At 42.9% G+C, this 72,089-nt stretch overlaps 1 protein-coding gene across 4 annotated transcripts; it reads left to right on the top strand.

The window, feature by feature from the left end:
* The first annotated feature begins 29,112 nt into the window (after positions 1-29,112).
* On the top strand, positions 29,113-41,211 carry LOC110624918 (hippocampus abundant transcript-like protein 1). Of its 4 annotated transcripts, XR_006352324.1 has the most exons (16): positions 29,114-29,664; positions 31,645-31,756; positions 32,095-32,207; positions 32,279-32,401; positions 32,559-32,731; positions 32,910-32,985; positions 34,445-34,531; positions 34,754-34,834; positions 34,949-34,981; positions 35,780-35,833; positions 35,959-36,000; positions 36,409-36,487; positions 36,583-36,653; positions 36,771-36,933; positions 37,784-37,842; positions 41,180-41,211. XR_006352324.1 is itself a non-coding variant. In XM_021770377.2 (14 exons), exons 1-14 carry the CDS (start codon positions 29,473-29,475, stop codon positions 36,879-36,881), a joined length of 1,347 nt encoding a protein of 448 aa, XP_021626069.1. In that variant the 5' UTR covers positions 29,114-29,472; the 3' UTR covers positions 36,882-37,052. The 4 variants fall into 4 exon arrangements, 3 of the variants coding, with proteins under 3 accessions (XP_021626070.1, XP_021626069.1, XP_043816985.1); XM_021770377.2 differs by lacking the exons at positions 37,784-37,842; positions 41,180-41,211 and having other exon boundaries at positions 36,771-37,052; XM_043961050.1 differs by lacking the exons at positions 29,114-29,664; positions 37,784-37,842; positions 41,180-41,211 and adding an exon at positions 30,696-31,550 and having other exon boundaries at positions 36,771-37,052.
* Positions 41,212-72,089: the final 30,878 nt, after the last annotated feature.

The raw sequence follows: 72,089 nt of genomic DNA, 5'->3' as shown, positions 1-72,089 counted from the left end.
TCCGGTTTTCCATGTTTCCATGTTAAGAAAATTCGTGTCAGATCCGGGCAAGGTTCTTAGTGAGCCTGATGTGGAGATCCAAGAGGATCTCACCTATGTAGAGCAGCCAGTACGGATTTGATAGAGCATATTTTAGTCCATATTTTCATGATCTTATTGATGTTTATTTGCACCTATTCTACCTAATTTTGTGGTTTTAATCATGTTTTGCAAATAATAGGTGTGAAGAAACAAGTTGAAGAAAATGCTCTTAAAAGTGCCAAAGAATGCCCAAAAACAGCCACTTTCGGAAGCACTTTCGGAAGCCAAAACTCAACCACTTTCGGAAGCACCTTCGGAAGCACTTTCGGAAGCCGAAAGTCACCCACTTTAGGGGGCACTTTCGGCGGCCTAAAGTCCAGTCCAGAGGCGAAAGTCACCCACTTTAGGGGGCACCTTCGGCCGCCGAACCTTGGCTCCAGAGACGAAAGTCCTGCCCCTGAAACTTAATTTAGGCGGCCAAACTTACCCCCGAACATGCTCTTCCCTATTTAATGAGCCAAATCTTGAAGATCACATGTTTCCTACATAGTGCCATGCTCATTCAAAATTCAAATCAAGGCTCCACCTTCCTCTTTAGTGCATAAATCTTCTTGGACACACCTTGGATGTCAATTAAAAGACCAAAAAGGGCTTGCAACTCCACATATGCACAAAGAAAACTCAAGGCCACTATGGGGCAATCACTCAAAGATGCATGGACACTAAAAAGGAAAAAGGCAGCCTCTCAAGATCTATTTAAAGGCCTCAAGAAGACCAAGAATGAACATCTTCCAAAAAGGGATTGATCAAGGCTCTCCAAAGGCTCCTCCACCTTAGTTCTTCATCTTTTCTTCTTCTTTTCTTTTATTTTCTGTTTTGGTTCAGCCATGAGTGGCTGAAACCCTATTTCTAGTTGAAGTTTGGTTGAAACTAAGGTTGTTTAAAGGGTTGTGAGATCTGAACATAAAGTGTTTGCTTTTGATTTATTCAATATTCATGCAATTGTGCTTAATTCTTAAGATTGCTTTGTTGTTTTGATCAAATTGGCCACTTGATTCTTGATTACAAAGTTAATTGATTGTTGGATTAGGATATTTGTTAGTCCGTAATTGCTGGAAATATTCTGTCCATAGAACACTTGGTGTAAAATGCCAAGGAATTGCATGATCTAACATCATCTCATGCGTTTGAGTAGTTAGGGTTTGGATCTTTCTTGTTCTTTATGCAATTGGCAATTGTTTTGATGCCTATGGCCCAAGGACGTTCCTTGGCAATTTGTTGATTAGTAATTGATTAGAGGACGTTCCCTAATCAATTTGTTCATAAGGAAAGACATGGTGGTGAGAAGCGTCTTCCACCCCCATAACCAACCTATTGAGTTAATCAAGATTACCATATTTCAATGATCAACCCAAACAACCAAAGTGGATCCATATCTTCAACTAGACCTTTCTCTTATTGATTTCCTCTTTTATTTTAATTGCTTGCTGTTTTAATTGCTTTCATTAGTTGTTAATCCAATCATCTCAAAACCCCCCTTTTACTTTCCTTGCACTTTACTTTTTGCAATCACTTGCTTTCACTTGTGCCTTAACTTAGTTCTCTTGGTCTTGATTGAGTAAAACGAATAAGTAATCAATTCTCTGTGGATACGATCCTTCACCACTGTCTACAGTTGTATTTGTAGGTAACCAAGAAGGTTATTTTTGACCGGCTTCGACAACCGCTCCTGTCAAAAATTGGCGCCGTTGCCGGGGAATTGATTTTACTTGTTTGTTTATTTTTCTTTCATGACCAGATCTGAGCATAAGGACACTCTGCCCTTTGATCTAGAAATTGAACGCACTCTCAGCAGCTTGGAAAGCAAGTTTCTGCTTCTGAAGAACATTCTGCCTAACCTTCGGCTGCCGAACCTCCTCAACATTCGGCCGCCGAAAGTCTTGAACTCCAGCTTCCGAACTTTGCACCAATGACCAAACATCTCTAAATCATGGGTGAGGTAAGTACATCTACCATTGACTCTCGAATTTCAAAGCTAACATCTCTTGTGGAAAATCTTGTCATAGGCCGAGCTCAACAGGCTCCACGATTTCGGCCACCTCGGCCATGTGGGATGTGTGCACAAATAGGACACCTAACTGATCAATGTCCTAAGCTGTATGAGAATTATCAACCAGTTCATACATTTGGAGGATACTATGAACAGCCAAGGCATGATCCATACTATAACACATACAGTTCATATTAGGGAGACCAACCGAACTATGGCTATGTTGAGGCTAACAACTACCAAGATTATCGAGAATATCAAGCCCAACCAGCACCTCCAGTGGACAATAACACTATGAATGAGGTAGTGAAGACCTTGCAAATTATGCAACAACAAATGGGTCAAATGGCCATCTCAGTGAATGCACTCATGTTAAGAAGAGAGCAAGAACTTCAAGATATGGAGGATGATGAGGAAAGTTGGCAAGTACAAGAGCAAGCTGCTGAAGAGGCACAACCAGAAAACTGTTTGTCCAAACAAACTGATCAAACAGAACCTGTTGATAATTTAGATATCATTGATTGTTTGAGTGAAAATGCTTTTTATCAAGATGATATGCTAAATGATGATCTTTGCAGGGAAGAGACTCAGAAAGAGCCAGAATTGAAAGAAACTGACTGTTGCATCCAACAGGTGAACTGCAGCCAAGCACAGACTGAAGAGAGCTCAGTTGCACCACTTCAGGAACACATTGCGCAAGACGTCCTTCGGCCGCCGAACATCTTTTGGCTGCCGAACCCAAGCAATCTTCAGACGCGGAATCCATCGCTGCAGTTCACTCCGCCAACTGAAGACCTTCGGCTGCCGAACTCAGACACTTTTCGGCTGCCGAACCTTGTTCTACAGATTCCAACACAAATCAGTCTTCCACCTAAGTTAGGTCCTATGCAAAAGGAGAATACTGAACCCAATTATACCATCCATTCAATACAAACAGCCCATGCTCACAAGGAACAAATGGTAGTCCAAGAGCCAAAACCAAAGGAGCATGCAGATCAATGCCTTCCCAAACCTCCGGATAAGGTAGAGTTTGTTTTGCCAGATTTTAGTACTAAATTGCAGCTACACATGGAGAAACATTAATTGGAATTCAAGGTGCTTCCCAATCATCTCAAAAATGAAAACATAAAAGCTAGAGGCACACCTCATCTAAAAGAGGAGAAGCTCATCATGTTACTTCATGAGTACATTGAGAAAGTAGGATGGTTCATGACCAAATCAAAAGGAGTGCTACACTTTTTGCTCAATGCAGTTGGGACGCTTTTCCCTTCCCCAATCACTTGAGCCTTGATCAAGAGGATCGCACCATGCACACCACACCCAGGGGAGTACTCAGTTTCCTTTGTTCTTTTATGTTTCTTATACATTGAGGACAATGCATGATTTAAGTGTGGGGGTGCATATATCTGAATTTTTACTTTTAAGTTTATTTTTGCTTTAATCTTTAGTTTGATTGCATTAGGCAAAATTTTTTCATTTTTGTTATTTATGCTTTCAATAAAACACACACAACCACAACCTTCTTCATCTTTTTGTTTTGCTCTACTCAACTTATGAACTATGTTAGATGAGTTTTTCTTTCCATGACCCCATTGATGTGAAAACTCTTTAAACTTATGTTGAATCACTTGCAGTGAGTTGTATTCATGCTTGAGAATAGCCCTTTGAATTGAATCTTTGAGTTTGCCATGGTGAAAAATATATTGATGACCCTCAATCGATTGAGAAAAATTAAAGTTGTGTGAATGAACTTAACATGACTTGCTTTAGCAATTGGTGTTGATTTGCCCAAATCATTGAGAGAAAGAAAATTCAGCAAAGGCAAAGACCTCTAAAGCACAAATTGAAAATTGTTTCAATGGTCAAAAGACTATGAACAAGGCAAGTAGCCACTTGGATAGGTGACCAACTGAAAAATCTAAAAGTGTTACATCAAAAATAGGTTGGTGACCTTTCCAAGCAAACTCAAAAGTGCAAAAGCCTGAATAAAGTACTTCAAGGTAAGGGCAAGTCAATCCAAAAGCTAGAAAAAGTCTTAACAAATTAATGTGCATGTCTCTCTTGAGGAAAACAAATCCTAGCCATGGTAAGCAAAGGGAAACAAGGAAAAGAGGTAAGTAATCTTCATGCATATATTCTTCACTGCAATGCTTCAAAATAGGTGTCTTGAGTATGAGCTTAAGTGGAAATAAGGATCTAGAGGAAGAAAGCTTATTTGACTATGTTTATTTGCTTGAGGACAAGCAAAAGCTTAAGTGTGGGGGTATTTGATAGAGCATATTTTAGTCCATATTTTCATGATCTTATTGATGTTTATTTGCACCTATTCTACCTAATTTTGTGGTTTTAATCATGTTTTGCAAATAATAGGTGTGAAGAAACAAGTTGAAGAAAATGCTCTTAAAAGTGCCAAAGAATGCCCAAAAACAGCCACTTTCGGAAGCACTTTCGGAAGCCAAAACTCAACCACTTTCGGAAGCACCTTCGGAAGCACTTTCGGAAGCCGAAAGTCACCCACTTTAGAGGGCACTTTCGGCGGCCTAAAGTCCAGTCCAGAGGCGAAAGTCACCCACTTTAGGGGGCACCTTCGGCCGCCGAACCTTGGCTCCAGAGACAAAAGTCCTGCCCCCGAAACTTAATTTAGGCGGCCGAACTTGCCCCCGAACATGCTCTTCGCTATTTAATGAGCCAAATCTTGAAGATCACATGTTTCCTACATAGTGCCATGCTCATTCAAAATTCAAATCAAGGCTCCACCTTCCTCTTTAGTGCATAAATCTTCTTGGACACACCTTGGATGTCAATTAAAAGACCAAAAAGGGCTTGCAACTCCACATATGCACAAAGAAAACTCAAGGCCACTATGGGGCAATCACTCAAAGATGCATGGACACTAAAAAGGAAAAAGGCAGCCTCTCAAGATCTATTTAAAGGCCTCAAGAAGACCAAGAATGAACATCTTCCAAAAAGGGATTGATCAAGGCTCTCCAAAGGCTCCTCCACCTTAGTTCTTCATCTTTTCTTCTTCTTTTCTTTTATTTTCTGTTTTGGTTCAGCCATGAGTGGCTGAAACCCTATTTCTAGTTGAAGTTTGGTTGAAACTAAGGTTGTTTAAAGGGTTGTGAGATCTGAACATAAAGTGTTTGCTTTTGATTTATTCAATATTCATGCAATTGTGCTTAATTCTTAAGATTGCTTTGTTGTTTTGATCAAATTGGCCACTTGATTCTTGATTGCAAAGTTAATTGATTGTTGGATTAGGATATTTGTTAGTCCGTAATTGCTGAAAATATTCTGTCCATAGAACACTTGGTGTAAAATGCCAAGGAATTGCATGATCTAACATCATCTCATGCGTTTGAGTAGTTAGGGTTTGGATCTTTCTTGTTCTTTATGCAATTGGCAATTGTTTTGATGCCTATGGCCCAAGGACGTTCTTTGGCAATTTGTTGATTAGTAATTGATTAGAGGACGTTCCCTAATCAATTTGTTCATAAGGAAAGACATGGTGGTGAGAAGCGTCTTCCACCCCCATAACCAACCTATTGAGTTAATCAAGATTACCATGTTTCAATGATCAACCCAAACAACCAAAGTGGATCCATATCTTCAACTAGACCTTTCTCTTATTGATTTCCTCTTTTATTTTAATTGCTTGCTGTTTTAATTGCTTTCATTAGTTGTTAATCCAATCATCTCAAAACCCCCCTTTTACTTTCCTTGCACTTTACTTTTTGCAATCACTTGCTTTCACTTGTGCCTTAACTTAGTTCTCTTGGTCTTGATTGAGTAAAACGAATAAGTAATCAATTCTCTGTGGATACGATCCTTCACCACTGTCTACAGTTGTATTTGTAGGTAACCAAGAAGGTTATTTTTGACCGGTTTCGACAACCGCTCCTGTCAGGATTCTTGACACTCAAATCAGAAAGTTGAGGAACAAGGAAATCCCGATGGTGAAAGTCCTTTGGAATCACCACAATATAGAGGAGTGTACCTGGGAGACACGGGAGTCCATGCTCCAGCAATATCCCCATCTCTTTTAGAGGTTAGTGTTTATGTGTTTATGTGATATATATGTATGTTATGATAGTTTTGATATGCATGTGCTAGTTGAGGAACATTCGGGGACGAATGTTCTTAAGGGGGGGAGAATGTAATACCCGGCTAGACTCCGGTATCGGAATTCCCACCGTCCGGTGGAATCTCGGATGTCGGAAACCTCTAGAAGGGAAAAAGTATGTTTTTATGAAATATTTTCACGTATTCTAATGTTTTAAGTATGAAATTAAATGAGTTTTTGCATGAAAAGTCTTTGGAGAGAAACCCAGGTTCGGCCGCCGAAAATCAAAGTTCGGCCGCCGAACATGCATGCGTTTTGGAGGCACGTTAGGCCCCCGAAAGCATGGGTGAGGGAAGTCCAGGTTCGGCCGCCGAAACTCAGGTTCGGCCGCCGAACATGGCATGCATGCGGAGGCACTTTCGGCCCCCGAACGTGGCCTGGCCAGCCACCTATAAAAGGGGCACTTAGCCGAAATGGGCGAGCTTTCTCCCATTTTTGGCCACAGCTAGCTTCCGACCTCTCTCTCCCCAAATCTTGTATTCTTTGTTCAAATCTCCTCCATTTTTCTTGAGTTTTAACCTCACATTGCAAGTTTTGAGCATTTAAGACAAGTTTTGGAGCTTTGGAAACTCAGGAGCTCATTTGCTTGGATCTCCGAGTTTAGGTCGTCTCACTCTCGATCTTCAAGAGGTAAGAGCCGATCTTAAGCTCCATGTATGTTTTAAACAAGTTTTATGAAGTTTTATGGGGTAGAAATGAAGGTTTAAGTTAGTTGAGCTATGTTAGGTTTTATGTGATTTTTGAACAATGTGGCATGTTTGAGTATGTTTGAAGTGTTGTAGTTGGGGTATATGTTTGTTTGAGGCCCCTAGGAGCTTGTATGCATGTTTTGGTTGAGTGGTATGCATGATTTGAGCTTGGGAGGCGAAATGTACATAGGAGAGCTGAGTTTCTGCCATTCGGGAGAAGCTCAGGTTCGGCCGCCGAAGGGACTTTCGGCCGCCGAACCCTCTTGTGGAGGCAGCTTTCGGCTGTCGAAGCCTGCCCCCGAAAGAAGACTTTCGTCTCTGTCTGGGACTTTCGGCCGCCGAAAGTGCCTGACTTTCGGCTCTGGAGGGACTTTCGGCTCTGGAGGGACTTTCGGCCGCCGAACCTGCCGCCGAAAGTGCCATGTTCAGCCATTTCATGCATGTACTTCTATGGTTACTTCATGATGTTTTAAGGGGTTTTTGGGGAGTAGATTAGAGTTATGTTTATGTATGTTTGGTCTCTCATTGGAGTCCACCTGTGTAGGTTCGGACCCGAGGAACCGAGGACCCCAGCAGTGAGCCAGCTGCTATAGAGTTTGTCAGAGCTAGCCAGAGGTGAGTGGTATAAACCTTAAGTTTTAAATTAATGAAATATGAATTTTGAGCATGACCCATGCATCATGAATGCCATGTGATATTTTAGGTTGTTTGCATTAGATTCCACGAATATGTTGCATTGCATACTTTGATGATGTTGTGGATGGGCATTGAATGATCCTTTAGTCCTTGATATGTTATGATGAGGCATGTTATGGTGTGGTTGCCGGTTGTACCCATTCTACGTCCTGGCCAGAGTAAGAGAAAGACCAGGTTGTACCCATTCTACGTCCCTGGCATATTGGAATGTTATGTTATGTTATAGTAAGAGAAAGTCCGGTTGTACCCATTCTACGTCCCGGCTGTAACGATCCCAAAATGGACCGTCACCGGCGCTAGGATTCAGGTCGGCTTAAGGCCGCCAGAACCCGTAGCAAGCCTGCTATACTCTCTGTGTACCTGTAAAACTCATACATGATCATACATTTTCTGTGAAAATAAAACTCTGTGCTAAACCAAGGCTTAACCTGTGCATGCACTATCTCTGTACTCTGTACTCTGTACTCTGTACTCTGTACTCTGTACCCCTGACTAGAGCTTGCTCTAGACGGGTTAACTCATACCTGTTACGCCTGGTTATAAAACATAGATACATATACAGATCATGTATGTAACAAAAGCTTTACAACACAATACAACTAAGTCAAGCACAATTCTAACATTACACAACTATAACATCTCTTTACAATTTACATGTCCACTCTATTCTATTACAAGCTCTTTTACTCTTTCTGTACTCTGCTGAACTGTCGCTGTAACTGAACCTGCAAAACTGGGGTTAAGGGAGCGGGATGAGCTCTAAAGCCCAGTGAGTAGAACAGTAAAATATCTCAACATGATCTCATGGAATGCGTCATAACACAAATAAACCACATCAAGAGTAAACCTGTCACCACATAGTCCCAGTAACTCTGTGCCAGGGCGTAGAATCGAGCACCTGGTCTTCCTGTCATATATGTATATGTGTATATAACACCTCTGTACTTACCATTGCCAGGGCGTAGTCAAAGGCTCCTGGACTTAGCTATACCTGCCAGGGCGTAGTCAAAGGCTCCTGGACTTCCTGTCTGTGACTATTGGATCATTCAGCATTTACTCACATCAACAGATAACTATGCAATGCAACATATTCGTGGATACTAATGCACGCAACCTATGGCATAATCATGATGCATGACTGATGCTAAAAGCAGTTCATGTTCCAATTAAAAGATTTAAGTTTAGTTCCACTCACCTCTGGCTAACTGAACTGACTGACTGAGCAGGCTCTGACAACTCTGGAGCAGTACTCACTGCTGCTCTCTCTGGTTCCTCTGGTCTGTACAGATACAGATAAATTCAAATGAGGGACCAAACTAGCTTATGACCAACTCTATTCAACTTCCCAAGACGCCCCTTAAACTCACTCTAAACCTCATGCAAAGCATGCAAAAGAAGGCTGGACAGAACACTTTCGGCGGCAGGTTCGGCGGCCGAATGTCCTCTCCAGAGACGAAACTCAAGCACCTTCGGCGGCACCTTCGGCGGCCGAAGTCCCCAAACAGAGCCGAACATGCAAAACTCACGGGGGAAAGCTGTGGCAGCCTAAGCCACCATGCAAGAGGTTCGGCGGCCGAATGAACTTTCGGCTGCCGAACCTGAGTTCATCCAGAACTCAGCCCCGACGGCAAACCAAGCTCCTCCTTCCCTTCACCATCTCCAAACATGCATACTTCAACTAGGCAACACACATATACTCAAGTATATGATCACAGGGGTCCAAACCTATCTAATAACCCCAAACAACAAATCAAACATACCACAGAATCATGTATACATGCATAAATCATCAAAACCACTACTTCTCACTTAACCATGCATCTCTCTCCCTTAACTTCCATAAAACCTTCAGAAAACACATAAACAGGTTCAAGAGCATTACTTACCTCCTGTAACAAGAAGATGAACACTCTGAACGAAGGAAAACGAACCAACTCTCCTCAAACTCTCACACTCTCACAAACTTAACTTTTTGCTTCAAAACATTCAAAACCTTGTGCACTATCTGCATGAGCTGCCCAAACGCAGCACATAAAGCATGGGAGACGTGACCAACTTCTGGACATGATCTGGTGATAACACCTGTCCAAAATGCTGACTAAGGGATACAAAACTGCTGGCTCAGCAACTCAGCTTCGGCTGCCGAATCGCATGCAAAACCAGGCAACATTCGGGGGCCGAATCCTGAATTCGGAAGCCGAACATTGGGTACTTTCGGCGGCCGAACTTACATTCGGCGGCCGAACTTGGCTCATCTGCCTTAGGTCATTTCAGCTCAAAACTGAAGTAAAACAGTAAAACACATCATAACCCATAAATCCTATCCTCCTCTAGAAGTCCGACACCACGGATTCCACCGGACGACAGGAATTCTGATGCCGACTTCTAGCCGGGTATTACATTCTCCCCCCCTTAAAAACATTCGTCCTCGAATGAGTCAAAAACAAATAATACATAAATTGGAGGAAACTAACCTTAAAACAAATATGGATACTGCTGGAGCATAGACTCCCGCGTCTCCCAGGTGCACTCTTCTAGATTATGGTGGTTCCATAGAACTTTCACCATCGGAATCCCCTTGTTCCTTAGCTGTCTGATCTGTGTGTCCAGAATCCGTACTGGCTGCTCTATATAGGTGAGATCTGTATGAATCTCTTCAGGCTCACTCAGAACCTGATTCGGATCTGACACAAACTGCCGTAGCATAGAAACATGAAATACCGGGTGAATCCTCTCCATAGAAGTCGGTAAATCTAGCTTATACGATACATTTCCGATCCTCTGCAAAATCTCAAAGGGTCCAATGTATCGTGGAGCTAACTTACCCTTCTTCCCAAAACGAACCACTCCTTTCATTGGAGACACTTTCAGCAATACCATACTACCCTCTTGGAATTCTAACTGTTTCCTGCGAACGTCTGCATAACTTTTCTGTCTACTCTGCGCTGTCCTGATTCTATCTCTGATTACGGGTACTACGCGACTAGTAATCTCTACTAACTCTGGCCCTGCAAGAGCCTTCTCTCCTATCTCGTCCCAACACACAGGGGATCTGCACTTCCTACCATATAAAGCTTCATAAGGAGCCATCCCAATGCTAGCATGATGGCTGTTATTGTAGGCAAACTCCACCAAAGGTAGATGCTGCCTCCAAGAACCGCCAAAGTCTAACACACACAGTCGAAGCATATCCTCTATGGTCTGGATGGTCCTCTCTGACTGTCCATCAGTCTGTGGGTGGAAAGCAGTACTAAACTCTAATCTCGTGCCCATCGCACTCTGCAGACTTCGCCAAAATCTGGAAGTAAACTGAGGTCCTCTATCTGAAACTATCGACACTGGAACCCCATGCAATCTCACTATCTCATCCAGATAGACTTGTGCCAACTTATCCACAGAATAGTTACTCCGAACTGGAAGAAAATGGGCAGATTTTGTAAGTCTGTCCACAATCACCCAGATAGAGTCTATCCTGTTGGACGCTGCTGGTAAACCCACTACAAAATCCATGGCTATGTTCTCCCATTTCCACTCTGGAATCGGTAATGGGTTAAGCATTCCTGCTGGTTTCTGATGCTCTAGTTTCACCCTCTGGCAAACCTCACAGGCTGACACAAATTGCGCCACCTCTTTCTTCATGGCTGGCCACCAATAGATCCTTTTGAGATCCTGGTACATCTTGGTGGCTCCTGGGTGAACACTATACCTCGCATTATGAGCTTCCCTCATAATGTCTTCCTTTACACTGCCCCTATCTGGTACACAAAGTCGACTCCCATAACGAAGGATCCCTTTGCTGTCAAATCTGAACTCTGCACTGTTGCCTGACTGAACAGTCCTGGCAATTTTCATCAACTCAGGGTCCTCATGCTGTCTCTGAGCTATCTGCTCGAGAAACACAGGTGTCACTCTCATCTGTGCTATCAATGCACCTGTACCAGACAACTCTAGCTGTACTCCGTCGGCTAAGAGCTTGTAAAGCTCCATCACTATTGGTCTCCGCTCTGCTGCTATATGGGATAAACTGCCTAGTGACTTCCGGCTGAGGGCGTCTGCCACAACATTCGCCTTACCCGGATGATACTGGATCTTATAATCATAATCACTGAGCAATTCTACCCATCTCCTCTGTCTTAAATTCAACTCTCTCTGACTCAAGATGTACTGTAAACTCTTATGATCAGTGAAGATCTCGCATTTAACCCCGTAGAGGTAATGCCGCCACATCTTAAGTGCAAAGATAACTGCTGCCATCTCGAGGTCATGGGTAGGGTAATTCAACTCATGCTTCTTCAACTGTCTCGAAGCATAAGCTATCACCCTCTCACTCTGCATCAATACACAACCCAATCCCACTCGAGATGCATCACAGAACACTGTGAAATCCTCATGACTCACAGGCAGAGCTAACACTGGTGCTGTTGTCAATCGCCGCTTGAGCTCCTCAAAGCTCTCTTCACACTGGTCTGACCAGACAAACTTCTGGTTTTTCTGAGTTAGTTTGGTCATAGGAGCTGCTATCTTTGAGAAGTTCTGAACGAACCTCCTGTAGTAACCTGCCAGTCCCAGAAAGCTTTTAATCTCAGTCACTGTCGTGGGTCTGGGCCAGTTCGCTACAGCCTCTATCTTCTTGGGGTCTACCTCAATACCCTCTGCTGATACCACGTGTCCCAAGAAGGAAATGCTCCTCAACCAAAACTCACACTTCGAGAACTTGGCATACAAACCATGCTCTCTCAGTGTCTGCAGAACTATCCGCAGATGCTGGGCATGCTCCTCTGCATCTCTGGAATACACTAAAATATCATCGATGAAAACAATGACAAAGTGATCCAGAAACTTACTGAAAACTCTGTTCATGAGATCCATGAATGCTGTAGGGGCGTTAGTCAACCCGAACGGCATCACTAAGAACTCATAATGCCCATATCTAGTCCTGAAAGCTGTCGTAGACACATCTGCCTCTCTGACTCTCAACTGATGATACCCGGATCTCAGATCTATTTTTGAAAAACAACCTGCTCCAGCTAGCTGGTCAAAGAGATCATCAATCCGAGGTAGCGGATATCTATTCTTGATAGTGACCTTGTTCAACTGTCTATAGTCGATACAAAGTCTAAGGGATCCATCCTTCTTTCTGACAAAAAGCACTGGAGCACCCCAAGGGGAGGTACTAGGGCGGATGAAACCCTTATCTACCATGTCCTGCAACTGTTCTTTCAACTCTTTTAACTCTGCTGGTGCCATCCTGTAGGGAGGAATAGAGATAGGTCTAGTACCTGGCAGCAATTCAATTTCAAACCCTATCTCCCTATCAGGTGGGAGTCCTGGTAAATCGTCTGGGAACACATCAAGAAACTCTCGGACTACTGGGACTGTGGCTGGTTCCCTCACCTGACTGTCTAGCTCTCTCACATGAGCTAGAAACCCCTGACAACCCCTCCTAAGCAAACGACGAGCCTGAAGGGCTGAAATCATACCTCTGGGTGTACCTCTCCTGTCTCCTCTGAAGACACACTCTGACCCATCCTGGTCTCTGAGACTCACTATCTTCTCTCTACAGTCCAAAGTAGCACTATATGTAGATAACCAATCCATCTCTAGAATGACATCAAAATCTGTCAAATCTAGAACCACAAGGTCAGCTGGAAGGTATCTACCCTCTATAAACACTGGACTGAAACGACAGACTGACACTGCCACTGATGGGTCACATTTAGGTCCACTGACCCAGAGAGGATACTCTAACTCAGAACTGATCAAACCCAATCTCTCTATGGCTCTCGAAGCAATAAGGGAATGAGAAGCACCGGGGTCCATCAAAGCATACACATCTGAACACCCAATGATGAGATTACCTGACACCACTGTGTTCGACGTGTTAGCCTCCTCCTGTGTCACTGTGAAAATCTGTGCTGGGGCTACCGGATTTCCACCTCGGGAACCTACTGCTGAAGTAGAGGCTGCCCCTCTCCCTCTACCTCTGCCACTACTCTGAGGCATGACTGGAGCTGCTGGCTGAGCAACTGGCTGTACCACACTGCCTGAACTCATCTGCTGGGATGGTGCAAAAGTCACCTGCGGACAATCCCGAGCAATATGCCCTTCCTGTCCACATCGAAAACAAGCTGTAGATCCCAATCGACAAACTCCGCCATGTGGTTCTCCGCATCGTCTGCAGACTGGAGCTGTGCCAGAGCTAGAGCCACTACCTATTCCCAGACCTGACTTGACTTTATTCCAGAACTTACTCTTTGTTCCTTTTGCTCTATCCCATCTCTTGCTGCCTGACGTGCCTGCACTGGGGGCCTTAGAACCCGAAGCCTGTGCCTTTGATTGTTTCTGAATATTGGCACTAGCTTCCATTTTCCTGGCTGCATCCACTATAGTGTGGAAACTCTCCTTTTCTGCTGGAAGAATCAAGGAAGCATACCTGGGATGCAATCTCATAGTATATCTCCTTGCCTTCTTCTGATCAGTATCATAGGCTTGACCTACATACTGAACCAAATCCAGGAACTTATCTGTAAATTCATCAACACTCATCTCATCTGTTTGGCGCAACTGTTCGAACTCTATTATTTTCATCTCCCGAGAACTGTCAGGAAAAGCCCACCCTGCAAACTCATTGGCGAACTCTCCCCATGACATGTTGTCCATTCTAGGTTCCACATAGTTCTTGAACCATTCTCTGGCTTTCTTGCATTTTAATGTGAAACCTGCCATCTCAATGGCTCTACTATCATCAGCTCCCAACTCACTGGTTATCATCCTAACTGCTCTGAGGTAATCAAATGGATCATCTCCCGTGTTGTATTTAGGAGCATCCAATTTCAAGTACTCCGTCATTTGCACTTTACCTCCAGATGAGCTAGGTTGATGTCTGTCAGCAACAGGGGCTACTGGTTCTAGTGATGGTACTGGTTCATTTGGCTCTAGGTGTGCTGCACTTGGATGGGTAGGGGAAGTTAGATACATAGGATATGGTGGATAGTAAGACGGATAAGGCATATATGGCATGTAAGGAGGATATGGGACAAAACTAGAGTATTCCGACATACCTCCCATCGGATACTCTGGATAGCAAAAACCTGAGGTCTGAGCACCTCCCTGTGACTCTCCCATACCTTCCTCAAAACTGCCTATACCCATGCTGTCATCTCTAGACTGATCAAACTCCATAGCTTCCATCCTTTCCTCTGATCTTTCTCCTCTAACGGTTCCTCTTCTGCTCTCGTCCACAGACCTTCTAGGGTCTATTGATGTACCTTCCCTGCTAGATCTCTGAGACCTTGCCCTTGGCAATGCAGGAGGACGAGCAGCTGGTCTCTCAATTTCTGGTGGGACTCCAGTCAATCGAGCTGATCGACGAGTTCCTCTCATCTTTACTCTCTGGAAAAAAACACATAACATAGCACTTGAGCACATAAACAACACATAACAATAAGGCACATGCATAACTCATAGCATATCACAGATAGGACGCAACACCCTATCCTAGTGGACATGATTTCCTATTGTGCTTGACCACTCTCTATGAGCCCGACACTGTCTCTATAGGTCCGATCATGTGAACCTAGGGCTCTGATACCAATCTGTAACGACCCCAAAATGGACCGTCACCGGCGCTAGGATTCAGGTCGGCTTAAGGCCGCCAGAACCCGTAGCAAGCCTGCTATACTCTCTGTGTACCTGTAAAACTCATACATGATCATACATTTTCTGTGAAAATAAAACTCTGTGCTAAACCAAGGCTTAACCTGTGCATGCACTATCTCTGTACTCTGTACTCTGTACTCTGTACTCTGTACCCCTGACTAGAGCTTGCTCTAGACGGGTTAACTCATACCTGTTACGCCTGGTTATAAAACATAGATACATATACAGATCATGTATGTAACAAAAGCTTTACAACACAATACAACTAAGTCAAGCACAATTCTAACATTACACAACTATAACATCTCTTTACAATTTACATGTCCACTCTATTCTATTACAAGCTCTTTTACTCTTTCTGTACTCTGCTGAACTGTCACTGTAACTGAACCTGCAAAACTGGGGTTAAGGGAGCGGGATGAGCTCTAAAGCCCAGTGAGTAGAACAGTAAAATATCTCAACATGATCTCATGGAATGCGTCATAACACAAATAAACCACATCAAGAGTAAACCTGTCACCACATAGTCCCAGTAACTCTGTGCCAGGGCGTAGAATCGAGCACCTGGTCTTCCTGTCATATATGTATATGTGTATATAACACCTCTGTACTTACCATTGCCAGGGCGTAGTCAAAGGCTCCTGGACTTAGCTATACCTGCCAGGGCGTAGTCAAAGGCTCCTGGACTTCCTGTCTGTGACTATTGGATCATTCAGCATTTACTCACATCAACAGATAACTATGCAATGCAACATATTCGTGGATACTAATGCACGCAACCTATGGCATAATCATGATGCATGACTGATGCTAAAAGCAGTTCATGTTCCAATTAAAAGATTTAAGTTTAGTTCCACTCACCTCTGGCTAACTGAACTGACTGACTGAGCAGGCTCTGACAACTCTGGAGCAGTACTCACTGCTGCTCTCTCTGGTTCCTCTGGTCTGTACAGATACAGATAAATTCAAATGAGGGACCAAACTAGCTTATGACCAACTCTATTCAACTTCCCAAGACGCCCCTTAAACTCACTCTAAACCTCATGCAAAGCATGCAAAAGAAGGCTGGACAGAACACTTTCGGCGGCAGGTTCGGCGGCCGAATGTCCTCTCCAGAGACGAAACTCAAGCACCTTCGGCGGCACCTTAGGCGGCCGAAGTCCCCAAACAGAGCCGAACATGCAAAACTCACGGGGGAAAGCTGTGGCAGCCTAAGCCACCATGCAAGAGGTTCAGCGGCCGAATGAACTTTCGGCTGCCGAACCTGAGTTCATCCAGAACTCAGCCCCGACGGCAAACCAAGCTCCTCCTTCCCTTCACCATCTCCAAACATGCATACTTCAACTAGGCAACACACATATACTCAAGTATATGATCACAGGGGTCCAAACCTATCTAATAACCCCAAACAACAAATCAAACATACCACAGAATCATGTATACATGCATAAATCATCAAAACCACTACTTCTCACTTAACCATGCATCTCTCTCCCTTAACTTCTATAAAACCTTCAGAAAACACATAAACAGGTTCAAGAGCATTACTTACCTCCTGTAACAAGAAGATGAACACTCTGAACGAAGGAAAACGAACCAACTCTCCTCAAACTCTCACACTCTCACAAACTTAACTTTTTGCTTCAAAACATTCAAAACCTTGTGCACTATCTGCATGAGCTGCCCAAACGCAGCACATAAAGCATGGGAGACGTGACCAACTTCTGGACATGATCTGGTGATAACACCTGTCCAAAATGCTGACTAAGGGATACAAAACTGCTGGCTCAGCAACTCAGCTTCGGCTGCCGAATCGCATGCAAAACCAGGCAACATTCGGGGGCCGAATCCTGAATTCGGAAGCCGAACATTGGGTACTTTCGGCGGCCGAACTTACATTCGGCGGCCGAACTTGGCTCATCTGCCTTAGGTCATTTCAGCTCAAAACTGAAGTAAAACAGTAAAACACATCATAACCCATAAATCCTATCCTCCTCTAGAAGTCCGACACCACGGATTCCACCGGACGACAGGAATTCTGATGCCGACTTCTAGCCGGGTATTACACCGGCACTTTGGAATGTAGAGGACTAGAGGTGACAATACCGTCCTTATGTGATATGTTTGTGATGTGTTGCATCTCATGAAAGCATGAAATTTTAATATATGTTTTCTCTATTCTGCTCACTGGGCTTTGTAGCTCACCCCTCTCCCCTAACCCCAGATGTGCAGGTACAGGGTAGATCAGGAGGTTAGCCAGAGACTTGAAGTATGTTTATGAAATAGTTAGATTGTGGACATGACAATTGTACTATGATGTAATGTAAGAGATTACAGTATGTTATGTAATTTGGATATTGAGGATAGAGTTGTGCTTGACCAATATATGTTGTTATCCCTTTTGATGCATGATCCAAAGTTATGTTTATGATGTTTATGATAGTCCAAGCTCAATGTATGATGAGATACCCCATTGGAGCATTTGATGAGGGCTCCAGTGGTGGTTTATGTTTATGATTATGATATATACAGGTTGAGCTTGGTTGAGATATGAGTATGTTTACAGATTCTTTTGAGTTTGTTTGATCATGTATGGGATTTACAGGTTTACAGGTTATATGTCAGGCTTGCTACGGGTCCCGGCGGCCTTACGCCGACCTGGATCCTAGCGCCGGTAGCGGTCCGGATTTCCGGGCTGTTACATCCTCCACCACCAGCAGGACCTACTGTCCCAGAAACCCAAGTACCAAAACCTAGCTCATCTGGAGGGAGCAAGGTCAAGATGACCGACTATATGAAGCTGGGTGCTCCCCAGTTTGAAACAGGTGATGACCCGTTTGTGTATCTTGAGAGGGTCAAGACGATTACAGATGAGTTAGGGGCTGATGACAGTAGAGCCATTCAGATGGCTGGGTTCACACTGAAGTGCAAAAAGACCCGAGAGTGGTTTAAGAACTATGTGAGCCCGAGGGTGGATAATCTTTCATAGGAGGAGTTTGCTAATGATTTTGCTGGATGGGCCTTCCCTGACAGTTCAAGGGAGTTGAAAATGATTGAATTTGAGCAGTTGAGGCAGACGGAGGAAATAGGTGTAGAGGAGTTCACAGACAGATTCTTAGAGCTGTTGCCGTTTGCAGGGCAAACCCTTGATACAGATCAGAAGAAGGCTAGGAGGTATATCATGAAGCTTCATTCCAGATATTCCTCCTTGATCCAGTCAGCAGATAGGGAGAGCTTCAATGCCATAGTGGATATGGCCCGGAAAATGGAGGCTAGTGCCATCATTCAGGGAACAGTCAAGCAGTTAGTGGCACAACCATCTGGTTCCAAGACCCCAGGCGGGGGAAGGTTAGACCCTTCTTCTCTGAGTGCAGCAGCTTCAGGAAGTAAAAGCTGGGGTAAAGCCAAGTCCAAGAAGAACAAGTTCTTGAACAAGATCAAGTCAGGTCTGGGATTAGGAGGTGGCTCGAGCTCAGGTGCAGATAATGCAGTATGTATGAAGTGTGGGAAGCCGCACAAGGGAGTATGTCAGTTTGGGATGACAGCCTGCTTTAGATGTGGGCAGGAGGGACACATGGCGTGGGAGTGTCCCAGAGCAGCTTATGTAACTCAGTCTCAGCAGACAGCTTTTGGTAGTGTGGCTCAGCCAGCAGCTCCAGCCGCGACTCAGACTAGTGGCAGAGGCAGAAGGAGAGGGGCAGCCTCTTCTTCAGCAGGTTTCAGGGGTGAGGGTCCGTAAGCTCCAGCACGGATCTTCACGATGACTCAGCAGGAGGCAAATGCATCAAACACCATGGTGTCAGGTAATCTCATCATTGGCTGTTCAGATGTTTATGCCTTAATGGACCCTGGTGCATCTCATTCTTTCATTGCTCTGAGGGCCGTCGAGAGGTTGGGTTTGATGGTCTCTGGGTTAGAGTGTCCCCTATGGGTCAGTGGACCCAAGTGTGACCCGTCAGTGGCAGAGTCAGTCTGCCAGTGTAGTCCAGTTTTTGTTGAGGGAAGATGCCTTTCAGCCGACCTTGTGGTTCTAGATTTGATAGATTTTGACGTCATTCTAGGGATGGATTGGCTATCTACCCATGGTGCTACATTGGACTGCAGAGACAAGGTAGTCAGGTTCAGATGTCAGGGTGGGTCAGAGGTTGTCTTCAGAGGAGATAGGAGGGGTATACCTAGAGGTTTGATATCAGCCCTGCAGGCTCGTAGGCTACTCAGGAGGGGTTGTCAGGGTTTTCTAGCTCATGTAAGAGAGCTGGATAGTCATGTCAGAGAGTCCGCCTCAATGCCCGTGGTCAGTGAGTTTTTAGATGTCTTCCCAGACGAGCTGCCAGGTTTACCACCTGCTAGGGAAATAGAGTTCGAAATTGAATTGATGCCTGGAACCAGACCGATCTCTAGCCCTCCCTACAGGATGGCACCAGCAGAATTGAAAGAGCTTAAGGAGCAGTTGCAAAAGTTGGTAGATAAGGGCTTCATCCGACCGAGTACCTCACCTTGGGGTGCTCCAGTGCTGTTTGTGAAAAAGAAAGATGGATCCCTTAGACTTTGTATCGACTACAGGTAGTTGAACAAGGTCACTACCAAGAATAAGTACCCGTTGCCGAGGATCGACGATCTATTCGACCAACTAGCCGGAGCAGGTTGTTTCTCCAAGATAGATCTGAGATCCGGGTACCATCACCTGAGGATAAGGGAAGAGGATGTGCCGAAGACGGCATTCAGAACCAGATATGGGCACTATGAGTTCCTTGTAATGCCGTCCGGATTGACTAATGCCCCTGTAGCATTCATGGATCTCATGAACAGAGTATTTAGCCAATATCTGGATCACTTTGTTATTGTCTTCATAGATGATATCTTAGTGTATTCCAGGAATGCAGAGGAGTATGCCCATCATGTGAGGTTAGTTCTGCAGACCTTGAGGGAACATGGCTTGTATGCGAAGTTCTCCAAGTGTGAATTCTAGCTGAGGAGCATTTCATTCTTGGGGCATGTGGTGTCAGAAAATGGAATAGAGGTAGACCCCAAGAAGGTGGAAGTCGTAGCTAACTGGCCTAGACCCACTACAGTGACAGAGATCAAGAGCTTTTTGGGTTTGGTAGGTTACTACAGGAGGTTCGTTCAGGACTTCTCTAAGATTGCAGCTCCCATGACCAGACTGACTAAGAAGAACCAGAGGTTCGTGTGGACCGACCAGTGTGAAGAGAGCTTTGAAGAGTTAAAGAGGAGGTTGACTTCAGCACCAGTGTTAGCTCTGCCAACTAGTAATGAGGACTTCACAGTCTACTGCGATGCGTCCCATGTGGGACTGGGTTGTGTTTTAATGCAGAATGAAAGGGTGATTGCTTATGCTTCTAGGCAGCTAAAGAAGCATGAGTTTAATTACCCTACGCATGACCTAGAGATGGCAGCGGTAATCTTTGCACTCAAGATGTGGAGGCACTACCTTTATAGGGTAAAATGTGAGATCTTCACAGATCACAAGAGCCTGCAGTACATCCTGAGTCAGAGAGAGCTGAATCTGAGGCAGAGAAGATGGGTAGAACTGCTTAGTGACTACGTTTGCAAGATTAAGTACCATCCGGGTAAGGCGAATGTTGTGGCAGACGCCTTAAGCCGAAAATCACTTGGCAGTTTGTCCCACATTTCAGCAGAAAGGAGACCAGTAGTGAGGGAGTTCTTCGAGCTCATCAATGAAGGTTTGCAGTTGGAGTTATCTAGTACAGGTGCTTTGATAGCCCATATGAGAGTAACACCTGTGTTTCTAGAGCAGGTGGCACATAAACAGCATGAGGACCCAGAGTTAGTGAAGATTGCCAGGACTGTTCAGTCAGGCAAGAATGAAGAGTTCAGATTTGACAGTAAGGGGATCCTCCGCTATGGGAATAGATTGTGTGTACCAGATGACGTAGGTCTGAAGGGAGACATTATGAGAGAGGCTCATAATGCTAGATACAGCGTTCACCCCGGAGCCACCAAGATGTATCAAGATCTCAAGAGAGGGTATTGGTGGCCAGCTATGAAAAGAGAAGTGGCACAGTTTGTGTCAGCCTGCGAAGTGTGTTAGAGGGTGAAGCTGGAACACCAGAAGCCGGCTGGAATGCTTAACCCACTACCTATTCCAGAGTGGAAATGGGAGAATATTGCTATGGACTTCGTGGTGGGGTTACCGGCAGCGTCCAAAAAATTGGACTCCATATGGGTGATTGTGGACAGACTGACCAAATCTGCTCACTTCATCCCTGTCAGGAGTGGCTACTCTGTGGACAAGTTGGCGCAGGTGTATGTTGGTGAGGTTGTCAGGCTGCATGGGGTTCCTGTTTCAATAGTGTCTGATAGAGGACCCCAGTTCACCTCCAGGTTTTGGCGGAGTCTGCAGAACGCTATGGGTACCAGGTTGGATTTTAGCACTGCTTTCCATCCTCAGACGGACGAACAATCAGAGAGGACCATCCAGACAATAGAGGATATGCTCAGAATGTGTGTGCTAGATTTTGGCGGTTCTTGGAGGCAGCATCTACCTTTGGTGGAGTTTTCCTACAATAACAGCCATCATGCTAGCATCGGGATGGCTCCATATGAAGCTTTGTATGGAAGGAAGTGTAGGTCGCCTATCTGTTGGGAAGAAGTTGGAGAAAAGGCCTTGGCAGGGCCTGAGCTAGTAGAGATCACCAGCAGGGTGGTGCCCATAATCAGAGAAAGGATTAAGACTGTTGCAAGCAAACAGAAGAGTTATGCGGACATTCGCAGAAGACAAGTAGAGTTTCAGGAGGGGGATTTGGTATTGCTCAAAGTGTCTCCAATGAAAGGGGTGATTCGATTCGAGAATAAAGGTAAGCTAGCTCCACGGTACATCGGACCCTTTGAAATCTTGCAAAAGATTGGGAATGTATCGTATAAGCTGGACTTACCTGCTTCTATGGAAAGAATCCATCCGGTTTTCCATGTTTCTATGTTGAGGAAGTTTGTGTCAGATCCGGGAAAGGTTCTTAGTGAGCCTGATGTGGAGATCCAAGAGGATCTCACTTATGTTGAGCAGCCAGTGCGGATCATAGACACCCAGATCAGAAAGCTAAGGAACAAGGAAATCCCGATGGTGAAGGTCCTTTGGAATCACCACAACATCGAGGAGTGTACCTAGGAGACACGGGAGTCCATGCTCCAGCAATATCCTCACCTCTTCTAAGGTGAGTGTTATGTGTTTTTGTTGTATGTTCATGTTTTATGTTATGCCATGTGCTGTTTGGTGAACATTTGGGGACGAATGTTCTTAAGGGGGGAAAAATGTAATACCCGGCTAGACTCCGGTATCGGAATTCCTACCGTCCGGTGGAATCTCGGATGTCGGAAACCTCTAGAAGGGTAAAATCATGTTTTCATAAAATGTTTTAATGTGTTTTGTGATTTTAAGCAAGAAAGGAATTGAGTTTTGAATGAAAAGGACTATGGAGGCATTTCCAGGTTCGGCCGCCGAACCTCAAGTTCGGTCGCCGAACATTGGATAGTTTAGGGAGACAAGTTAGGCTTTCGAAAGTGGCAAAGGTTCGGCCGCCGAACCTCATGTTCGACCGCCGAACTTGCATGAGCTTTGGAGGCACTTTAGGCTACCGAAAGGTGGTCTGACAGCCCCTATATAAGGGCTCCATGGTCGAAACGGGCGAGTTTTCTCCCCATTTTCGGCCACGGTGAGTTCATGCTCTCCCTTGGTCATTTTTGATGTTTTTTCCTCCAATCTTTCAAGTTTTAACAAGTTTTAACTTGATTTGAAGATATTTGAGCAAAAGAGCAAGTTTTAGAGCTTGGAGACCAAAGAGTTGAAACCTCCCCCATCTCCAAGTTAGGACCGTTTTCCTCTCGATCTTCAAGAGGTAAGCTTAGATCCTACCTCCCTTGAATGTTTTAAATGAGTTTTATAAAGTTTCTTGGGGTAGAAATGCATGTATAGGTTTATGTTGAGTTTTCGGTATATGTTGAGCTTTCGAACAATGTGGGTTGTTTATGCATGTTTGATGTATTGTAGTTGGGGTTTAGGATAGTTTGAATCCCCTAGGAGCTTATATGCTTGAGTTTGCATGTTGTAGAATAGGTAAATGCATGTTGTATGAGTTAGGAGGCTTTTGTGCATGTTAGAGGCTGAGTTTCTGCCCTTTGGAAGAACTCAGGTTCGGCAGCCGAAGGGTCTTTCGGCCGCCGAACCTGCCTATGGTAGCATGAATCGACTGCCGAACCCTGCCCCCGAAAGTGGACTTTCGGCTCTGGAAGGGACTTTCGGCCGCCGAAGGTGCCGTCGAACATGCATGAGTTTCATCTCTGGAGAGGACCTTCGGCCTCCGAAGGTGCATGACTTTTGGCTCTGGAGGGACTTTCGGCCGCCGAACCTGCTGCCGAAAGTGCCCTGTTCAGCCTTCATTTGCATGATTTATGTGATTGTTTTAAGGTGTTTCAGGGGGTTTTTAGGGAGTATTTTAGAGTTATGTTCTAGTATGTTAGGTCCCTCACTTGAGTCCACCTGTGTAGGTTCGGACCCGAGGAATCGAGGACCCCAACAGCGAGAAAGCTGCTTTCGAGTCTTGTCCGAGCTAGCCTAAGGTGAGTAGAATAACTCTTTATGTTTCAAAGTAAATATATCAGTTTTTGAGCATGTTCATGCATCACGAATGCCATGAGATGTATTAGGTTGCTTGCATTAGAATTCACGAATATCTTGCATTGCATAATATGATGATGTTGTGGATGGGTGTTGGATGATCCTCTAGTCCTCGTATGATATGATGTAATATGATATGATATGGTATGGTATGGAAGTCCAGGTCGAGACCCATTCTACGCCCCTGGCACTATGTTAAGAGAAAGACCAGGTCGAAGCCCATTCTACGCCCCTGGCATTATAGGAATGTTATGTTATGTATGTTATGTTAAGAGAAAGACCAGGTCGAGGCCCATTCTACGCCCCTGGCACTATTGGATACGTAGAGGACTATTGGTGACAAAACCATCCTTGATGTGATTTGTCTGTGATGTGATGTATTCCATTATAGCATATGTTTTAAATGTTTTATTATTCTGCTCACTGGGCTCTAGTAGCTCACCCCACTCCCTTAATCCCCCAGGTATGCAGGTACGAGATAGGCCAGGAGGTCAAGAGGAGTAAAGTATATCTTATGTAATAGTTAGAAGTGGACATGAGAATGATGTAATGTAAAGTATAGTATTAAACAGTTATGTAATGTAATAGTATCATTGAGGATAGAATTGTGCTTGACCCTAGTATGTTATTAATCCCCTTTGTGTACATGATTTTTAATGATGTTATTTAAACCAAACTTAATGTATGTATGTTACCCAATTGGAGCATTGTTGAGAACTCCAATGTGGGGTTGATGATTATGACTAAGAGTGGTGCATGCACAGGTTGAGTTTGGTCGATGAATGAAAAGAAAAGTTCAAAATTTTTATGTATATGTTAATCATGTATGGGATTAAACAGGTTTACAGGATGAATGTTTGGCTTGCTATGGGTCCCGGCGGCCTTAAGTCGATCTGGATCTTAGCGCCGGTAGCGGTCCGGTTTCTGGGTTGTTACAACCACAAGGTTAAACCTTGATAAGTTGCTAAATAATGAAGAAGAACTAAATATTGTTCATAAAATCATCTTTATTCACTGGCTTATTGTGGCTGCCACCTTAAGGATATTTTTATAGCATTCAAATCCTAATTCTATTGTAGGAAGGTATAATTACAATATAAAAAGTGTATCTAGTCAAATAATCAAACCTAGATTACATTAAAGTTCATTTTTCTAAATTGTCTTGGAGAAATCTCTTTTCTAAACGAGCTGCATGAATTTGGCTTCTAATATAGGCCAAATTAATTTAAAATAAATCCCACAAAATACTAAAATACCAAAATAACAAAATTGATCTAAATTCAATTTGATCGTACATGCATTACGCGATCTGAAATTGTATTTCGCGTCTACATATATTGAAGAGTGTGTTGCTTATTTCCTTATTTTCCCATGATTCTCAAATATAGTTCTCATCTCGTATGCCTTGAATTAAACGATGGTAGCTTGATTTGTCATAATTTGGGGTTTTCCATTTTAAACCTTTGAAATATCGTGTCATTTTCTTGCTCGTATCATTCTCTCATTCTTCAAAAAGATTCGTTCTCGAATCTTCAACAATAGTAATAAGAAAAGAATCGAGTTTTTATAGCCTTCAAACCCTAATTTTATTGTAGGAAGGTATAATTACAATATAGAAAGTGTATCTAGTTAAATAATCAAACCTAGATTACATTAAAGTTTATTTTTCTAAATTGTCTTGGAGAAATCTCATTCCTAAATGGGCTATACGAATTTGGCTTATAATATAGACCAAATTAATTTAAAATAAATCCCACAAAATACTAAAATACCAAAATAATAAAATTAGCTTAAATGCAATTTGACCATACATGTATTACGAGATATGAAATTATATTACGTATTTACATGTATTGAAGAGTGTGTTGCTTATTTCCTTATTACCTTATTTTTCCTTATTTCCTTATTTTTTCATACTTTCTAAATATAGTTCTTATCTCGTAAGTCTTGAATTAAGTGATGGTAGCTTGATTTGTTATGATTTGGAGTTTTCCATTTTAAACCTTTAAAATATTCTGTCATTTTCTTGCTCGTATCATTTCCCCGAATAATACAGTGCTAAACTGCATCTTTTGCTCCTTCCCTATTTGGACCTACTATACCAAATCTGCGGGTTCTAGCTTTATGTGAGATTCTAGCTTATCCAGTAAGTAGATGGGCATGATTGTTTTTTCAAGAATTTTTGCAGGGTATCTGTAATCTTTTTTGGCTGATCTCGGATTGCCTCATACCACTACTATTTCTCCGGGAGCTTGAAGCTTAAGACACATAGTACCCATATTAATAACGATACCGTGGCAGTTCAAGACCGAACGGCCGAGTATCACGTTGTATGCAAATGAGATGTCTACTATGTGCTTACATCATACTACCTTAAACTCTACATACAACTCTCGTCTATACTTTTCGTCCTTGAGTACCAAGGAAAGGTTGATGGTGCCCAGCACTGCCACGGTCTTATCTCCAAACCCTATTGAAGGGTAGAAGACTCTGACAAAGTTGTTTTTATCTAAGCCTAATTTGTTAAAAACATTTATGATAAGAAAGTTAACAAAACTACTTGTATCTACCATTATCCTCCTTACCTCATACTAGTTTAGGAGGATCTTAACGACCAACGGGTTGTTTTGGAAGAATCTAGTTGCCTTGTTTGTGGGGTGAAACCTTACCTCTTGCATGGTCTATGGTTCTTGATGGATAGATAAGACATCCTCTGCTACCTGCTTATTTTTCCCTTTACTCTTGTCGGGTACTCCGGTGATGACATGTACAATTTCAGCCATTTTCAAAAATAGGGAAGAAAAGTTCATTCTTTAAAGAGAAAAAGGGAATAAGAGCTTGGCATAAATCCAAATGATCAAAGAGAATCCAATGGGCTTTTCGACAGTGGAACCAAATGATGTTGATGAGATTAGGCTGATGACATGGCCAGAATGGTACTGTGTTGTGGTTGGCAAAAACCTGCAAAAAACGAGACGTGAGGCGATGGCAGGTGCCCATGGCAGCCACTCCGATACTCAATTCGTACCTTGAAGAAAAGAGAGAATATAATAGATGACTTAAAACTTTAGTAGTATTAAAGATAATGTACCTTTGACTCTGTGATTATTTCCTCTTTTATATTATAAGAAGATGGAGATAAATATAGTGTTTCTTGAAAATCCGATAATGACATAGCCGACTGCTCGATAAGGGTATCGCCAGCTAATAGGTTAGTGATCCAGCTACCACAGGCGAAATGGGAATGTGCCTGATAATGGTAACTCCGTGCCAAGACTCAGCTTTTTAGGGAAGGGCGAGTCTTGACGGTAAACCGGATGTTAAAATGTCCGAGCCTTTTTTTTTTTCTCGAGCGAGACCGCATTTTCCACTTGTCAGATCCTTGCCACATGAGCCCTGTTTTGTGGTAACAAAACATAGCTTACTTTGAACAGATGTTTTATAATATCAATAGGCACTATAAATAATATTATACTAAAATTCTAGAGTTTTAGTATAAAAGGGCATCTAATGAGAGCCGGTGTTTTATCTATATAGAGATTTTTGAGAGCGTCTAGAATTTGTAGGAAAGGCAGAGAGTTAATACTAAAAAGTTATTCCTTATCAAACCCTTATAACGATTCTAATATTTTTTTTATTATCATTCTTTGTGGATATCATTAGAGACTAAATATTTAGACGGTTTGTGGTTTGGAATAACCCAATTGAGACAAACGATATCGTATTTTTACTAACTTTTGGCTCAGCACATACTCCCTCCTTTTCTTCATTTTAAAAATTCCACTTTTATTACTGAAATTGAATGGTAACATATAGTGTCTACAATATTTATTGGAAAAAAACTCTATTTTAATTGTGATGCTCTGAGATCTAGAAAATAAAGTTTACAATGGTTGTGTGAACTTAGATGGAGAAAAAGACCTTCCTCTCCTTTTATCTCTTTTCCTTTTGTCCTCTAGTGATGTCTAACTGTCTCTCTACTACAGTGCCACCTGTCTCTGTCACTCAAGTTCGGACGTACGGATGTATCAGAGTTCCCTCTCCATGCCAGACGGCCATTTAATCCCCCAGCGCGCACGCGACAGGGCTGCGAAGTGACTGGGTCAGCTATTTTCACTCACGTCACATCACTGGACTGCGTTTCTTCTCATTGGATCTAGGTTTACAGTGGATCCGGCCTGCCCCGTGTGTCCGAATCAGGATTTGAAATGTTAGGTCGGTCTACTTAAGGGGGATTTGATTGGTTTTGGGACAGCGTTCTTCTTTTAGACTCGATCTCGCCCCAGACAAAGAAAGACCGACGGCCATCAAATTGAATTTGTGAAAAGAAATTGAAATATTTATTGGGTTTGTATAAAAAATAATTTATGTTTGCGTTTATTTTATCTATATTATTGAATGCTCGTATACCATATCATGGTGCTGAGATAGTGTACTAAGCCGATAATATTGAGACATATAACTAAATAAATAAAAATTACCTATTAAATTTATATTATTAAAAAGTTATATTTACATGGAAGTGTAAATTTAGTTTTTATTTTTTTAATTATTTATCTTAATATTATTAATTTGATGTACACCTTTATTTAGTCTTTTGAATTCATTCTTATTTTTAAAATCTTTTTAACATTGTCGAAAATATGTGTTAAGTTTTGAATAGCGTACACGAAATCATAATCTCACTATATATTTTCTTGAGTGATAATATAGGAAATGTGTTATTTAATTTATGTGATTTAGTAAAAAATAATTATTTAGTTTATCTATTAAGAAAATATTAATTAATTCCTATTTTTTAAATAATTAATTATTTAGTATTCTAAAATATTATAATAATTAAATAGTTTAATTTTAAAAATATAAAAATTAAATAATTGTATAAAAACTATGGAGACTAATTAAATATATTTTTTTTATCATTTTACTATTATTAACCATTTAAATAAATATAAAAAAATAATTACGATTTTAAAATATTAAATTAATTGAACTCACAAATTTAGTTTATAATAAATTCATCCTAATAAATTTAAGAGTCTCAATTCTCAATTTTTAATTTAAAGAAAAATAAAACATTAGAGTAATTAATATTTTTAAAATGAATAAGTTAAACAATTAATTTTATTAAATCACAAACTCTAGGTAATAATTTATTTACTGTGCAACTTATCCAAGTATATTTAGGGGAAAACTTGTCTAAATACCATACTTGACCCATATTGCATATCCGTCAGGATTGCCTGGCGATCCTTGCAAGCATTAAAAAGCCGGCAGGCTAAGCCATGTCACCAGCTGCACCCTACTAACCACCATCCACACAAGCGAACAATTCCTATTGCACACGATGACCTTAAGCAGGCACGCCATCTCTGGACGTCAACACCTTGTCTGCCACATGAACCTCTCTCCTTGTCTCCTTCCATCACCTATATAACTCCATCGACCGATTAATCCAGTTTCACCTAAGCGGGTCAAAAGGCGCATCACTTTCTTCTCATCTCCTTAACTGAATTCTAAACTCCTGATTCTTTGATTTTGCGACAACTTTTTGCTCTGAGCTTTCTTGAAAGATTAGTGTTTAATGGAGTGGAAGAACTGTGGAAGTGGGTTTAGAGAGTTGAGGCCTTTGGTGCACTTGCTTTTACCTTTGTCTGTGCATTGGGTTGCTGAGCAAATGACTGTTTCTGTTCTTGTTGATGTTGTTACTTCTGCTTTATGTCCTGGAGAGTCTACGTGTTCTCAGGCTATTTATCTCAGTGGTCTCCAACAAACGGTAATTAATAAACGCCCCCTTTCGTACAATTTTTTTTTTCTCGCTCTCTCTCTTTTCTTTTTCTTTGTTTGGTTGGTAAGAAAAATGAAGAGAGGAAAAGAAAGAAAGAAAGAAACGAAAAAAAAAAAAAAAAAAAAAACACATGGAAATTTGGTTGTTGACTTTTTTTGTTATTATTATTATTATTATTAGGCATCTTTCTCTTTTGAGTTCGTTTGCTTTGGTTGTTCAGTTGGTCCAAGTAACCGGTAGAAAGGGAAAAATGAATTGCTAAACCTGTGTTTGAAGTTTTGCATCTGGGTTTAAATTGAAAACCTTCACTATTCTAAGGCATTATCTTCTCAAACTTCTCTTTTCTGGGCAATCACAGACGTATCAGGAACAAAAGAATTCATTTATGGGCTTTTTCAGTTCTTCTATGATTAGGAGTTTCCTTTTCTGATTATTTATTTATTTATTTTATTTATGCACAGCATTTTCTTATGTTTCTCTTTTTGTTTTTTTCCTTCCTTCCTGGGGATTTTGTGGGTGCTGAATTTGTGAGGATTTTGGATGTTAATTCCCGATTCTCTCAGCATTACTTTTCTTTCCGTTCCTTTATTTTCGTAGTAGAAGGTGCATCACTATCCAGTGTCAAAACCAAGTTCTAGTACGACAGAAACTAATATATTTTGGAAGCAATCTTGAGAGGGACTGGATCAGTCCACTTAGGAAACATCTTCAGGAGAACGAGAGAGAGAGAGAGAGAGAGAGAGAGAGAAAGGGGGCTGAATTTTGCTTCTACTTTTATTTGATTTGCATTACAAACAAATATATGTTTTATTAGCTACATCCTTTTCAAAAGTTTAACTAGATTTCTGCGTGGGGAATCACAGATACTATCACAGTTCTTGACTTACATGTTTGGAGGAAAACTGTATTTTGTTTATGTTAAAGGATACGCCATGCGTGTCATTTTCTACTGAATAATTGTGTTACACAGTGGGGGTAAACTTTTCTCCTTTCTCAGCAGTCTAATTGTGAGTATGAGCAGAATTTGATCCCTGTTTTTTTGAAATAAAGATTTTTTAGTATTCTTCAGTTGGTTGTTAATTGAGCATGTTCCTTAATTTATTTCTTGGGAAAATCATGAAAATACTTCCACAAACTGTTTGGAGAGAAAGAACCTTTTATCAGAAATAGGAGCTGTTTTTACTAGAATTTTTTTTATTGCCAGTAATGAATTAAGGGGTTTTAAGCATGTGAGCATGTGTTCCATAGATGATCAAGTTGTTCTTGATTAGTATTTAGTATAAAGTTATAAGCTTGTTTAGATCTATGATAACACTGAATGCTTTAGAATAGAGGCACATGATTATCTCTTTCATCTGAAAGTAGTGGGCCTCATTTAATATAGCAATAAATATGGATGTGGTCCATGGTCCCACAAGAAGATAAAGATAAAATACTTAGTTGAAACCTCCTTTTCACCTCCCTTTTCTTTTATATTAAATTTGGATCCCATCTTTGTCAATCTTTTATGTTTGATGCATGACTCACACAAGTTGCATTCAATCACCTCTTAAGGTCGCTTTTATTATTTTTGGACTTTAATAAAGCAATAGGCTTTAGGTTATATTGACTTTTTAGCTTTTCTTTGTTTGGCTCTTTTGTTATTTAACCTTCTTTCACTTTGAATCTATGGCCACAGTGAATGATATTGATAATGACCATAGTGTAGTTGAGTGAATAAGACGAAAACTGGATTACTTAGTTGGAGACCATATATTTATATGCATAGGCTAATACTCTTATATAAGGATGTATATATACATGCAGGTGCTTAGGTGAGTACTTGAGAATATGGCAGTGTAAAGTATAATATCTATGACCACCAACCATAAAGTGTAAAGTTTGTAAAATTGAATTAAATGTTCAGCTTTAATTTATGTTGTCTTTTCTTCAAGGAAATGTTTAGGCTCATACTTTTTGTTTGTTTAGGTGGTCGGAATTTTCAAGATGGTGGTATTACCACTCCTAGGCCAGCTTGCAGATGAGTATGGGCGTAAACCACTCCTACTTATCACTGTATCTACTTCCATATTTCCTTTTGGTATGTTTCAGATAAGCATTTTCAGTAGGAATTAAGATTAATTAAGGTTCAGTGAAGTAATGTACATAAGTTTAAAATGTCAGCTTACACTTGATTTCCCTAAAATTTAGACATGACGCATAAGTGAAACATCCCTTTTTTTTTTCTGCTCTAAAGTTAAGAACCTTGAGTTTATGAAAGAAAATTCTAAAGTCTAATTTCTGGTATAATATATAATATCCTAAGCCTTTTACTGACGAAAATATATACCCTTGCTTTTATGTGATATCCTAGTTGAGAGGAATTAATTTTGGAATTGATTCAATGTCTGAGATTGGCTCTCCTTTTTTCCTTTTCAGCTTTGCTTGCCTATAACCAATCAAGAGAATTTGTATATGCCTACTATGCGCTCCGTACAATTTCATTTATTATAAGTCAAGGAAGCATTTTCTGCATTGCTGTTGCTTATGCGGTAAGAACTGATCCCTATTGATAAGAAGTAATAGAGATTGTCAATTCTCAGATTTTTCCTTCCTTTGATAGGCAGATTTTGTCAAAGAAGGCAGGAGGGCTGCAGTATTTAGTTGGATAACTGGTCTTTTTTCTGCTTCTCATGTCATAGGAAATGTTTTAGCACGTTTTCTGCCTGGGAAATACATTTTTCTGGTATGTTAATCCTGCAAACACCTGCCATTTTCTGATTCTCTTTCTTTCATTTTTTTTTTCAATTTACCTGTTTTGTTATCTATTGTTGTTTTGAATTGTATTATAGCAGCTGTGCGCAAATTCATAGTCTTTGTACTTATTGAACATGTTGTTTCAGGTTTCAATTGCTCTCTTGATCTGTTGTCCACTTTATATGCAATTCTTTCTACTTGAGACGGTTGAACGGAATCAAAGGAGGGAGCAAAAATCAACTTTCTTAGCTATGACCATGAAGGTTTTCCATACGCGATATAAATCAATGGTAGATGCTGCAACAGTAGTCTTTAGCAGGTACCTATGCGAGAGTTAAAATAAAAATAAATGCCTTCAAGACCATTTCTCAATTGTTCTCTATTCTACTACTTTTAGATTTGAGTTTTTGCAACATGCACTAACCTTCTCATATAATTTTTGTTTTTGCAAACCATTCTATTTATGCGATTAGACTGAGTTTTATCTTACTTTTCAGCCCCACACTTAGAGGAATTTCTTTTGTTTCCTTCTTCTATGAGTTGGGAATGTCCGGCATCAGCAGTGTCTTATTTGTAAGTTCATTCTCAACTGCATTCTTTTTTCTGCCAAATATGGTATGCTTATTCATAATGAGCAAACCGGTAATGCGGAAAGTTCTTTGAAAACCAGTATACAAGTGCTCCTGCATAGAGAACATAGTCATAGGAGAATGTATGTGTTCATTTCATGATTACAGCTTATGATGTCAATTTATTTTTGTTTCCTTTTTGTTTATTTCAATTGTCCATCTGCTAAAATAATATTCCTATAAGAAAACTGATGTTCAGGTATATGGAGTTAGAAATGTACCAGTGTTAGAATTCCCATATTTGAATGAAAGGAGACAAGTGAAAGACTTTGACACAAAAAAAAAAAAAAAATTAAGAAGAGATTAGTGAAAGAAATGTAAGTAGAAAGGACTCATGAAACCATTGCCTTGCGGTTTTTGGTTGGATGTGTTGTCAAGCCAATGACTATTCCTTTACAAGACCAATAAAGAAGGATTCTGCCTTGGATTATTGCATGCTCCCTGGATCTTTAACAATAGTATCAGAACACATGATTCGGCAGAATCAGTATGAAGATGGTTTTCCATAATTCCTATGTACGTTGATGGAAGAGCAAGGAGACTCAGTAGCTTGTGGTTTATTGAGACCTTGTAAATAAGAGGGAAAAAGTGGACACGTGGCTGATAATATGTCCTTTGGAGGAGCGCACTCAAGGTAAAAGTAAGCTTGGTGTCAGGCAGGCTCATAGTAGATTTGTTAGAGTGATTGAGCGTGTCAGGCAGGCTCATAGTAGATTTGTTAGAGTGATTGAGCGCTTGGTGATGTCATATTACTCGAGTTAAGAGAAAGACTTGAGTTCAAGTGGAGCAGGCTTGGTAAGTGCTGTATGAATGACACTCACACTTGAGGACGAGATTGCTAGGAATGTACATGTTAGAATTCCCTACATTGAAAGGATCCATAAACCCATTCCCCTTAGGTTTTTAGTTGGATATGATGTTCAGCCCCATGATTATGTTCTTTCACAAAGTCATAAAAAAAGATTCTCTCGCAGCATATTATGAGCTCCCCAGATCTCTAATATGGTTGATGTTATATGTGTAAGAAAAAAAGATCTATCATATAAAGTATTTTTATGAAAAATATGGGTTCAAAGTTTAGAGTTATAGGATCATATTGTCTACCTACTTGGCATTTGAAGTCTGTTTGCCTATTCCCAGTCCCACAACCACAATGGAGAAGGTCTTTTGCACATTGCCTTGTCATCTAAACTTTTTTTGTGTTTGTACAGTTCACGCATGGAGTAACAATGCATACAATTTTCATTTTTAATGAAACTAAGGGTGTTCATGAATATCAATTGTCACAGTGCTAATTGTAAATATCTATGGTTTCTGATGCAGCTTTTACTTTTTTTTTTTTTTTTTTTTTGAATTTTTTATTTATTTGGTTAGAATTTCCTAATTTACAATTGTCTATGCAGTACTATCTCAAGTCAGTGTTTGGTTATAACAAAAATCAATATTCAGAAATTCTCTTAATGGTGGGAATTGGCGAAATCTTTTCTCAGGTATGTTTTTCCTAGTGTTAATTTCTTCTATTATATTTCCTTTAAGAAATTAAAAGAAATTATGTGTGTCCATGATGAATGAATCATGGTTCTTTTTCACCATAACTCTTCTCTTTTTTTTTTTTTCTTTTCTTTTTATATTACTCAGAGAGAAAGTAAAGCAATCTCAAAATTCTATAGCTAATTAGCTTTCAAATGTTTCATCATGTGGTTTGCTTCCAGATTTTGGTCCTTCCTCTTACCAATCCATTGGTTGGTGAGAAAGTGATACTGTGTCTATCCTTACTTGCATCAATAGCTTATGTAAGTTGGCCTTACCTATCACTATCTGTCTCAAACGCTTATGCATATCCACCAAAAAATGAAAATATGAGATAAAAAGTGAAAGAATTTAATGGTATTTCTTTTCCTGAACAGGCTCTTCTATATGGATTGGCATGGTCGTCGTGGGTACGTACTTAAACAGCCTTATTTCCAGATAGTAAAGTTCTTATGGTGTTTAAAGGAGAGAAAAAAAAAAAGAAGTTTTAAGTAAAATCTCGCTAAGATAATTAATATTATGTGTTAACAATGGAACAATCACACAATCTAAAAATAAGCACGTAAAGAAATGAACACAGTGATTTAACGTGGTTTACCAATTTGGTACGTCCATGATAGTTAGGATTTTCTTATTTCTCTGTGAGATTTCGTGCAAAATATACTAGGAGAATACTACATATTTATATGTTCAGGGAAAATACAAAAACGACAAAATAGTTCTCAAAAAAATTTGCTAGAGCCCCCGAATCCCACCTCCTGCCAACTCAGTGCAGAGTTGGATTCGCGACCGTGGATATGGTATATATTCTCTAATATGTTATTAGACTTCATATCTTAACATTATGAAGCCTTTTTTTTATTTTTTTGGATTTCATGAATCTGTGCCTTGCATTGCTATTGTACCTTTTTATGCTAACTAGCAGTTTTGGAATATTGACCCTAAATTTGGAAGAAAATGTAAGTTAATTTCTCCTGTAAATATTAAATAAAAAGCAGGAAGAAATTTTCTGCTGGTTTTCTTTCTGAATCTCTCTCTCCCCCCCCCCCCCAATGCAATTATGTTTTGTATTACAATACATTTTACATGGAAGTTTGAGTTTCTAGAGCTTGAGCAATCCTTGACTAATTAATTTTAAATATTGTCTGAGATGAGGGCTCTAGTTTCTTTATTGGAATATGTTTTACATTTCATATTACTAACTGCAGGTGCCATACTTGAGTGCTTCATTTGGAGCAATTTACGTCCTTGTAACCCCTTCTGTAAGTATCATACATTCTCTAATTTTCTCCCCTTTCATCTCCATATAGTCTAAAACGGTTGTTGATCTCAGCTTCTTAAAACTTGAATGGTCACTGCTTGATATTTTGAATTTCTTCATGTGCAGACTTATGCTATTATTTCCAAAGCCTCAAGCTCAACTAATCAGGTTTATCCCTCCGTCTTTAATGTGAATTTTAGCCATTCTTCCTTTTGCATAATAGAATTTTTATAAACTCCTGTGCAATTTTTCATTCATGCAAGAAATCCTGTTTAAATCTTGTAGTGGGAACTTCAGATTTTTGTTCAGTTTAATCATTCAACACAATTTGCTATCAGAATAGCCTCCAGAATCCAGATTTAACTCGTACTTGGTGAAACCAATTACTGCAAGTTCACTATACATTTCATCCAAGGCTAACCATTTAATTATTTTATAGAAACTCTTTAGGTGAATAGAAAAAGAGGTTTTGGTTTCATGTTCTCTTAATCCTAGACTCAAGGTAGGTTTAGCAGTATCCCTGTTCTGCATCTTCTTATGAACCTTTACGGTCGTACTCGATTTATCTCTGTTCAGGGAAAAGCACAAGGATTCATTGCAGGTGTGAAGTCAGTAGCTAGTTTGTTATCCCCTCTGGCAATGAGTCCATTAACTTGTGAGTTGTAAATGTTATTTCCCTTTCTTTCTTTCTTTAGTATCAGTTCTTCATTTCACATTCTCCTTTGCTTATTGGCTGAGTGGTTGTTTCAGCACTGTTCCTTTCTGGCAATGCCCCTTTCAACTGCAAAGGTTTCAGCATCATAGTTGCATCTGTATGCATGGTAAGTCCTTACAATGTCTCTCTGCAGAGCGATGCGTGCATTCCCATATGGTTGAACCATCTTTCTCATTGAATCAGTTAATGATAAAGTAATACTGAATTGTTCAATTTTTCTCAGATAGTCGCTTTAGGCTTTGCTTGCCTGCTTAAATCAGAGCAACAGTTAACTAGGACCTCGGAGGAAGATATTGAAACCCCACTCTTATCTGACAATCAACTGGCTGCCTAACTTGTTAGTTGTCCAAGGAAAATGATGTAAATATCTAGAATCATTTCTTCAGGTAAAATTGTTTTTCTTACGCAATGTCCCCAAAGTTCTGCAAGTGAACAATGTAAATTTTAAAGGAGGGAAATTGTAACAAATACACTTGTTTAATGTATTCTTATGATATTAATTTTATTTAATAAAGGTAAAGTCAAATGTCTGGCAAAAAAAGTCTAAATTAACCCCTTACGTCCACCAAGATCAAATTTTCAAAGAAAGCAAATTAAATATTTTTATTTAAGCTGATTATACCATAAAAAATGAAGGGGTATTTTATGAGGTGTCAGGGTTTTCATGGATTTTTAAACGCTAGTAAGTTAATTGGAAGTTTAAAAGTTAAATTTACTAGCTAATTGAAAGTTTAAAAGTTAAATTGAAATGTAGTAAAATCCAATTCTAACCTTTCATTTTCTTCTATCACTTTATTCTTGCTATCCAAACATCACTTGAGGACTTAAAAGGATGATGAAAAAGCAAAATAAAAAGGTTGCATTCCTCCTTTTCTCTTTATAGACAAATTTCTTCTATAGTTGTCCAAAGGTGAGCTTTAACTTTCTTTATTTCCATCAAATGCAAGCCAATTTGTTTATCAAATCAACTCTTTTTTTAAAACAACAGTTTATCCTTAGACCAAGTTCAAGAAAATCAGCTATAAATTGAAAGATTTACAAAAGAAAAAAGTTAGGGTTTCAAATTGTCGGAAAATCAAAGGTAATGAAAGAAAATGTTAGTAACCATCATCCTTCCATCTGGGAACCATCATCCTTCCATTCATTCATGCATAAATTTAAATTATAAAGTTTTAAATTTCAAGTTATGCAATCTTTTTCTAAAACACATACTGACATGGGTGGAGTATTTCAAAGGGAAAAGAGATAATTAAAGAGTAGGAGTGCAAGTAAGGAGAATTTTGCAACAAGATTTGGTAATTACTTGATTTTCTATTTCTTACTTAAGATTTTGCTTAATTAGAGTTTGGATTTGATTGCTATAAATGCTATGTTGAACGTATATTAGTGTGTGCTCTAGAATGGTGATTGAGAAGATTGAAATGAATTTACTAGGCATGGAGGTATGGAACTTAACTTGGAAAATTAAAGCCCTACATGAGCAGTTTATGCTTTTTAACCTGTATCTTGATGTATAATTGTCCAAACTAGGTCCATATAAACTAAATGAAAGCCAAGATAACATGCTAAACTTTTATGAAGAGTTCAAATTATAATTCTAAACCTAAATTAGTATAAATTGGAGTAATATTGAAACTGGTGCAGAGCAGGTACATTTAGAACAATTTGTGATGTCTAAGTCATAAGTAATTTTGTATTCAATAAAATAAGGCATGAATAGTGAAAAATTATCCATAAGGCATATGAGCTAAAACTTTGTAGAAGAATGTAAAGTTCAAATCTGTATGCAATTGTATGCACAACTCAATCTTTGTAGAATTAGAAAACTAGTAACTTGAAATATACTAGTATTAACACTTTTGAGTAGCTTGCAAAGTAAAATTCATAACTTGAGTTAGGATGATTAGAATTGCATAAATTAAGTTTAATTCTATGTAGAAGATATTTAAAAATTTAATGTAATTGCAACCTCTCTTGACTTAGAATGCATAAAAATTGACATCCTTAATTAGTAGGAATTAAATTATTTATAAGATATTTGAAAATTTAATGCAAAATTGGACAGAAAGTAACCCCACTTGAATTAGAATGCATAAAAATTGATATGCTTGCTTAATTAATAGGAATTACACACATGTTTGCTTGATGTGCTTATTTTACGCACGTGTTTGCTTGTCAATCAAACTTATTATACAATAAGAGGTAAGCAAATTTTTATCATTCTAAGCTTAGCAATGATATGAATTGTAAAAGTTTAATTGATTTGATTCATTATTTAGAATACTAAGTCAATGAAGTTGTGCATTATTTGCTATGAATCTTTCATTTTGTTAATATTGACATATGTTATATATATTTAGAAAATGAATTAAAATGATTTCAAATGACATGTGTATTTACTTTAAATAATTTAATATATTGAATTAAAAATACTTGGCCTTCATAAACTTAGTAGAATTCGAAGTTAGCTTAAGGGCACAATATGCCATATATATATAAGAGTTCACAGTACTGATACTGATATATGATTTATATCAAAGGTTACATATCAGGTACCTCATAGACATGGCTACAAAGCCCTATTATCTTAGCTTTGGTCTTTGAGCCTACTATTTGACACCCTAACCTACCATTTGGCACCTTATACCTACCATTACAATTCCTTATTTACCTAGTTGATCATGTTATGTGTTTATAGGGATTGAGAACTTAATTAAAACTTGGTATCTAATTTTACGAATTTCATAGCATGTATTGACATATTTGCATTTATTGCATACTTTTAATTATGCTAACTTATAAAGGACATGATATGTGCAAATATGGTAAAAGACAATAGTTTATTAATTTCGAATAAATCTATTATGTATAGAGATGCACACATGCACTTGCACTTACTACGAGAATTCTAATATAGTTTGTAATATTCCATATTAAATGAATCTTATATGCTTATAATTGCTTTATTAAGTATGTATATTCATGAATATACTTTCTCTATCTTATTATTTATTTGTAATCACACACTGGGCATAAATTTAGTGATGTTGCTGAGATTAGATTGATGATGTGGCTGGAATAGAATTGTGTTGTGATTGACTAGAATCTGCAAGGAAGAAAATGTGAGGTAGTAGTGGGTACCCACAGCAGCCACTCTGACGCTCAAGTCAATATCTTGAAAAATAGAGAAAATGTAATGAATTACTTAGAGGTTGAGTAGTATTAGAGAATAGCGTACCTTTACTTTTGTAATTCTTCTTCTTTTATACTGTAAGAAGGAGAAGATAAACATAATAATTTTTTGATTATCCGATAGTGATGTGGCCAGAGGGGATATAGCCAGCTAATAGGTTAGTGATCCCGTGATTGCCGGCATAATGGGTGTAATACCCGGCTAGACTCCGGTATCGGAATTCCTACCGTCCGGTGGAATCTCGGATGTCGAATACCTCTAGAAGGGTAAAACCATGTTTTTATAAAATATTTTAATGTGTTTATTGCTTTAAGCATGAAAGGAAATGAGTTTTTGCATGAAAACAACCTTGAAGGAAAACCTAGGTTCGGCCGCCGAACCTCAAGTTCGGCCGCCGAACATGCATGCATTTCGGGTGTGCCTTAGGCCACCGAAGGCATAAGTGAGGGAAGTCCAGGTTCGGCCGCCGAACCTCAAGTTCGGCCGCTGAACATTTCATGCATGCGGAGGCACATTCGGCCCCCGAACGTGGCCTGACCAGCCACTATAAAAGGGTCCCTTAGCCGAAACGGGCGAGTTTTTTCCCCCGTCGTCGGCCAAGGTGAGTTCTCCGCTATCCCTCACCGATCTTGAGTCCTTTCCTTCAAATCTTTCACGATTTTCATAAGTTTTACCTTTGTTTTGAAGATTTTGAGCATTTGAGCAAGTTTTGGAGCTTTGAGGTTCAAGAACCTAAATCTCTCCCAACTCCAAGTTAGATCACCTCTACTCTCGATCTTCAAGAGGTAAGAGTCGATCTCTAGCTTACATTATGTTTTAAACAAGTTTTATGCAAGTTCATGGGGTAGAAAATGCATGTGTAAACTTAGGTTGAGTTTATGGGTTTTTGATGAGTTTTTGAACAATGTGACTTGGATTGTGTTGTTTGATGTGTTGTAGTTGGGGTTTAAGGTAGTTTGAGACCCCTAGGAGCTTGTATGCATGTTTTGGTTGAGCTAAATGCATGATGGTTTGAGTTTGAGGCAAATGTGCATTGAGGAGCCAAGTTTCTGCCCTTTGGCAGAAACCAGGTTCGGCAGTCGAAGGACTTTCGGCCGCCGAACATGGCTGGGGAGGCAAGCCTTTCGGCTGCCGAAGCCTGCTCCCGAAAGGAGACTTTCGTCTCTGTCTGGGACTTTCGGCCGCCGAAAGTTCCGCCGAACATGCATGAGTTTCGTCTCTGTCTGGGAGTTTCGGCCGTCGAAGGTGCCGTCGAACCTGCCTGACTTTCGGCTCTGGATGGACTTTCAGCCGCCGAACCTGCCGCCGAAAGTGCCCTGTTCAGCCTTCCTTTACATGTTTTTGCATGGTTATTTCTTGATGTTTTAGGAGGTTTTTGGGGAGTAGTTTATAGTTATGTTCTAGTATGTTTGGTCCCTCATTTAAGTCCACCTGTGTAGGTTCGGACCCGAGGAGCCGAGGACCCCAGCAGTGAGTTCAGCTGCTTCGGTGTTGTCAGAGTCTGCCAGAGGTGAGTAGAACTAAACTTAATCTTTTAAATTGAGAAATTAAATGTTTTTATCATGTTTCATGCATCATGATTATGCAATAGTATGATTGCATTAGTTTTCACGAATATGCCGCATTGCATCGATTGTTGTTGATGTGGGTGAATATTGGATGACCCAATTAGTCCATGACAGGAAGACCAGGACCCCATTCTACGGCCTGGCACAGAATAAGGAAAGACCAGGACCCCATTCTACGGCCTGGCACGGTTATGGGACTCGAAGACCAGGAGCCCAGAGGAGGCCCTGGGGAAATGGTAAGTAATGTATGTTATGACAGGAAGACCAGGACCCCATGCTACGGCCTGGCACAGAGTTAGCTTGGACTAATTGGTGACAAGTTCACCCAACCCTTATGTGAATTGTCTGTGTTATGATGCATTTCATTGGAGCACTGTGTTAATATGTTTTATAGTTCTACTCACTGGGCTTTTAGCTCACCCTTCTCCCTTTACCCCCAGGCTTGCAGGTACATGATAGAAGAGGAGGTCGGATAGAGTAAGGCCGGTTTATGTAATAGTTAGTGTGGACATGATAAATGATTATGATGTAATGTAGAAGTACAGTTTAGTTATGTAATGAGATGATGTTGATGGATGTTAGAGGTGTGCTTGACCGTAGAATGTTGTTATCCTTTTTAATACATGATCTTAGATATTTTATGATGTTTATGTAAACCAACTCAACATATAATATGCTACCCCTTGGGGTATTGATGAGATCCCATAGAGGGATCAATGTTTATGATTTATGTTCTGTGTAGTGCATGCACAGGTAGAGTTGGTGTATGAATGGAAAGAAAAGTTTTAATTTCTATGTATGTTGTTGATCATGTATGGGATTATACAGGTTTACAGGTGTTATGTCAGGCTTGCTACGGGTCCCGGCGGCCTTAAGCCGATCTGGATCCTAGCGCCGGTAGCGATCCGATTTTCGGGTCGTTACAGAGTGGTATCAGAACCCTAGGTTCATATGGTCGGACCTAGAGTGTCGGGCTCATAGAAGTTATAGAAGGTCAAGCACAATAGGAAGATCATGTCCACTAGGATAGGATGTAGAGTCCTGTCTTGTATGATGATGTGAAATGCCATGATAATATGCATGTGCATTAATGATATGCTATGATATGTGATGTATGTGATGAGGGTTCATGTGTGCCCACATGAACCATATGATGCTAATGTCTGCTTGATATGTGCTGTTTTTCAGAAAACAGGATGAGAGGAACTCGTCGATCTGCACGATTGACTGGAGTGCCACCTGAGGATGAGGGCATGAGCGCCTGTCCTCCAGCATTGCCTAGGGCAATGTCTAGTAGGTCTAACAGAGAAAGAGCAGTAAGAGACCCTAGAAGGTCTCTGGATCTGGGTAGAAGCAGATCAGTGAGGGGAACAGTTCAGGGAGGAATGTCAGAGGATATGGGGGATGATATGGATGTAGAGCAGAGGAGGGATGGCAGTCTGGGAGTTAGCATGTCAGAAGAAGGTATGGGAGAGTCCCAAGGAGGCACTCAGGCCTCGGGATTTGTTCAGCCACCCTACTACCCACACTTTTCACAACATCCTGGGTATTCGATGGGAGGTACATCGGATAACCCTAGCTTTACCCCTTATCCCACACACATGCCCTACCCACCTTACTACCCACCATACTCACAGTACCCGATGTATCCACCACCACCCTACTATCCAAATCCAGCAAACCCTATTGCAGAAAATGTTGCACCTTCTCCACCACCAGCAGAAACCCCAGTTCTAGAAACTCAACTACCTAAGCCTAGCTCATCTGGTGGGAGCAAGGTCAAGATGACTGAATATATGAAGCTGGGTGCTCCCCAGTTTGAATCAGGTGGTGACCCGTTTGTGTATCTTGAGAGGGTCAAGACAATTACAGAGGAGTTAGGGGCGGATGACAGTAGAGCCATCCAGATGGCTGGGTTCACATTAAAATGCAAGAAGGCCCGTGAGTGGTTTAAGAATTATGTGAATCCGAGGGTGGACAGCATGTCTTGGGAAGAGTTTGCAAACGAGTTTGCAGGATGGGCTTTTCCCGATAGTTCAAGGGAACTGAAGATGATAGAGTTTGAGCAGTTGAGGCAGACGGATGAAATGAGTGTAGAGGAGTACACAGACAGATTCTTGGAGCTGTTGCCTTTCGCTGGGCAGAGTCTGGATACAGATTCGAAGAAGTCAAGGAGGTATGTTATGAAACTTCATTCCAGGTATTCCTCCTTGATTCAGTCAGTGGACAGGGAGAGCTTCCATGCCATAGTAGATATGGCCAGGAAAATGGAGGCCAGTGCCATCATTCAGGGGACAGTTAAGCAGACAGTGGCACAGTCTTCTGGTTCTAAAACTCCGGGTGGGGGAAGGTTAGATCCCTCTACCCTGAGTGCAGCAGCTTCAGGTAGTAAGAGATAGGGTAAACCCAAGGGTAAGAAGAACAAGTTCTGGAACAAGGTTAAATCTAGTCTGGGATTTAGAAGTGGCTCAAGCTCTGGTGCTGATAATGCAGTTTGTGCAAGGTGTGGTAGGCCACACAAGGGAGTATGTCGGTTTGGGACGAACGCCTGTTTCAGATGTGGTCAGGAGGGGCATATGGCTCGAGAATGTCCAAGAGCAGTTCCGATGGCTCAGACCCAGTAGACAGCCTCCGGCAGTGTAGCACAGCCAGCAGCTCCAGCCACGACTCAGGCCAGTGGCAGAGGCAGAGGGAGAGGGGCAGCCTCTTCTTCAGCGGGTTTCAGAGGTGAAGGTCCATCAGCTCCAGCATGGATCTTCACAATGACACAGCAGGAGGCAGATGCATCTAACACCGTGGTGGCAGGTAACTTAGTCATTGGTTGTTCAAATGTGTATGCCTTGTTGGACCCTGGTGCATCTCATTCTTTTATTGCTCCGAGAGCCGTAGAGAGGTTGGGTCTGATGACTTCTGGGTTAGAGTGTCCTCTCTGGGTCAGTAGACCCAAGTGTGATCCATCAGTGCAGAGTCAGTCTGCCAGTGTAGTCCTGTGTTTGTTGAGGGAAGATGCTTGTCCGCCGACCTTGTGGTTCTAGACTTGACAGATTTTGACGTCATTCTAGGGATGGACTGGTTATCTACCCATGGTGCTACCTTGGACTGCAGGGACAAGGTAGTCAGGTTCAGAGGTCAGGATGGGTCAGAGGTCGTCTTCAGGGGAGACAGGAGGGGTACACCTAGAGGTCTGATATCAGCTCTTCAGGCTCGTAGGTTGCTTAGGAGGGGATGTCAAGGGTATTTGGCTCATGTGAGAGAGCTTAGCAGTCAGGTTAGAGAGCCCGCCTCGATGCCGGTGGTCAGAGAGTTTTTGGATGTGTTTCCAGACGAGCTGCCAGGTTTACCACCTGCTAGGGAGATAGAGTTCGAGATAGAACTGATGCCTGGAACCCGACCGATCTCTATCCCTCCTTACAGGATGGCGCCAGCAGAATTGAAAGAGTTGAAGGAGCAGTTACAGGAGCTGGTAGACAAGGGTTTCATCCGACCGAGTACCTCACCTTGGGGTGCTCCAATTTTGTTTGTGAGAAAGAAGGATGGATCCCTCAGACTTTGTATCGACTACAGGCAGTTGAACAAAGTCACTACCAAGAACAGGTACCCTTTGCCAAGGATCGATGATCTATTCGACCAGCTAGCAGGAGCGGGTTGTTTCTCCAAAATAGATCTGAGGTCCGGGTATCATCAGCTGAGGATCAGAGAGGAAGATGTGCCAAAGACAGCTTTCAGGACCAGATATGGGCATTTTGAGTTCCTTGTGATGCCGTTCGGGTTAACCAACGCCCCTGCAGCATTCATGGATCTCATGAACAGAGTGTTTAGCCAGTACCTGGATCACTTCGTTATTGTCTTCATAGATGATATCTTAGTGTATTTCAGGAATGCAGAGGAGCATGCCCATCATCTGAGGTTGGTTCTGCAAACCTTGAGGGAGCATGGCTTGTATGCCAAGTTCACCAAGTGTGAGTTCTGGCTGAGGAGCATTTCATTCTTGGGGCATGTGTTGTCAGAAAATGGAATAGAGGTAGACCCCAAGAAGGTAGAAGCTGTGGCTAACTGGCTTAGACCCACTTCAGTGTCAGAGATCAGAAGTTTCTTGGGTTTGGCAGGTTACTACAGGAGGTTCGTTCAGGACTTCTCAAAAATAGCAGCTCTTCTGACCAGGTTGACCAGGAAGAATCAGAAGTTTGTGTGGACCGACCAGTGCGAAGAGAGTTTTGAAGAGCTTAAGAAGAGGTTGACTTCAGCACCAGTGTTAGCTCTGCCAGCTAGCAATGAAGACTTCACAGTGTTCTGTGATGCATCCCGAGTGGGTCTGGGTTGTGTGCTAATGCAGAATGAAAGGGTGATTGCTTATGCTTCTAGGCAGCTAAAGAAGCATGAGTTGAATTATCCCACACATGACCTAGAGATGGCAGCAGTAATCTTTGCACTCAAGATGTGGAGGCACTACCTCTATGGGGTAAAATGTGAGATCTTCACGGATCATAAAAGCCTACAGTACATCCTGAGTCAAAGAGATTTGAACTTGAGACAGAGAAGATGGGTAGAGCTGCTAAGTGATTATGATTGTAAGATTCAGTACCATCCGGGTAAGGCGAATGTTATGGCAGACGCCCTAAGCCGGAAGTCACTAGGCAGTCTATCCCACATCACGGCTGAGAGGAGACCAGTGGTGAAAGAGTTTTACAAGCTCATTGAGGAAGGTCTACAGTTGGAGTTGTCTGGTACAGGTGCTTTAGTTGCTCAGATGAGAGTGACACCCGTGTTTTTGGAGCAGGTGGCTCAGAAACAGCATGAGGACCCAGAATTAGTGAAGATTGCCAGAACTGTTCAGTCAGGCAAGGACAGTGAGTTCAGATTTGACAGCAAGGGGATCCTCCGCTATGGGAGTCGACTTTGTGTACCAGATGACATAGGGCTAAAAGGAGACATTATGAGAGAGGCTCATAATGCGAGATACATCATTCACCCCGGAGCCACCAAGATGTATCAAGATCTCAAGAAGGTTTATTGGTGGCCAGCTATGAAGAGAGAAGTGGCACAGTTTGTGTCAGCCTGCAAAGTGTGTCAGAGGGTGAAGCTGGAACACCAGAAGCCGGCTGGAATGCTTAACCCGCTACCTATTCCAGAGTGGAAATGGGAGAATATAGCTATGGACTTCGTAGTGGGGTTACCGGCGACGTCCAACAGATTGGACTCCATATGGGTGATTGTGGACAGACTCACCAAATCTGCTCACTTCATCCCTGTCAGGAGTGGCTATTCTGTGGACAAGTTGGCGCAGGTGTGTGTAGATGATATCGTCAGGCTGCATGGGGTCCCTGTTTCAATAGTGTCTGATAGAGGGCCCCAGTTCACCTCCAGGTTTTGGCAGAGTCTGCAGGATGCCATGGGTACCAGGTTGGATTTTAGCACTGCTTTCCATCCACAAACAGACGGACAATCAGAAAGGACCATCCAGACAATAGAGGATATGCTTAGAATGTGTGTGCTGGACTTTGGCGGTTCTTGGAGGCAGCATCTACCTTTGGTGGAGTTTGCCTACAATAACAGCCATCATGCTAGCATCGGGATGGCTCCGTATGAAGCTTTATATGGAAGGAAGTGCAGGTCACCTGTTTGCTGGGAGGAAGTTGGAGAGAAGGCCTTGGCAGGGCCTGAGTTAGTAGAGATCACCAGCAGGGTGGTACCCATAATCCGAGAAAGAATCAAGACTGCTACAAGCAGACAGAAGAGTTATGCAGACATCCGCAGATGGCAAGCAGAGTTTCAGGAGGGGGATCTGGTATTGCTTAAGGTGTCTCCAATGAAAGGAGTGGTTCGGTTCGGGAAGAAAGGTAAGCTGGCTCCACGGTACATCAGACCCTTTGAAGTCCTGCAAAGGATTGGGAATGTATCGTACAAGCTAGATTTACCTGCTTCAATGGAGAGAATCCATCCGGTTTTCCACGTTTCCATGTTGAGGAAGTTCGTGTCAGATCCAGGCAAGGTTCTTAGTGAGCCAGATATGGAGATCCAAGAGGATCTCACCTATGTTGAACAGCCGGTACTGGACACTTAAATCAGGAAGCTGAGAAACAAGGAAATCCCGATGGTGAAAACCCTGTGGAACCACCATAATATGGAAGAATGCACCTGGGAGACACGGGAGTCCATGCTCCAGCAATACCCTTATCTTTTCTGAGGTTAGTTCCTTGTGAGTTTCATGTGCTTTGTATGTATGTTATGTGTATCCCTTGCATGTGCTAGTTGAGAAACATTCGGGGACGAATGTTCTTAAGGGGGGGAGAATGTAATATCCGGCTAGACTCCGGTATCGGAATTCCTACCGTCCGGTGGAATCTCGGATGTCGGAGACCTCTAGAAGGGTAAAACCATGTTTTTATAAAATGTTTTAATGTGTTTATTGCTTTAAGCATGAAAGGAAATGAGTTTTTGCATGAAAACAACCTTGAAGGAAAACCCAGGTTCGGCCGCCGAACCTCAAGTTCGGCCGCCGAACCTCAAGTTCGGCCGCCGAACATGCATGCATTTCGGGTGTGCCTTAGGCCCCCGAAGGCATAAGTGAGGGAAGTTCAGGTTCGGCCGCCGAACATTTCATGCATGCGGAGGCACATTCGGCCCCCGAATGTGGCCTGGCCAGCCACTATAAAAGGGTCCCTTAGCCGAAAACGGGCGAGCTTTTTCCCCCGTCGTCGGCCAAGGTGAGTTCTACGCCATCCCTCACCGATATTGAGTCCTTTCCTTCAAATCTTTCACGATTTTCATTAGTTTTACCTTTGTTTTGAAGATTTTGAGCATTTGAGCAAGTTTTGGAGCTTTGAGGTTCAAGAACCCAAATCTCTCCCAACTCCAAGTTAGATCGCCTCTACTCTCGATCTTCAAGAGGTAAGAGTCGATCTCTAGCTTACATTATGTTTTAAACAAGTTTTATGCAAGTTCATGGGGTAGAAAATGCATGTGTAAACTTAGGTTGAGTTTATGGGTTTTTGATGAGTTTTTGAATAATGTGACTTGGATTGTGTTGTTTGATGTGTTGTAGTTGGGGTTTAAGGTAGTTTGAGACCCCTAGGAGCTTGTATGCATGTTTTGGTTGAGCTAAATGCATGATGGTTTGACTTTGAGGCAAATGTGCATTGAGGAGCCAAGTTTCTGCCTTTTGGCAGAAACCAGGTTCGGCAGTCGAAGGACTTTTGGCCGCCGAACATGGCTGGGGAGGCAAGCCTTTCGGCTGCAGAAGCCTGCCCCCGAAAGGAGACTTTCGTCTCTGTTTGGGACTTTCAGCCGCCGAAAGTGCCGCCGAACATGCATGAGTTTCGTCTCTGTCTGGGAGTTTCGGCCGCCGAAGGTGCCGCCGAACCTGCCTGACTTTCGGCTCTGGAGGGACTTTCGGCCGCCGAACCTGCCGCCGAAAGTGCCCTGTTCAGCCTTCCTTTACATGTTTTTGCATGGTTATTTCTTGATGTTTTAGGGGGTTTTTGGGGAGTAGTTTATAGTTATGTTCTAGTATGTTTGGTCCCTCATTTAAGTCCACCTGTGTAGGTTCGGACGCGAGGAACCGAGGACCCCAGCAGTGAGTTCAGCTGCTTCGGTGTTGTCAGAGTCCGCCAGAGGTGAGTGGAACTAAACTTAATCTTTTAAATTGAGAAATTAAATGTTTTTATCATGTTTCATGCATCATGATTATGCAATAGGATGATTGCATTAGTTTTCACGAATATACCGCATTGCATCGATTGTTGTTGATGTGGGTGAATATTGGATGACCCAATTAGTCCATGACAGGAAGACCAGGACCCCATTTTACGGCCTGGCACAGAGTAAGGAAAGACCAGGACCCCATTCTACGGCCTGGCACGGTTATAGGACTCGAAGACCAGGAGCCCAGAGGAGGCCCTGGGGAAATGGTAAGTAATGTATGTTATGACAGGAAGACCAGGACCCCATGCTACGGCCTGGCACAGAGTTAGCTTGGACTAATTGGTGACAAGTTCACCCAACCCTTATGTGAATTGTCTGTGTTATGATGCATTTCATTGGAGCATTGTGTTAATATGTTTTATAGTTCTACTCACTGGGCTTTTAGCTCACCCCTCTCCCTTTACCCCCAGGCTTGCAGGTACAGGATAGAAGAGGAGGTCGGATAGAGTAAGGCCGGTTTATGTAATAGTTAGTGTGGACATGATAAATGATTATGATGTAATGTAGAAGTACAGTTTAGTTATGTAATGAGATGATGTTGATGGATGTTACAGGTGTGCTTGACCGTAGAGTGTTGTTATCCCTTTTAATACATGATCTTAGATATTTTATGATGTTTATGTAAACCAACTCAACATATGATATGCTAACCCTTGGGGTATTGATGAGATCCCATAGAGGGATCAATGTTTATGATTTATGTTCTGTGTAGTGCATGCACAGGTAGAGTTGGTGTATGAATGGAAAGAAAAGTTTTAATTTCTATGTATGTTGTTGATCATGTATGGGATTATACAGGTTTACAGGTGTTATGTCAGGCTTGCTATGGGTCCCGGCGGCCTTAAGCCGATCTGGATCCTAGCGCCGGTAGCGGTCCGATTTTCTGGTCGTTACAATGGGGATATGATGGATTGTACTTGATAATAGTAATTTTGTATAAAGTCTCGCCCTATCTAGGAAAGGGTGAGTCTTAGTAATAAACTGGGTGTTTAAGGTGTCCAGGTCTTCCTTTTCTCGGGTTGGACCGCTTTTCCTACTTATTAGAGATCCTTGCCACATGGCCTTGTCTCATGGTGATAACTCACGGCTTACTTTGGGCGGTTGTTATGTAACATCAGAGGTCCTCTCGCTGGTCTTCGATTCTTTAGATTTGAAGGAGATCGTTTTTCTCGAGATCTGGAGCATGTGGCCTACTGAGATTGATTTTTTGTTGCTTACGTCGTTTCGCCTATCTAGCCCTTCAATGATGACTGCAATACTTATCATGTCGCATTTAAAGCCTGCCATAAAAAACCATCTTATAAAAGCCCTTCTTTTTCCCCAAGTATCATTTTTGTTACCTCCTATGATCCTTTACTTTCAAAAGAACTCGTTTGCAATTTTTTTTTGGCTTATACTCTTTATGATAATTTCTGTTTTCTTTAGTATGAATAGGAATACTTCTCCTTTCCTTTCCCCCAGTGAGGGTTCTGCCTCTGGTTCCTCCTCTAATGGCCCCATCCGTGCTCTGGCCCCTATCTTTCCGTTAAGGGAGGCCCCGAAAATTAAAGGCAGCTTGATTAATGATACTCCGTCTGTCTTTTCGAAGCGTGATGTGGACCGTCTCTATGATACCTATCACATTCCTCGAGAAGCTTTCCGTGTCTTTGCTCCTTCTCTTTGCATCCATGTGAGTGACTTAATTCATACTGAGGATACTATTATTATTTTTGAGGAGCTATTGAAAGCGGGCCTCCGATCCCTTTAAACCCTTTTTTTATGGACGTCCTACGTTTCCACAAGCTTTTGGTTGCCTAGCTGCACCCTAATAGCTGGAGAATCCTGGTGACTTTCTAGTTCGTCTGTCTCAATAATCATATTAAGCTGAGTGTAGTACTTTTCTCCCAGCTGTACTAGTTAGGTACCCGAAAGAACGAAGAGTTTTTGTACTTTAGCAGTCGCAAGCACTCGACCTTGTTTTATTGGATACCTTCCTCCTTAAAGCAGTTAAAAAGTAAATTTTCATCCTTCGTCATCGATCATCAGGGGGTTTTAGACGCCTTCAAACAAGCTGACACTATCGAGTGGAATTGAAGAAGGATGGGGTCCGTCCAAGGAGAGAGGAGGATGAAGCCTTGGCCTTTCTTTTAACAAAGGCAAAATCCTTGAAGAAAATGGACATCACCTAGGCAGTGAGGAACGCCATTTTGTCTTAGTAGGGCCATTTGTAAGCAAGTCAGACTCGGGGTCCTTACCCGCTGAGCTCTCCTAGCCTTAGGGAAGGCACTTTGATGGTTAGAAATCAAAGTATTTCTCTTTCTGCGTTTTTTAAATTTTGAAATGCCTTGCTTGCTTACTTTTGCCTTTTTTACATATATGGCTAGGTTTCAAAGTAAATTTACTGAAGTGGCATGTACTACTCCTAAAGGCAAAGGCAAGGCTGTTGCAGGGGTTACTAGTCCCCCTGCTAAGCGTGCTCGCAACACAGAAAAGATGATCATGCTTCCTCCCCTTTCCCACCCCCCCACCCGTGGTAGAAGAATCGACTTTTCTTCATCCCGAGTCTTTTGTGCTAAGGTGCTTCTGCTTCTACTCCAGCTTCTGAGTTTCCTACTGCTGCCCTTACCCTATCTGAAATTGCTCCTGCGAGGGTGGGGGTCGAATCTTCTTGGCCTCTGAGCATCTAGTGCTTGGTATTAGCACTAAACCGGGCACCTTCCCTCCTTGATGATCCTACTCTGGGCCTCCTGCTAATCAAAAGTGCCTTGAGGTCCATAGATCGTCACCGCCTGAATGAGCTCGAGACATATGAGCTTTTTGATAATGCTACATACTCTACCTTAGAGGGTGCCCTTTGCGCCTTTGTGGACAAAGAGCACCACAAAGTCTTGAGGCGAGAGTTTGACACACAAGAGATAGACAGGAGACTCCTGGTTGAGGAATGCTTGAGGCTGAAGGCTCGAGTTGGCGAGGTCGAGGGTACCATGAAGGAGATCTTGGAGTCCATGGATAAGCTCCAGGCTGAGTTGAACGAGGTAAACGCTTCCAAGTTGGTCTTTAAAAATTATGCAAAGAATGCCGAGGACCAGGTGACCTTGCTCCATCGCCAAGTCCTCGAGCTATAGGCTCAAGTTGAGGAGGCATGGGCTACTTCAACCAGGGTTCTTGAGCTTGAGGTTGAGCTACAGGAGATAGTGGCTCAAGGTGGGGAGATGTTCGCTTAAGGCTAAGACTCAATAAGGAAGGAGTTGTTGAAGCGGTTTCCTTCCAAAGATTTTTCTTGGATAGACGACATCTTTCCTGATGAGGAGGAGGAAGGCGAGACTGAAGAGGGGGAGAGACAAGTTGAGGACAACCCCATCGATCGAGTCTCTTTAGATAATGTGATAGATATAAAAAATATTAATGTAATTGAGACTTGAGAGGATGAATCTAAAAACATCACCCTTTTTATGTAATCTTTTATCTTTTGATGAAAAATGTTCTCTCATCTTGTTATTATTTCTACTGAGCGTTTTCATTTCATGTACTCGTTCAAAGTCCTAAGACTTAAATAGTTTTCAAAGAAAATTGCTAAGGGTCAACACCTAATCATAACACCTTGCATGATCATATGCCTTTTTCATAAGACAGAATCGACACCCGTTCTTGCGTCCTGGTGGTTACTCGCCCATCGGCCTGAAATGGCCTTAAAGAAACTTTATATGGGAGCATCACCCTATTGTCGGGTCTGGCTGATCTCCATCTTGCCCTAGTTTTGTGGGACCATTGCTTGGTTGTTCGGCCTGCCTTATACTCTCCCTGTGGCCTTCAGTGTCAATGCTGTAGGACTTTTTATAGGGGACTAACACCCGATCGTAGAGGTTCGCACGAATCCCTTGTTTCGCGGGATCAAGACCCGTTCTTCTGGCCTGTCTTATACTTGCCTTAAGACCTTTGCTATTGTGTCCCATGCCTAGATAGTCTGGCAATTTGCTTTATGGCCTTTGTTTACATGGTCTATCACCCAAATTGTGGTTTAGGAGAACCCACTTCTGGCCTGGCGGTACCCGTCTTGTGGTTTTAATTTACTGGGTCCTATGCCCAGATGGCCAGGCAATTTGCCTTGTGCCCTTTGTTTCCACAGTCCAATGCCAAGATTGTGGTATGGCGGAACTCGCCTTGTGACCTGACCTAGCGATACCCAACTTGTGGCTGTGATTTACTGGGTCCCATGCCTAGATGGCTTGACAATTTGCCGTGTGGCCTTTGTTTCCACAGTCCAATGCCAAGATTGTGGTATGGCGGAACTTGCCTTGTGACCTGACCTAGCGATACCCAACTTATGGCTGTGATTTACTAGGTCTCATGCCTAAATGGCTTGACAATTTGCCTTGTGGCCTTTGTTTCCATGGTCCAATGCCGAATTGTGGTCTGGTGGAACCCGCCTTGTGATATGGCCTGGCGGTACTCACCTTGTGGCCTTGATTTACTGGATCCCATGCCTAGATGGCCTAGCAATTTGCCTTGTGGCCTTTGTTTCTATAGTCCAACACCCAAATTGTGGTCTGGCAAAACTCATCTTGTGACTTGGCCTAACGATACCCCCCTTGTGGCCTCCCATGCCCAGATGGCCTGGCAATTTGCCTAGTGGCCTTTGTTTTCACGGTCCAATGCTCGAATTGTGGTTTGGCCGAACCCGCCTTATGACCTAGTCTTGCGATACCTACCTTATGGACTTACTCAAGTCTCTTTAATCTTTTTGAGGAAGGCAATCCTATCATTCCTTATCACTAAAAAACACACCATATGAAAAATACCTCGATAAGTTGTTATTACTAGAATTTCCTCCAGTTACACATATCTCGGGAGTAGGGAATCACTCAGCCATCTAGTTTGGCCATCTTACAAAACTCTGAGCGAATGACCTTTGGGACTTAAAAGGTCTTTTCCCAACCTACCGAACCAACAATTACATCTATAGTCTGCTTACTTTCCTTAATCATCCCCAGGTCCTTCCATTATTACATGTATAACCACTATAGGCTCGAGATCAGGGGTGGTTTCAAGAGTTGTTTCCTCAAGCTCAAGTCTCCTCTCTTCCTTGCCCTTCCTGGTGAATTTTTGAAGAGTGTCATCCCTTATTAGCCTCTCAGTCTCATCCTTTAGTTGTCGATTGTAACGACCCGGAAATCGCTACTCCTCTATAACGGTCCGAACCGCCATTGGCACTAGGATCCAGATCGGCTTAAGGCCGCCGGGACCCGTAGTAAGTCTAACATGAACTCTGTGTACCTGATAAAACCCATACATGATCCAACATAAAATATAAAACTATAAACTTTTCTTACAACTACCAGGCTTAATCTAAACATACATTACTAACATTCAGATATATCCATCTGAAACAACCCCCAGGGCTTTCCCCAGTGTATACTGCCCGCTTTGGGTTCACGCCCAGCGTCCTTCCCCTCAGACGGGTTCATGTTTCTGGGCCAAGGGACTCAAACCCTGTCTTCCCAAAACACTTCCACTGGAGTCCCATACCACATATCCTACGTTAAGCCTGGTTCAACACATTTCTCATCAAGAAACGTAAAACAGGATACATGTACAAGAGGGATTATCATACACTAAGCCAAGCACAACTCTGTCTATTACATGACATTACATATCTATACATTACATTACATAATACATCATGTCCACTATTCTATTACATATCTGAAACCTTTACTCTTGATGTTCTCTTGGACTATCCTTGACCTGCAAAACTGGGATTAAGGGAGAGGGATGAGCTAAAAAGCCCAGTGAGCAGGAACAATAAAAACAGGTCATTAAAAACATGCATTCATGAAATGCGCCACAGCATAAACATTTCACATCACAGATTGGACATGACCCCAAAACTCCCAACATCAGTATGCCTGGCCCGGCCAGGTCTTACAACATCAGTATGCCTGGCCCGGCCAGGTCTTATAACATCAGTATGCCTGGCCCGGCCAGGTCTTACAACATCAGTATGCCTGGCCCAGCCAGGTCTTACAACATCAGTAGGCTATTGAGGTCACCTGAGTCCAATCCCCATCAACAGTAAATAATGCAATGCCACGTACTCGTGTTTACTAATGCAATACACCCTACATACTCATGATGCATGAAACATGCTAAAAGCATTTAATTCTTAATTTAAAAAGATTAAGTATAGTCCCACTCACCTCTGGCAGACGCTGGACTGACTCTGCAACCACTAACACTGACGGCCTCCTCGATCCCTCGGGTCCGATCCTACACAGGTGGACTCGAATGAGGTACCAAACACACTCTAAACCACTCATAAACAACACCCCAAAAACCCCGAAAACATCCTAGAACAATCATAGAAAACATGCAAAGGAAGGCTGGGCAGGGCCCTTTCGGCGGCAGGTTCGGCGGCCGAAAGTCCTCTCCAGAGACGAAACTCAACCTTCGGCGGCACTTTCGGCAGCCGAACCCTCCCTCCAGAGCCGAAAGTCCAAGCTTTCGAGGGTAGGTTTAGGCAGCCAAAACCACCTCCTCAACACGTTCGGCGGCCGAACCTTCCTTCGGCGGCCGAAGCTGGGTTCTCCAGTTAGGCAGAACCTAGCTCAACTCATGCACAACACTCCCCAAACTTCACTCAACATGCAAACCACTTCTCATCAACAAGCATATACCCAAGTTATGCACAAAGGGGTCCAAAACTAACTTAATACCCCAACAAACATCTCATATAACAGACAAAGGCATAAAGGGTCCATAAACCCTCACATGCACAACCATGCAAACCATGCAACTTCTACCCTTTTTCCCTCCATAAAACTTGCTTAAAACATCATAAAACATAAGGATCAACACGTACCTCTTGAAGAACTAGAGTTGGTGTGATCCTAACTTCAAGCTATGGAGAATCCAAGCTCCTAAAGCTTCAAACTCCACAACTTGCTCTTTTTGCTCAAAACCTTCAAAACCAAGTTAAACACTTACTACAACTTTGAAAGAACTTGGAAAAATCATGAAATCATCCCAAGGAGGACATAAACTCACCTTAGGTGGGAAGAGGAAGAAAACTCTACTCCTCAACCGACCTAAGGGCCTTTTATAGGTGATTTGGTCAACCATCTTCGGCTGCCAAAATTGCACCCGCATCTTCACCACATTCGGCTGCCGAACATGGGGTTCGGGGGCAACAAAACTCAGCTACTTTCGGCGGCCGAACATCTCCTTCGGCGGCCGAACCTTGCTTTTTCCTCCTTGGCCTTTTCTCTTCAAAACTCATTCCCTTTCCTTTCAAAACCATGAAACATGTAAAAAGCCTTTTGAAAACCTTGCTAAACCCTTGCTTAACCCTTGACAAAGGGTCCGACATCCGAGATTCCACCGGACGGTAGGAATTCCGATGCCTGAACGAGCCGGGTATTACAATCTACCCCCCTTACAAAAACATTCGTCCCCGAATGTTAAAACAAGCAACAAACATGCAAGCAAGCAAGCGAAGCCTAAAACCTCTCTCTAAAGAGAGATGCAGATACCCCTGGAGTAAGAACTCCCGGGTCTCCTAGGTACCCTTCCATACTCCTTGTTCCTTAGCTTCCTGACCTATGTGTTCATGATCCAACTAACTGCTCAACATAGGTGAGATTCCCTAACATCTCAACCTCTAGTTCCTTAAGAACCTAACACGGATCTAACACAAACTTCCTTGACACAGGAACATGGAAAACCTGATGGACGTTCTCCATCGGAGTAGGTAAATCTAGCTTAGATACATCCCCCATCCTTTACAGGACTTCAAAGGGTTTAACATATCTTGGAGCTACTTTACCCTTCGACTCACCACGGATCACCACTGACAAAACCTCAACCTTCTCCTAAACTCCACAAGCTTCTGCTGCGCACTCTGACCCTTGCCCTTCTCTCTTCATCTCTTCTAAACTAACTTCTATTCTAACTCTCAACAGGTAACACCCGAATCTCCGATCTAGCTTGGAAAACATCCAGCTTCTACTAGCCGTCCAAATAGATCATCAATCCTGAATGGGAATACATGTCCTTGGTAGTGCCCTTGTTCAACTGCTTACAGTCGCTACAAAGTCTCAAGGATTCATCCTTCGTTTCCCACAACCATACTAGAACACTCCAGGGTGAGGTACTAGATCGGATAAAACCTTTATCTACCAAGTCTCACAACTGCTCTCACAACTCTCTCAACTCTGCAGGTGCCATCCTGTAGAGAAGAATAGAGATGAACTTGATGCTAAGCATTGCTCCTATTTCCAAACTCTATCTCTCTAGCAGGTGGTAAACCTGACAACTCGCCTGGGAAAAACTTCTTAGCACTCTCTCTCAAACCACAGACACTGAGGCTGGTTCCCTGACCTAACTACTAAACTCTCACACAGGAGTTAGAACCCTCTGACAACCTCTCCTGAACAACTACGAACTTGTAGGGCTGACATCTAACCTCTAGGCACTCCTACACTGTCCTCTCCAAGGACTACCTCTGATCCATCCTGACCTCCGACCCTGACTACCTTGTCTTTACAGACTCGGTAGCACCACGAGTAGCTAGCCGATCCATCACTAGAATGACGTCAGAATAGTCAAATCTAGAACCACTAGGTTAGCTGGAAGGCATCTACTCACAATAACGCTGGCTATACTGGCAGACTGACTCTGCCACTGATGGATCACACTTGGGTCTACTAATCCAAAGGAAACACACTAAGCCTAGAAGTAATCAAACCCGCCCGCACTACGGCTCACAAAGCAACAAGGAAAAAGAAATACTGGGGTTCACCAAAACATACGCATCAGAACACTCAAAAGTGAGCATACCTGGCGCTACTGTTTCTGATGTGTCTGACTCCTGCTGAGCTTGGGTGAAGACCCGAGCCGGAGCTGACGGACCTTCTCCTCGGGAACCTGCTGAAAAAGAGGATGCACCTCTCCCTCTGCCTCGACTACTATCCTGCAACAGGGCTGGAGCTGCTGGCTGAGCTGCTCTACCTGAAAATGTCCGCTGGGACCGTGTCCTCCTAGGCGTAGTAGGACACTCACATGCTATGTGCCCCTCCTGTCCGCACCTGTAACAAGTTGTTGTCCCATGCCGACAAACTCCTTTGTGAGGTCTTCCACACCTCATACATCTTGAACTGCCTACGCCAGAGCTTGAACCAGCACCACAACCCAGACTAGCCTTCAGCCTCTTCCAAAACTTGCCCTTCTTTGACCTTCTCAGGCCTCTGTCCCCTTTCTTAGTGGTTTTCCCCCACTTCACTGCTCTCGAGGTAGCTGTACTCCGAGGGGAGGGGTCATTCTCTCCTAAACCTGAAATCCTAGAGTCCTGAGTCTGAACACCCTCTTGGAACTCTCCCATCTCTTCTTCATCCATATTCACCTGCAGACCTACATCCCTTCTCTGCACATCAACTTCTACTTCTCTCCTGTCTACAGACATTCTCCTTAGATTCATTCCTTCTCTGCTTTCCTCCAAAGACCTCCCAGAGTCCCTTGATGTTCCCTATCCATCGACTCCACCCCACTGTGCTCTTGGCAAAACAGGGGGGAAAGGTGTCCGTACCTTCCCACTCAGACGGATCTGATTCCACAGATCGACTAGCACCGCTCATCTTAGCTCTTTTGAAGAACAACACACAAACATACAAGCATTAGCAATTATACGGTTCATATAGAAACACATGAACCTACCTCACATAACATAACATTAATGCACATGCATAAAATCATGGCATTTCACATCATCCTCAAAACTGGACTCTACATCCTATCCTAGTGGACATGATTTTCCTATTGTGCTTGACCTTCCTAAAAACAAACCTCTTTCTGATGTGAGATCCCTCTGATCCCTGAGCATCTTTGCTCAATACACCGTACTCAAGAGGCCCTATGCTCTGATACCACTCTGTAATGACCCGAAAATCGCTACCCCTCTGTAACGGCCTGAACCGCCACAAGCACTAGGATCCAGATCGACTTAAGGCCGCCGGGACCCGTAGTAAGCCTAACATGAACTCTGTGTACCTGATAAAACCCATACATGATCCAACATAAAATATAAAACTATAAACTTTTCTTACAACTACCAGGCTTAATCTAAACATACATTACTAACATTCAGATATATCCATCTGAAACAGCCCCCAGGGCTTTCCCCAGTGTATACTGCCCGCTTTGGGTTCACGCCCAGCGTCCTTCCCCTCAGACGGGTTCATGTTTCTGGGCCAAGGGACTCAAACCCTGTCTTCCCAAAACACTTTCACTGGAGTCCCATACCACATATCCTACGTTAAGCCTGGTTCAACACATTTCTCATCAAGAAACGTAAAATAGGATACATGTACAAGAGGGATTATCATACATTAAGCCAAGCACAACTCTGTCTATTACATGACATTACATATCTATACATTACATTACATAATACATCATGTCCACTATTCTATTACATATCCGAAACCTTTACTCTTGACGTCCTCCTGGACTATCCTTGACCTGAAAAACTGGGATTAAGGGAGAGGGATAAGCTAAAAAGCCCAGTGAGCAGGAACAATAAAAACAGGTCGTTAAAAACATGCTTTCATGAAATGCACCACAGCACAAACATTTCACATCACAGATTGGACATGACCCCAAAACTCCCAACATCAGTATGCCTGGCCCGGCCAGGTCTTACAACATCAGTATGCCTGGCCTGGCTAGGTCTTACAACATCAGTATGCCTGGCCTAGCCAGGTCTTACAACATCAGTAGGCTATTAAGGTCACCTGAGTCCAATCCTCATCAACAGTAAATAATGCAATGCCATGTACTCGTGTTTGCTAATGCAATACACCCTACATACTCATGATGCATGAAACATGCTAAAAGCATTTAATTCTTAATTTAAAAAGATTAAGTATAGTCCCACTCACCTCTGGTGTAACGCCCCGAAAATCCAGACCGCTACCGGCGCTAGGATCCAGATCGGCATAAGGCCGCCGGGAACCGTAGCAAGCCTAACATAACCTGTAAACCTGTTTAATCCCGTATATGATCAACAATACTCATAAACCTGTAAACTTTCTCATACATCAACCAAGCTCAACCTGTACATAATCATATACATAAACATAAACCTCCACTGGAGCCCTCATCAAATGCTCCAATGGGGTATCTCATCATACATTAAGCTTGGTTGAATCATATCATCATAACTTATAAATATAACGATCATGCATACAAAGGGGGATAACCATATACAAAGGGGTCAAGCACAATCTCTAATCCTCAATATCATCAATACATTACATGACTTTTACATTACTCTTACATTACAACATTCATCATGTCCACCACTAACTATTACAACACAAACATGAATCTACTCTTCCTGACCTCCTGGCCTATTCCGTACCTGCACACCTGGGGGTTAGGGGAAAGGGGTGAGCTACAAGAGCCCAGTGAGCAGAATAATAAAACATTACATTTTAAATTTATGCTTTCGTGAAATGCGTCACATCACAAACAAGGCACATCAAGGGTAAACCTGTCACCAACTAGTCCCATCGTCATAACTATTGCCAGCGGCGTAGTCAAAGGCTCACTGGACTTCCTGTAAACATAGCATAACTTACACTGCCCCAAGGCCTTATTAGGCACTTGGTCTTGGCGTCCCATGGTGCCAGGGGCGTAGTCAAAGGCTCCCTGGTCTTTCTTTCTCATAGTGCCAGGGGCGTAGTCAAAGGCTCCCTGGTCTTCCTGCCAGGAACTAGTGGATCATCCAGCATTTACCCACATCAACAACATAATATGCAATGCAACATATTCGTGATATCTAATGCAAGCAACCTAGGATATCGCATGGCAATCGTGATGCATGAACATGCTAAAAAGAGAATTTATATTTCATTAATTTAAAACTTAAGAGATTATTCTACTCACCTCTGGTTGGCTCTACAGACTCTGACAAGGTACAGAAGCAGCTAGCACTGCTGGGGTCCTCGGTTTCTCGGGTCCGAACCTACACAGGTGGACTCAAATGAGGGACCAAACATACTTAAACATACCTCTAAAACATACCCCAAAAACCCCTCTAAACATCTCAAAACAAGCATAGAAAAGCATGCAAGAAATGGCTGGACAGGGCACTTTCGGCGGCAGGTTCGGCGGCCGAAAGTCCCTCCAGAGCCGAAAATCAGGCAGGTTCGGCGGCACCTTCGGCGGCCGAATCTCCCAGACAGAGACGAAACTCATGCATGTTCGGCGGCACTTTCGGCGGCCGAAACTCCCAGACAGAGGCGAAAGTCCTCTTTCGGGGGCAAGCTTCGGCAGCCGAATGCTGCCTCCACAGGAGGGTTCGGCGGTCGAAAGTCCCTTCGGCTGCCGAACCTGGTTTCTTCCCAAAGGGCAGAAACTTGGTTCACATGAGCCTCTTGCCTCCCAAAACCTCAAATCATGCATATAGCTCAACTAAAACATGCATACAAGTTCCTAGGGGTCTCAAACAATCATATACCCCATCTACAACACTTCAAATACACACAATCAACACACATTGTTCAAAACATCAATATAAACCCATAACTCAACATATATCCTAACATGCATTTCTACCCAAAGAACTCATAAAACCTTACTTAAAACACATAAGGAGCTTAAGATCGGCTCTTACCTCTTGAAGATCGAGAGGGAGACGACCTAAACTTGGAGATCCACGAAAATGAGCTCCTGAGTTCCCAAAGCTCCAAAACTTGTTTCAAAGTTCCAAAACCTTCAATGCAAGCTTAAAACTCAAGAAAAATGGTGGGGATTTGAAGGAAGAACACTAGATTTGGAAGAGGGAGGTCGGAAGCTAGCTGTGGCCGAAAATGGGAGAAAGCTCGCCCTTTTCGGCTAAGTGACCCTTTTATAGGTGGCTGGCCAGACCACGTTTGGGGGCCGAAAATGCTTCCGCATGCATGCCATGTTCGGCGGCCGAACTTGACTTTCGGCGACCGAACCTGGACTTCCTCACCTATGCTTTCGGGGGCCTAACGTGCCTCCAAAACGCATGCATGTTCGGCGGCCGAACTTGACTTTCGGCGGCCGAACCTGGGTTTTCCTCCAAGGACTTTTCATGCAAAAACTCATTTAATTTCATACTTAAAACCATTAAAATACATGAAAACATTTTATAAACATGATGTCACCCTTCTAGAGATCTCCGACACCCAAATTCCACCGGACGGTAGGAATTCCGATACCGGAGTCTAGCCGGGTATTACATTCTCCCCCCCTTAAGAACATTCGTCCCCGAATGTTCCTCAACTAGTACATGCATAACATAAACATAACATACATACTAAACACATAGAACACATAGATACTAACCTCTAAAAGAGATGGGGATACTGTTGGAGCATGGACTCCCGTGTCTCCCAGGTACACTCCTCGATATTGTGGTGGTTCCAAAGGACTTTCACCATCGGGATTTCCTTGTTTCTCAACTTTCTGATCTGGGTGTCTAGGATCCGTACTGGCTGCTCAACATAGGTGAGATCCTCTTGGATCTCCACATCTGGCTCACTAAGAACCCTACCCGGATCTGACACGAACTTCCTCAACATGGAAACATGGAAAACCGAATGGATTCTTGTCATTGAAGCAGGTAAATCTAGCTTGTACGATACATTCCCAATCCTTTGCAGGACTTCAAAGGGTCCAATGTACCGTGGAGCCAGCTTACCTTTCTTCCCGAATCGAACCACTCCTTTCATTGGAGACACCTTAAGCAATACCAGATCCCCCTCCTGAAACTCTACCTGTCTTCTGTGGATGTCTGCATAACTCTTCTGTCTGCTGGCAGCAGTCTTGATCCTCTCTCTAATTATGGGTACCACCCTACTGGTGATCTCTACTAGCTCAAGCCCTGCTAAGGCCTGTTCTCCAACTTCTTCCCAGCAAACAGGTGATCTGCACTTCCTCCCATATAAAGCTTCATATGGAGCCATCCCGATGCTAGCATGATGGCTGTTATTGTAGGCAAACTCCACCAGGGGTAGATGCTGCCTCCAAGAACCGCCAAAGTCCAGCACACACATTCTAAGCATATCCTCTATGGTCTGGATGGTCCTTTTTTATTGTCCGTCCGTCTGTGGATGGAAAGCAGTGCTAAAATCCAACTTGGTACCCATGGCGTTCTGCAGACTCCGCCAAAATCTGGAGGTGAGCTGGGGTCCTCTATCGGACACTATTGAAACAGGAACCCCATGCAGCCTGACGATCTCGTCAACATACACCTGCGCCAACTTGTCCACAGAATAGCCACTCCTGACAGGGATGAAGTGAGCAGATTTGGTGAGTCTGTCCACAATCACCCATATGGAGTCCAATCTGTTGGACGTCGCCGGTAACCCTACTACGAAGTCCATAGTTATATTCTCTCATTTCCACTCTGGAATAGGTAGCGGGTTAAGCATTCCAGCCGGCTTCTGATGTTCTAGCTTCACCCTCTGACACAGTTCGCAGGCTGACACGAACTGTGCCACTTCTTTCTTCATAGCTGGCCACCAATAAACTTTCTTCAGATCTTGATACATCTTGGTGGCTCCGGGGTGAACGCTGTATCTTGCATTATGAGCCTCCCTCATAATGTCTCCTTTTAATCCTATGTCATCTGGTACACACAATCGACTCCCATAGCGGAGGATCCCCTTACTGTCAAATCTGAACTCACTGTCCTTGCCTGACTGAACAGTCCTGGCAATCTTTACTAACTCTAGGTCCTCATGCTGTTTCTGAGCCACTTGCTCCAGAAACACAGGTGTCACTTTCATCTGAGCAATCAAGGCACCTGTACCAGACAACTCCAACTGTAGACCTTCCTCAGTGAGCTTGTAAAACTCCTTCACCACTGGTCTCCTCTCTGCTGTGACGTGGGATAGACTGCCTAGTGACTTCCGGCTTAGGGCGACTACCACAACATTCGCCTTACCCGGATGGTACTAAATCTTGCAATCATAGTCACTCAGCAACTCTACCCATCTCCTCTGTCTCAAATTCAAGTCTCTTTGACTCAGGATGTACTGTAGGCTTTTATGATCTGTAAAGATCTCACATTTTACCCCATAGAGGTAGTGCCTCCACATCTTGAGTGCAAAGATTACCGCTGCCATCTCCAGGTCATGTGTGGGGTAATTCAACTCGTGCTTCTTCAGCTGCCTAGAAGCATAAGCAATCACCCTTTCATTCTGCATTAGTACACAACCTAGTCCCACACGGGACGCATCACAAAAGACTGTAAAGTCCTCATCACTAGATGGCAGTGCTAACACTGGTGCTGAAGTCAACCTCTTCTTGAGCTCTTCAAAACTTTCTTCGCACTGGTCGGTCCACACAAACTTCTGATTCTTCCTGGTTAGTCTGGTCAGAGGAGCTGCAATTTTTGAGAAGTCCTGAACGAACCTCCTGTAGTAATCTGCCAAACCCAAGAAACTTCTAATCTCTGTCACTGAAGTGGGTCTAGGCCAGTTAGCCACAGCTTCTATCTTCTTGGGGTCCACCTCTATTCCATTTTCTGACACTACATGCCCCAAGAATGAAATGCTCCTCAGCCAGAACTCACACTTGGAGAACTTGGCATACAAGCCATGCTCCCTCAAGGTTTGTAGAACCAACCTCAGATGATGGGCATGCTCTTCTGCATTCCTGGAATACACTAAGATATCATCTATGAAGACAATAACAAAGTGATCCAGGTATTGGCTAAACACTCTGTTCATGAGATCCATGAATGCTGCAGGGGCGTTGGTTAACCCGAACGGCATTACAAGGAACTCGAAATGCCCATATCTGGTCCTGAAAGCTGTCTTCGGCACATCCTCTTCCCTTATCCTCAGCTGATGGTACCCCGATCTCAGATCTATTTTGGAGAAACAACCCGCTCCTGCTAGCTGGTCGAATAGATCGTCGATCCTTGGCAATGGGTACTTATTCTTGGTAGTGACTTTGTTCAACTGCCTGTAGTCGATACAAAGTCTAAGAGATCCATCCTTCTTTCTGACAAACAAGACTGGAGCACCCCAGGGTGAGGTACTCGGTCGGATGAAACCCTTGTCTACCAGCTCTTGTAACTGTTCTCTCAACTCTTTCAACTCGGCTGGAGCCATCCTGTAGGGAGGGATAGAGATCGGTCGGGTTCCAGGCATTAATTCTATCTCGAACTCTATCTCCCTAGCAGGTGGTAAACCTGGCAGCTCGTCTGGGAACACATCTAAAAACTCTCTAACCACTGGCACCGAGGCGGGCTCTCTAACCTGACTGCTAAGCTCTCTCACATGAGCCAAATACCCCTGACATCCCTTCCTAAGCAACCTACGAGCCTGAAGAGCTGATATTAGACCTCTAGGTGTACCCCTCTTGTCTCTTCTGAAGACTACCTCTGACCCATCCTGACCTCTGAACCTGACTACCTTGTCCCTGCAGTCCAAGGTAGCACCATGGGTAGATAACCAGTCCATCCCTAGAATGACGTCAAAGTCTGTCAAATCTAGAACCACAAGGTCGGCGGACAAGCATCTTCCCTCAACAAATACAGGACTACACTGGCAGACTGACTCTGCCACTGATGGATCACACTTGGGCCCACTGACCCAGAGAGGACACTCTAACCCAGAAGTCATCAGACCCAACCTCTCTACGGCTCTCGGAGCAATAAAAGAATGAGATGCACCAGGGTCCATCAAGGCATAAACATCTGAACAACCAATGACTAAGTTACCTGCCACCACGGTGTTAGATGCATCTGCCTCCTGCTGTGTCATTGTGAAGATCCGTGCTGGAGCTGATGGACCTTCACCTCTGAAACCCGCTGAAGAAGAGGCTGCCCCTCTCCCTCTACCTCTGCCACTGGCCTGAGTCGTGGCTGGAGCTGCTGGCTGTGCTACACTGCCTGAGGCTGTCTGTTGGGACTGTGCCATCGGGACTGCTCTTGGACATTCTCGAGCCATATGCCCCTCTTGACCACATCTGAAGCAAGCGTTCGTCCCAAACCGACATACTCCCCTGTGTGGCCTACCACACCTTGCACAAACTGCATTGTCTGCACCAGAGCTTGAGCCACCTCCTAATCCCAGACTGGACTTGACCTTATTCCAGAACTTGTTCTTCTTCGACTTCTTAGGACCTCTGTCCCACTTTTTACCACCTGAAGCTGCTGCATTCAGAGAAGAAGAGCCTGGGGTCTTAGAACTAGAAGGCTGTGCCACTGACTGCTTGACTTTCCCCTCGATGATAGCACTAGCCTCCATTCTCCTAGCCATATCCACTATGGCATGGAAGCTCTCCCTATCTGCGGACTGAATCAAGGAGGAATACCTGGAGTGAAGTTTCATGATATACCTCCTTGACTTCTTCTGGTCTGTGTCAAGAGTTTGCCCTGCAAACGGCAACAGCTCCAAAAATCTGTCGGTGTACTCCTCTACACTCATATCCTCTGTCTGCCTTAACTATTCAAACTCAATCATCTTTAACTCTCTTGAACTGTCAGGGAAAGCCCATCCTGCAAATTTATTTGCAAACTCCTCCCAGGATAGACTATCCAACCTCGGGCTCACATAGTTCTTAAACCACTCACGGGCCTTTTTACATTTGAGTGTGAACCCAGCCATCTGAATGGCTCTGCTATCATCTGCCCCTATCTCATCTGTTATAGTTTTGACCCTTTCCAGGTACACAAACGGGTCATCACCGGTTTCAAACTGGGGAGCACCCAGCTTCATATAGTCGGTCATCTTGACCTTACTCCCGCCAAATGAGCTAGGCTTAGGTATATGGGTTGCTGGAACTGTGGGTTCTGCTGATGGTGGAGGAGGTGTGACATTTTCTGAGGTAGGGTTAGCTGGTTTTGGATAATAAGGTGGGGGTGGGTACATTGGGTATTGTGAATATGGTGGGTAGTAAGGTGGGTATGGCATCTGTGTGGCATAAGGGCTGAAGCTATGGTAATCCGATGTGCCTCCCATCGAATACCCGGGATTTTGTGAGAAGTGTGGGTAGTGGGGTGGCTGAACAAATCCCGAGGCCTGAGTGCCTCCTTGGGACTCTCCCATCCCCTCTTCTGACATGTTAACTCCCAGACTGCCATCCCTCCTCTGCTCTACATCTATATCATCCCCCATGTCTTCTGACATTCCTCCTTGAACTGTTCCCCGCACTGATCTGCTTCTACCCAGATTCAGAGACCTTCTAGGGTCTCTTACTGCTCTATCTCTGTTGGACCTACTAGACATTGCCCTAGGCAATGCTGGAGGACGGGCGCTCATACCCTCATCCTCAGGTGGTACTCTAGTCAATCGTGCAGATCGACGAGTTCCTCTCATCCTGTTTCTGAAAAACAGCACATAACAAGCAACATTAGCATCATATGGTTCATGTGGGCACACATGAACCCTCATCACATATCATAGCATATCATTAATGCACATGCATATTATCATGGCATTTCACATCATCATACAAGACAGGACTCCACATCCTATCCTAGTGGACATGATTTTTCCTATTGTGCTTGACCTTCTATCACATCTATGAGCCCGACACTCTAAGTCCCACCATATGAACCTAGGGCTCTGATACCACTCTGTAACGCCCCGAAAATCTGGACCGCTACCGGCGCTAGGATCCAGATCGGCATAAGGCCGCCGGGAACCGTAGCAAGCCTAACATAACCTGTAAACCTGTTTAATCCCGTACATGATCAACAATACTCATAAACCTGTAAACTTTCTCATACATCAACCAAGCTCAACCTGTACATAATCATATACATAAACATAAACCTCCACTGGAGCCCTCATCAAATGCTCCAATGGGGTATCTCATCATACATTAAGCTTGGTTGAATCATATCATCATAACTTATAAATATAACGATCATGCATACAAAGGGGGATAACCATATACAAAGGGGTCAAGCACAATCTCTAATCCTCAATATCATCAATACATTACATGACTTTTACATTACTCTTACATTACAACATTCATCATGTCCACCACTAACTATTACAACACAAACATGAATCTACTCTTCCTGACCTCCTGGCCTATTCCGTACCTGCACACCTGGGGGTTAGGGGAAAGGGGTGAGCTACAAGAGCCCAGTGAGCAGAATAATAAAACATTACATTTTAAATTTATGCTTTCGTGAAATGCGTCACATCACAAACAAGGCACATCAAGGGTAAACCTGTCACCAACTAGTCCCATCGTCATAACTATTGCCAGCGGCGTAGTCAAAGGCTCACTGGACTTCCTGTAAACATAGCATAACTTACACTGCCCCAAGGCCTTATTAGGCACTTGGTCTTGGCGTCCCATGATGCCAGGGGCGTAGTCAAAGGCTCCCTGGTCTTTCTTTCTCATAGTGCCAGGGGCGTAGTCAAAGGCTCCCTGGTCTTCCTACCAGGAACTAGTGGATCATCCAGCATTTACCCACATCAACAACATAATATGCAATGCAACATATTCGTGATATCTAATGCAAGCAACCTAGGATATCGCATGGCAATCGTGATGCATGAACATGCTAAAAAGAGAATTTATATTTCATTAATTTAAAACTTAAGAGATTATTCTACTCACCTCTGGTTGGCTCTACAGACTCTGACAAGGTACAGAAGCAGCTAGCACTGCTGGGGTCCTCGGTTCCTCGGGTCCGAACCTACACAGGTGGACTCAAATGAGGGACCAAACATACTTAAACATACCTCTAAAACATACCCCAAAAACCCCTCTAAACATCTCAAAACAAGCATAGAAAAGCATGCAAGAAATGGCTGGACAGGGCACTTTCGGCGGCAGGTTCGGCGGCCGAAAGTCCCTCCAGAGCCGAAAGTCAGGCAGGTTCGGCGGCACCTTCGGCGGCCGAATCTCCCAGACAGAGACGAAACTCATGCATGTTCGGCGGCACTTTCGGCGGCCGAAACTCCCAGACAGAGGCGAAAGTCCTCTTTCGGGGGCAAGCTTCGGCAGCCGAATGCTGCCTCCACAGGAGGGTTTGACGGCCGAAAGTCCCTTCGGCTGCCGAACCTGGTTTCTTTCCAAAGGGCAGAAACTTGGTTCACATGAGCCTCTTGCCTCCCAAAACCTCAAATCATGCATATAGCTCAACTAAAACATGCATACAAGTTCCTAGGGGTCTCAAACAATCATATACCCCATTTACAACACTTCAAACACACACAATCAACACACATTGTTCAAAACATCAATATAAACCCATAACTCAACATATATCCTAACATGCATTTCTACCCAAAGAACTCATAAAACCTTACTTAAAACACATAAGGAGCTTAAGATCGGCTCTTACCTCTTGAAGATCGAGAGGGAGACGACCTAAACTTGGAGATCCACGAAAATGAGCTCCTGAGTTCCCAAAGCTCCAAAACTTGTTTCAAAGTTCCAAAACCTTCAATGCAAGCTTAAAACTCAAGAAAAATGGTGGGGATTTGAAGGAAGAACACTAGATTTGGAAGAGGGAGGTCGGAAGCTAGTTGTGGCCGAAAATGGGAGAAAGCTCGCCCTTTTCGGCTAAGTGACCCTTTTATAGGTGGCTGGCCAGGCCACGTTTGGGGGCCGAAAATGCTTCCGCATGCATGCCATGTTCGGCGGCCGAACTTGACTTTCGGCGACCGAACCTGGACTTCCTCACCTATGCTTTCGGGGGCCTAACGTGCCTCCAAAACGCATGCATGTTCGGCGGCCGAACTTGACTTTCGGCGGCCGAACCTGGGTTTTCCTCCAAGGACTTTTCATGCAAAAACTCATTTAATTTCATACTTAAAACCATTAAAATACATGAAAACATTTTATAAACATGATGTCACCCTTCTAGAGATCTCCGACACCCAAATTCCACCGGACGGTAGGAATTCCGATACCGGAGTCTAGCCGGGTATTACATCTGGCAGACGCTGGACTGACTCTGCAACCGCTAACACTGACGGCCTCCTCGATCCCTCGGGTCCGATCCTACACAGGTGGACTCGAATGAGGTGCTAAACACACTCTAAACCACTCATAAACAACACCCCAAAAACCCCGAAAACATCCTAGAACAATCATAGAAAACATGCAAAGGAAGGCTGGGCAGGGCCCTTTCGACGGCAGGTTCGGCGGCCGAAAGTCCTCTCCAGAGACGAAACTCAACCTTTGGCGGCACTTTCGGCGGCCGAACCCTCCCTCCAGAGCCGAAAGTCCAAGCTTTCGGGGGCAGGTTTAGACAGCCGAAACCACCTCCTCAACACGTTCGACGGCCGAACCTTCCTTCGGCGGCCGAAGCTGGGTTCTCCAGTTAGGCAGAACCTAGCTCAACTCATGCACAACACTCCCCAAACTTCACTCAACATGCAAACCACTTCTCATCAACAAGCATATACCCAAGTTATGCACAAAGGGGTCCAAAACTAACTTAATACCCCAACAAACATCTCATATAACAGACAAAGGCATAAAGGGTCCATAAACCCTCACATGCACAACCATGCAAACCATGCAACTTCTACCCTTTTTCCTTCCATAAAACTTGCTTAAAACATCATAAAACATAAGGATCAACACGTACCTCTTGAAGAACTAGAGTTGGTGTGATCCTAACTTCAAGCTATGGAGAATCCAAGCTCCTAAAGCTTCAAACTCCACAACTTGCTCTTTTTGCTCAAAACCTTCAAAACCAAGTTAAACACTTACTACAACTTTGAAAGAACTTGGAAAAACCATGAAATCATCCCAAGGAGGACATAAACTCACCTTAGGTGGGAAGAGGAAGAAAACTCTACTCCTCAACCGACCTAAGGGCCTTTTATAGGTGATTTGGTCAACGATCTTCGGCTACCAAAATTGCACCCGCATCTTCACCACATTCGGCGGCCGAACATGGGGTTTGGGGGCAACAAAACTCAGCTACTTTCGGCGGCCGAACATCTCCTTCGGTGGCCGAACCTTGCTTTTTCCTCCTTGGCCTTTTCTCTTCAAAACTCATTCCCTTTCCTTTCAAAACCATGAAACATGTAAAAAGCCTTTTGAAAACCTTGCTAAACCCTTGCTTAACCCTTGACAAAGGGTCCGACATCCGAGATTCCACCAGACGGTAGGAATTTCGATGCGTGAACGAGCCGGGTTGTAACAGCCCGGAAACCGGTACCTCTCTGTAACGGCTCCCAACTGCTCGGCACTAGGATCCAGATCGGCTTAAGGCCGCCGGGACCCGTAGTAAGCCTCTATACATCCTGAACTCTAGGTATAATCCCATACATGATCAAACTTTTCTTGAAAACTTAAGCTTTGATCTCATAAAAACCTTTAAACTTATTTTCCTTACCTCAGCTTGACCTATGCATGAAAACATAGAACCTCATACCAAATGGGTCATCAAGCTTGCTTTAAAACATATCCGCTTTGGGTCAAGGGATTGGAACCCTTTCTTCCCTCACGGGCCATTCAAAACTCATAACATTTAAAACATTTTCTCAAGATCATGCATAACAAAAGGGATTAACCAACACTCAAGGCAAAGCACAATTCTAAACATCTCATGCTACAACACATGGCATATCTATACTTTTCTTAACTTGGCTCTATCTCTTTACACATTTCTCTTTCTACTCATTCATATGCTCACAACATGTCCATACATCGTCATCATCATCATGTCCACAACTAAACTATACAAGCATACAAAGCATTCATAGCAGTACATAACATATCATCTCTTTAGCAACTTACATCACATACTATCTCCATAAACATATACAAAAAGCATCTCTCCTTATACATAAACATAAACAAAACAAGCTAAGCTATTACAACCAAACATGGCAACCCATGCTTGAACCTCTTCTATCCCATAGCTCTTCTGACTGAACTCTGGCTTACTTACTCTGGCCCTGCAAAACTGGGGTTAAGGGAATGGGGTGAGCTACAAGAGCCCAGTGAGTAGAAACAGAGAAAAACATTTGATTTAGTTCCTCCATTTTTAGGTATATTATTATTCATTTTATTGTTCCACCCTTTTTATGTATTTTATTATAAAGACATTTTATTCAATTCTATTATTCTTCTT

The sequence above is a fragment of the Manihot esculenta genome, chromosome 10 (genome assembly GCF_001659605.2).
Source record: "Manihot esculenta cultivar AM560-2 chromosome 10, M.esculenta_v8, whole genome shotgun sequence".
NCBI classification, from domain to species: Eukaryota; Viridiplantae; Streptophyta; class Magnoliopsida; order Malpighiales; family Euphorbiaceae; genus Manihot; species Manihot esculenta.
This window is presented reverse-complemented; position numbering and strand designations above follow the sequence as displayed.

Excerpts from the sequence above, each read along its gene's own strand:
- LOC110624918 (XM_021770377.2), top strand. The coding sequence starts at position 29,473 with ATGGAGTGGAAGAACTGTGGAAGTGGGTTTAGAGAGTTGAGGCCTTTG. Across the intron at positions 29,665-31,644 it reads TCAGTGGTCTCCAACAAACG|GTGGTCGGAATTTTCAAGAT; the intron begins GTAATTAATAAA and ends TTGTTTGTTTAG. Across the intron at positions 35,834-35,958 it reads ACGTCCTTGTAACCCCTTCT|ACTTATGCTATTATTTCCAA; the intron begins GTAAGTATCATA and ends CTTCATGTGCAG.